Source organism: Elgaria multicarinata, chromosome 22 (genome assembly GCF_023053635.1).
Source record: "Elgaria multicarinata webbii isolate HBS135686 ecotype San Diego chromosome 22, rElgMul1.1.pri, whole genome shotgun sequence".
NCBI lineage: Eukaryota > Metazoa > Chordata > Lepidosauria > Squamata > Anguidae > Elgaria > Elgaria multicarinata.
The window spans coordinates 15,120,816-15,181,988 of NC_086192.1; the positions used below are offsets into that span (position 1 = coordinate 15,120,816).

Sequence of the window (61,173 nt, forward strand, 5' to 3'; positions counted from 1 at the left end):
GAACATTGTGAGCTGTGCCCTTTCATATGTCTCCAGAGCAGAGGGATGTGTGTGGGCACCTTAGAAGGGGTGCATGTTTGTAAAACTGTCATGTCTATGGCTTTACATGACTTAACGGCACCATTAATTCTGCCTCCGGCAGCAGCAAAATGTCTTGGGCTGGTGCCGGAGCATCCGGTACCCCAGGCACAGTAAAAAATGTCCATCTGCAGAACTCACAGACTGGAGGGAGGGAAAGAAGGAGGCAGGGAAGAGAAGCGAGGGAGAAAAAGCAAAGAGGAAAGGAGGGAAGGTTACAGCAGGAAAGATTCTCTGTCCAGTTTACCAGTGCCGGCTCCAGGTTTTGCAGTGCCTTTGGGCACGGCACACCTAGAGCTCCATCAGATGAGCATTTTATTGCACGCTCATTACTGGGCACTCACGGATTTTCGCGGGTCCCATCTGCCTCCCGCCCCTTCTAGCCTTCTTCACGCCACAAACAACAACAACACCCCAGTAAGTCTGACTTAGAATAAAGACGGAAGTTGCCGCGATCTCCTGCTGCGTGCAGGAGAAGCAGCGGGATCAAAACGGCCCACGGAATGGGCCACGTGCAGGCTGTTGACTTCCTCTTTCGAAAGAGGAAGTAACGAGGGAGAGACGCGCGGGAGGAGAAGCGACGGGAAGCAAACGCGATTTCCCCTGCGTGATGATGCTCTTAATGGCTCCCGTCCCTTGGTGAGCTTTATCTCCAACCCGGAATTGTCACCAGCTGCTGTTGCTCCTCACCCGCTTCCTCATCAAGGCTTAGTCCTAAAGGCACCATGGGAGGAGGATTGCGGTGTCAGAGCTGCCTGTGCGTCACGTCGATTTTCACCTGGTTCCATTTCCCTTTGGCCCACATTCCCACACATCTCCAGCCTGCTTGCTTCTGGGGTTACTTATTTAAAGCAGGGTGGGAGGAAAGTATAAAATTCAGGGCTGGTATCAAGGGTAGGCAGGATTGGGCACCCGCCTACCAAACACACACACACACCGGCAAGGGCCCCCTCGGACTTGCTTCTCCATCCTTGCTCCGGCTGAGACATGGAATAATGGGCTCAAGTTACAGGAAGCCAGATTCCAGCTGGACATCAGGAAAAACTGTGAGAGCAGTATGACAATGGGACCAGTGACCTAGGGAGGTGGTGGTCTCTCCCACACTGGAGGCCTTCAAGAGGCAGCTGGACAAGCATCTGTCAGGGATGCTTTAGGGTGGATTCCTGCATTCAGCAGGGGGTTGGACTCGATGGCCTTGTAGGCCCCTCCAACTCTGCTATGATTCTATGAGACAAAAGCGGTGGGGGGAAATGCCACGGCCTTCTGGCTCCCCTGGCTCTCTGCTTGCTAAGAAAGCAAGTGGCAGCCATGATGACGAAGAGGAGTAGGAAGAGAAACTGGTGACCATGGCTGTGAGAAGATAAAACTCACCAAGGGAGCAGGTGCATTGAGTGCGTCTTCCCCAATGGACCTGCAAAAAATGCAGTGGCACTGGTAAAATGGACAGAGAGTCATTCCTGCTGTAATCTCTCTCTCTCTCTCTCTGTCTCTCTGTCTCTCTCTCTCCCTCTCCCTTCTTTGCTTTTTCTCCCTCGCTTCTCTTCCTCGCCTCCCCCTCCCCCACCCTGATATCTGCAGACAGATCCAGCCAGAAAGAAGCCAGTAAGCAGAAAGCACCCGGGCCCATAAAGAACAATTAACTGACACATTAGTTTTCATCCGGAGCAGGGCGGGCACGGTGCATCCCAGTCCGCCGAATGCTGCAGTCTGGAGGGGGGGGGCTCTGCAGAGTGACTCAGCAAAGAGGCACGAACCCCTGAGTCGGCATTGGGAGGAGGGTCAGGAACATGGAGGCCGGTGGCTCCGAGGTCAGTAGGGCGGCGGATCTGCTCCGGGTTCCAGTCTGAACCAGTCAGACCTCTAAAGGAGCTCTCCAAGGTGCCCCACAGACAACTGGCCTCCACTGGCCAAGAGGGCTACTCTTCCACCCAGTAGCCCCATGAAATGACTTGGGCCACCTTCCCAGATCTCCATGCTGTTCCGCTGATAGAATAGAGCAACCTTCCTCAGCCCTAGTGCCCTCCAGACATTGCTGAAGAACAACGCCCACCAGATGTTTTGAATTACAACTCCCATCAGCCCCAGCCAGCATGGCCAAGGGTCAGGGATGTGGTGCCATCCTGGCATTTTGGATTGCAGCCCCCATCATTATCAGCCAGCATGGTCAGTTGCCAGGGATGATGGAAGAACTGGGCATCTTTAGCCTGGAGAAGAGGAGGCTGAGGGGAGACATGATAGCACTCTTCAAATACTTAAAAGGTTGTCACCCAAAGGAGTGCCAGGATCTCTTCTCGATCATCCCAGAATGCAGGACACAGAATCATGGGCTCAACTTACAGGAAGCCAGATTCTGGCTGGACATCAGGAAAAACTTCCTGACTGTTAGAGCAGTACGACAATGGAACCAATGACTAGTAGAGGGCTCTCCCACCCTAGAGGCCTTCAAGCGGCAGCTGGACAACCATCTATCAGGGATGCTTTAGGGTGGACTCCTGCATTGAGCAGGGGGTTGGACTTGATGGCCTTAGAGGACCCTTCCAACTCCATGATTCTATGATTTAAAGTTTGTCGTCCATAACTACACCAGGTGGGAAAAGAGCTGAATTGCACTCCGCTGGCTGTCAATTTCAATCCCTCTGCTTCCAAAATTCATGGCTCAGGATGGATCCTGGAGGAGTCAAAACAGCACCACCCATGCCCAAGAGGGTGGCATCAGCAGATGCAGGGGAACTGTGAAACTTGCCGACGGATCTTTAAGGCAAAACCAGCCCAAGGACTGCACACATGCTCCTTGGAAACTTTAGAGCAATTACGGGGACAGGAAGCATTAGATCCGGCACGAAAATGCCTGCATGCCTGAAACCTGAGTTTTACACAGGGAAGACCAAATGGTTTGAAGAAACTCCAGATGGCTCTGAGAATCTTTAACTGGGTGGGAATGAGGATTGGAGGTAGAGAGAATAAATGGCTGCTGTGTTTAATACCCTTCCCTCCTGAAAGCTCAGTAGCAGTTAGTTGCAAAGGAAGCTACACTGCAGAAATCCTCTTTTCTGCAGCATTAATAAAAGCACAGGAGCCCTGACTTCTTTTGCGTCTGCCCTACCCTAGGCCCAGCCAAAGCTGCGGTGCCATCTGCCCATTTCCACGGCTGAAATTGAACGGAATTCGACGTCGAAGTGGCCTCAGCTGCCGCGTGCCAAAAAAGCTTTTCGCTTCTGAGAAACGGAGACCATCTCAGCAGCAGGGCAACGGAGCCAGTCCGGCTTCTGAAACCCGATGAGCTGATTGCATGAGTGACTTTGCAGTTCCTTAAAATAGCAGGGCCAAATTGCTACGCCTCTGCAGCAGCAGGTATCTGAGGGGACGAAGATCCATGGGCTCCCTGACCAGACAAATCCCGTCTCAAGGGTCAGCACACAAGCATCTCCCTGGACATGGATTCTTGTCTCTCCCGGTCTTGCCCACACTTGGGAATTACTGGCGGGCTTTCCTGACGTGCTGTCCCCCACACCTCTTGCCTGCATTTGAAGTGAAGGAGGCCAACTTTTTTACTGGTCCCTGCTCCTGTGCCTTTAACAGCAACTTCAGCTATAAGTTTATCATCACGCAGTGAACAGCTCGCCTGCTTTTCTCTGCGCGCACTGTTTGTGATGCTGTTAAAGTTGGGGTGTTGAACTTCTGGGGTTCCCAGGGGCCGTATTCTAATGGTGAGTGGGGTGGAAGGCAAAAGGGGGTGGAGCCAAAGGATAGGGGAGGAGCCAAAGGAAAAGGGGGAGGGACCTAAAGACCAAAAGTACCAGCATATTGTTGCTTGAAGCCCTTCCTACCAGTCACTAAGTCTTAGGAGAGGCATTTTGATCTTTTAGAATGGGGGAAAAAAGGGACTTCAGAGTTGGCCAGTCCCAGAGTCTGCCGCAGGTTCAAAAGGGAGGAGCTAAAAGAAGGGGAGAGGCAATCAGCTCAGCTAGCTTCTCGCCAAAGGCTTCTTCAGAGATATCCTCCCTGAAGTTAAAGGTACTCAGGGAAATGACCTTCCCTTTTGTTGAAAGGACAATGGTCTCACTTAGTTAGCCAAGTTCTAACCCAGAGGAAAGTTCCTCGTTTTTACGTTCTCTTCACATGCGAAGAGGTGTTTATTTGCTGGATAAAGCTTTGTGGATTACTTGGCAGACCTCTTTATTGGCTCACACGGCAGCAGAAGGGCTTGGTCACATGACAGACTGGACTACACCTCCCATAACCCCCCAGCCAGCACAGTCCAACACATCTGAAGCGCCCCAGGTTGAGGAAGGTTCAACTAAGCTGTTAATACTCATATGGCTATGTACATTTTCTTATGTCTTTCAATTGTTAGTGAATCATCAGCGCCATCCTTTTCATTCCCTCCAGTTCTGTGAGTGCCATCCATGCACATGTACAAGACATCACTAGGCTTGGGAGATCCCCAAGGTGTGTCCAGGAGCCAAAAGAAATATTGGAGGGGAGGCGAGTCTTAGCAGGGCAATGACGACTGAGAACATAATGCGGAATGAACATTGGGAAATAAAACAGAAATCGTGCCGGCTGGAATGGATATCCCAGAAAAGGGCTGTCTGGAACCCTAAACAGGAGCATTCCATGCTGCAACATTTTGTTGCAGGTCTCCCTTGTCACGGCTTATCCCTCCCCCTCAATTTTTTTTTATCTATATCTATATCTATATCTATATTACTGTTTTCTGTGCTCCATATTCTCTTTTTCAGCAGATACCAGATTGGTATTCTTAAGGCTCAGTTTTTGATGATGATGAAGATGATGATGTATCAGACTCTTATGATCAATTTCTGTGTTCCTTCAGAAACCAGTGGAGGAGCTATTTGCTGGGGAAATGTATGCACTACATAAGAGGAGACGAGGAAGAATCTTCCGGTGCATCTTTGGCGTGGGGTGGGGTGCAGACCGGGGCGCTGCCGGAGTACTACAGCTACATTCACTTGCTGCGGGTCTGGCTCTAGGTGTGGAAAAGCATCCATTCAGGGGGGGCCCTTGGCCCTAAAGATAAGGCCGATCCCCTAAAAGAGACGTGTAGAGAGCCTGGAACATTCTGCTCCCATCCACTCACTGTCCCCGCTCCCTCCCTGCTTTCCCTTGCTGGGTTGCCAGTTCTCACCGGAGGAATAATCCTTCCCGTCTCCTTTAATGGTCCACAGCCCCCTCCTGCCCGCTCGTTCCTTCCTTTGGACAGCCCGTAAATCCAACCCGAAAATAGCCCCTGGCTCCACTTCAGACCTTGTGAAATATTTATTTCTTTCCCCGCCACCCCTCCGGCTCCTGCAGCACCGTTTCCTGCTAAGAGATGATGAAGCAGGAATGAATCGATGTTATTGATCCAAGCAGATCTGAGCTGCCTACATTTAAGTGGGCCGAGCAAGGGGTAAAAAAGGAGTAGTACTTTGCTCCCGTTGGAGCGGGGGTCAGGATCCTATGGCTTCCCCCAGCAAATAATTGTAAAGTGTTGCATGCTGGGGCAGAAGAACAACTCCCAAACTTCAAACAATGATGGGCTCTGAGTTAGCGGTGACTGACCCAGAAAGGGATCTCGGGGTTGTGGTTGACAGATCCATGTAAATGTCAACCCATTGTGCGGCTGCTGTGAAAAGGGCCAATTCCATGTTAGGCATCCTTAGGAAACTAACTGAGAATAAATCTGCCAGGGTTATATCGCCCTTAAACAAATCGATGGCGCTACCACAGTTTGGAATACTACGTACGGTTGTGGTTGCCGCACCTCGAAAAAGACATTGCAGAGTTGGGAAAAATGCAGACCGGAGACGCATTTTTGGAGGAGTGATTCCCCTATGAGGAAAGGTCGCAAACGTTTGGGACTGTTTAGCTTAGAGAAGTGGTAAAGAGGACCTGGTAGAGGTGTGTGAAATTATGCATGGGGTGGGGAAAATAAATAAATAAATAAATAGGAGGAAGTTCTCTCTCCATCTGCCGTATTACTAGAACCCTACGAATAAAAATAATACCCATGGCACACCAGCACAAAAGCTCAGCGTTTTAAGAATCAGGCACTGGGGGCTGTTATTTTGATAGCTCATCAATGGACACAACACTTGCGCATGCAGCATCCCAAAAGCACGAGAAGCAAAAACAGCAACAAGTCATGTGCTCCTTTAAAATGTACCACGGCAGAAGGTTTTGCGGATTAACGCCCGCATCAGACCTAGGAAATTTAATTCGGGGTGATTGTTTGCCCATGAACACGGCCAAGGCGACCCCTCTGGAAACAGTTAGCGGCTATTTACACCTCCCTTCCGAGCTGTTAACACCTCATTAGCATCTCGTCAGGCGGTTCCAAGACTCCTGACAACACGGAAGACGGATGCACATGCTTTGTGCATGTGGCAAAAGAGTCACACATCGGTGCTTGGCATGCAACAATGTTCTCTATTCATCCAGCATTTATGTACGACAGGAGTTGGCAACGTCATTGGGCTGCTGGGACATTTGGCCATTTTAGGAAGTGTCCTGTGCAGCGCCACAAAATGGCGGCCGTGGGGGGCATGGCAAAGGACAAGACACCTGCCCCAAAAAAGTCAGAGGTGGGGTTTGAGCCCCCGGGACATCCAAACAACTCCTTTGAACCCAGAGTTTTCAGCACCAACAGAACCCTATTTCACAGCAATCTCAATTGCCGGTAACAATTCACACTATGCTTTATAGCGGCATTGAAGTGCACTGATAACTCTTGGGGCACAATCCTCATCCGTATATCGCTTTTATCGTGTTATATCCTGCTTTTTATTCTGCATTCGTAATGATTCAACACCAGGTGGCGTTCTGGCCAAAACATGTTAACAAAAATGGGAGAAATAATTATTATTATTATTATTATTATTATTATTATTATTATTATTATTATTTGTATCCCGCCTTTTGCCCAATACTGGGCACCAAGAAACATGCCCAGGGGTGAAATGGTACCAACAGACATCGCATTGCCTGTTCCTGATATATGTCTTTGCATTCATCCTTGTGCTCACTCATTCACTCGCAGATTTATTTCACAGCAAGTTGTTAAAGGCCTTTTATTTATTCAAAACAAAAAATGTATAAGAAAACAACAACTCCAGCAAGGTGGATTAAAGCACGCGATAATATCAACTGATGAATTATGCACACATTTTCTTGCGCTTTCCCCAAATTACATATATTTACATGGGTGGCAGCCCTGGTTTTTTTTGTCCAGTTAACCTGCTCTGAGCCCCTCCGTGTGTCGTGTTTCTCAAAACTTCCCGCCTTCTTGGGAGACAGTAATGAGGCCTGCTAAGTAATCCCCAAAACTTTATTCCAGCAATAAACACCTCTTCCCACCTGAAGAGAGTCTAATCTCTAGGATCTTTCCCCTAGGCAAAACTATACAAACTAGGCGAGACAATTGTCCTTTCAAGAAGAAGGGAAAGCCCTTTCCCAAGACGCGTTAACTTCAAAGAGACTAGTTGTGATGCAGCTTCTGACGGGATGCCAGCCGGGCTGACTTTCTCTCGCCTTCCTTTAGCTTCACCCATTTTAGTCTGCAGCGTACTCTAGGATCAGCTGACCTGTCCATGCTCTCTCCTTCAGAAGACTGTTGGCTTCCCACTGACTGTGTATTATTTGCCCTTGATGAGATAAGCTCTGGAGAGGGTTCACTCCTAGCTGGTGAAGAGCGTGCGAGAGCTTTCTCCCCCACTGGTACAGGCTGGCCTGTGTCTGGTGCCAACTCCTCTACTTCAGAGTCTGATTCTGATTGATCACCTGAAACACCTTCTCCCAACCCAGGGGGAGCAGAGCTAGACATGACACCGTGTGCTACTACAAAAAAAACCAACTACGGCCCGCTCTTTTTTGCTTCCGTTTCCATCACCTCTGACTCAAATAACCTACCACTGTCAGGCTGCCTTCCTTACAGCTGCTTCGATTCCGTCCTGCTGCCGACTTTGCTTACATTGGAGTGCTGAAAAGCAATTAGGTTCTACACACGGGGAGGAATGCGATTTATATGCAGGGAGAAAATCCAGCACCAAAAATATTAAGGAAAGGATGACTAAGGCTCCGTTCCTACACCCATTTACCTGGGAGTGAGTCTGAATGGCCTCCAAGGGGGTTACTTATGAGTAAACGGAGTTACGAGCTTGCTGCAATAGCAGCTTCTCAACTCGAGTCCTTGCATATGTCCGCAGAAGGATACGTGCGGGCTCAGCTTTGGATACACTAAAGCAGAGGCGTTCAACCTTTTTCAATTTCAAAAAAGCTATCGAGGGGGGCGGGTTCTGGGCGGGACTTATGGCAGAAGGGGTGGAGCCCAAAATAACAGCCTTTTGTAGCTCCAGGCTCTTGCTGCCTTTGGAGAGGAATTTCAACCTTTTAGAATAGTGGGGTAAAACACGACCGGCTATTAGGGCTCGGGGAAGAGGGTGGGGCCATGTGGAGAACCCCAGAACGCTAGATCAGGACTCTAGGAGGGGCGAATTTGGGGCCCTGGGCTGCAAGTTCTACACCCCTGTTTTAAAGAAATATAAAAATAGGAGGGACAACGTACAGATACGCTCCGTCCTCTTATCTCCATATGTTCAGAGCACCCAAACTTGTTCTGGTATATGAACCACACAAATCAGAAAATCTCTGTCATCGTACTGTATTCGCTGCCTTATTACGAGTGCGAGCCGAATCTCTGTGCAATTACGCACACACACACACACACACACACACACACACACACACACACACACCAGCGCTTTTGGCCGTCGTGGTCTTTGAACGGCAGGGGAAAGAGGACAGCAAGAACCCCTTTCCCCATGGAAAGCACTAGGGAAACATCACCCAGTGTCCATGTCAAAAGATCCAGTGTTTATATCACATTCTCAGTCCTCCTTAACAACAACCCTCAAAGGTAGGCTGGTGTTATCTGAATATCAAAGTGTGTGTGATGCTGTCAGGAACCCAAGACTGCTTACATAGTCCTCCTCCTCTCTGTTTTATCCTCACAACAACCCTGTGAGGTAGGTAAGGCTGAGAAGCGGTGACTGGCCCAGAGTCACCCAGCGAGCTTCATGGCCCAGTGGGGGACTCAAACCTGGATCTCCCAAATCCCAGTCCAACACTCTAACCACTACGTCACGCTGGCTCTCTTTGTTCTTCCTCTGGAACGGTGCTTGGGAACTTGTTTTAGGTGGGGCAGCGAATTGCCCCATACTGGGCCCTCTGTGGGACGGATGACGTAAGTGGGTGTGCTTTATTGCCCCGCCTGCATCCATTTTGCCTTTCTCCATGCCTCTCTGAACTGAGAAAGGAACTCAACTGGTGCTGAAGAGCATCTCTGCCCAATATTAGCCGGGTCGCCAACTTTGCACAAGACGCACCATGCTCAACAAATGCGTTGCAGGGCCTGGTACTTGGAGGGGAAAATATGGACCTGTATATGTGGTCCATTCACCAACTATACACACAGATTTGCAGGAGGCACCGCAGGCGTGGACACCCTTGACCCAACCATGTCCACGCTGCAAGGACACCATTCCAGCAAGGACGCCATGCTAGTTAGTAGCCAAGGAGAGACATTCTAAGCTTTTAGAATGGGGGGGGGGCATTTGGAGAAACTGCTGAACGATTGGTGGTTGGGAGAAAGTGGGTGGGGCCATGGGAAGGGGCGTGGCTATCTGGGAAACTCCGGAGGACCGGATTGCAGCTGCCAGCTATGGTCCCCATGTCCTCGGTTCAACACCCTGGCTTAGGCAGCGTCCTCGCACCGCAAGCAAGTGGTGCAGACTGAGGATCTGGTTCCGAGGCGAAGGCTTTGTAGGGTCTGTCGGGTTTCCCACGAGCTCGTGACGCAGTGGCGGGGCGTACATACCGGCCGGACCCTGCCTCTCTCAGCACGTCATAGCAGGTCGCAGAGGGCACCGGCGTCTTCCGAGTGGTCACAGTTGTGCACGTTCCAGCGGATGTGGGAGCAGCGCAGGAGGGAGGGCTCGTCGCCTTTGCACTTGAGGTTGTCGAGGAAAATGTAGCCGGAGCCCTGGCCGTAGCGGGCCTCCCCCGTGGCGTCGATGGCACCCCCACAGCCCAGTTGCCGGCACACCACCTTGACGTCCTTCAAATCCCAGGCGTCGTCGCACACCGTCCCCCACTGGGAGAGGTAGAACATCTCCACCCGGCCTTCGCAGCGGTGGCTGCCGTTGACCAGGCGCAGGAAACCTGCAAAAGTCGGGCAACTGTGTCTCCTCGATCCATGTCCTGCACTCCCCCTAAAAGATCAGGTGCGCGGTCTGGGAGATAGGGTCTGCAACCCTATCTGGAGAGGATGGATCTCGCCTCAGTTATCCTTGCACGAGGCTGGACTATTGCAATGCGCTGCATGTGGGGCTGCCTTTGAAGACGGTTCGGAAACTTCAGCTGGTGCAGAACGCGGCTGCCTGAGTACCGGTGGGGGCAAGGCGATTCGATCACAGAATGCCTATACTGTGGCTGCTGCATTGGCTACTGGCATGTTTCTGGGCTCAATTCAAAGTGCTGGTTTTGAAGCCTTAAATGCTTTGCAACCAAGGCCGTAGCTAGACCTAAGGTTTATCCCAGGATCATCCCGGGTTCGTCCCTGCCTGAGTGCTGGATGCCCTGTGTGGCACTCAGATGAACAGGTTTGAACCCAGGACAATCCTTGGATAAACCTTAGGTCTAGCTACGCCCCAAGTTACTTCACCCATATCAGCCTGCCCACACTTTAAAACCAGAAAGAGAGACCTTTCTCATTCCACCCCCCATGTGAGCATGGGGCAATTAGGTGGGTGAACTGGATTTCCTAGCAATGGACATCCCTACAATAGACTGGTATTAGGGAATGGGGTTGGTTCTTTACTACTCTGGAGGTTCCACATGGACCTCTGGCCCGACTGGAATCCACCTGGAGAAGAGCCTTCAGAGTGGTGGCCCCTTTTCTTTGGAACTCCCTGCCCCTGGAGGTCAGGCAGTCGCCAACACTCGGTTCCTTCCGCCGCCTCCTGAAAACAGTCCTTAACTAACCCACCACAGTTTTTGTTGGTATTTTATCGGTACTCTGCTTTTAAAAAGAACTATTTTAATACAGCGTTTTAAACTTTTTATTCTTTTTCCCTTATGTTCACTGCTCCGGAATCTGCCTTAGATGTGGAGCGGTATAGAAATATAAATAAATAAATACTTGGGAGGTTCATTCTCCTACACTTCTCTGTGTTCGGCTCATCCAGCCAGGCCCAGTCTGATGGATTTCTCTCCTAAGGTGGCTAAAGTCGACTCTAGAAATAAACCTTTTCAGGCGTAGGAAGCATTGATCCCATTTTAATTCTGGGGTGGAGGGGACCTGTCGTTAAGGGGCTGAAATCAGAAAGCCAGCAGTACAGAGTGGCCTAAATCGTCTAAATCGCGCAACTCTTAGCGCAAAGGCTGATGGGATACGGGGCGGAGCATTCGGAGAACTCAGGCGCTCATCTGACTGCTTTGTGGTTAGCATGTGGTTAAGGAAACCGGGAACTGGACGAGGTTAATAATGTCGTGTGCGAGCGCCTGGCTTGTGGCTATTGCTAACCACAGAGAACCACCCAGAGAGCTTTGGCTATTGGGCAGTATAAAAATGTAAGAAAGAAAGACAGAAAGAAAGAAGCATGGTTCAACTGACCACAGAGCCCTCAGTGTCGTCTGAACGGGCCCAAAGGCAGGTCTCCGAGAGTACGAGGGATTCTACACGTCGTACTGAGGGCGCTTCCATGCGCCCCCAGTGTGCCCCCAAAGCGATCGTGTAGCTTGCCTGTTCGAAGAGACGAGGAAGAGGCGTCCTTGCCGCTGCCGCCGTCCACCTACCTCCTCGCCGGCCGGGTCGGAGAGCTCGGCGGAAGAAGGCACCACTTCCATGCGCCCTCAGTACGACGTGTAGAATCCCCCTACCTGTTGCAGTAGGGCTATCCCCTGCAACGTTCTGTCTTAGGCAGTTGCCTACACCTGCCTCTTGCCCGGCTCCAAATAAAGAACAGGCATTTCAGCTGCTTTGAGGTCATCTGGGGAGAGACACTGGCCCTGGGCGGCACATACCATCCTTGGGACGAGTGGTGGTCGAGGTCGTAGTGGCAAAGGTGTCTTCCGAGAAAAGCTCATCGGATTCGCCTGCACCTGAGACCAGGAAGAAAACGTAGGTGACTTGAATAGCAAAGCAACCCATCCAGTTTCAGGCAATCTTTAAAAGGTTAAAGAGAGCGAGCAAGGAAGAGAGAGACCAGACCTACGTCTTTCAGTCTGGAGTACTTTTTAGAGCGGGTTACATTTTACTCTGTAAGGCAGGCATCGGGAACCCGGATGTTGAACTCCAACTCCCAGCAGCATGGCCCATGGGCAGGGGATTGGGGAGGTTGGGAGAGGGGGCACCTTTTGAGTTTGTGGCAGAGATGAGGTTCGAACTAGGGATTTCCTGATTCGTGGCTCGGCCTGATAGCCACGACACTGCTCCACGTCTCCCTCCCATTCCAGCCTTCCCCACCGGCTGCCCTCCAGGTGTGTCAGGCTATCATTCCCAGCATCCCCAGGCCAGCACTGGGAGCTGCAGTCCAACACAACTGAAGGACACCAGGTTGAGGAAGGCTCATTCCAAAAAACAGGCAGGGTAGAAATGATAGGAAGCGACTCAGCCCCGGGCCTGACCCTCACCTCTGCATATGACTCCGGCATCTTCATGGTGGCCACAATTGTGCTGTCCCCAGCCCAGGTGAAAGCAGTCAGCCAGGTCGGCTTCTGTGCCGGAGCAATCCACGTTGTCCAGAAGGACGGGCCCGACGCCGTAGCCAAAGTAGCCCAGCACGGTGGCCACGATCGCCGAGCCGCAGCCCACCTCCCGGCAGACCACCTGGGCGTTGGGGAAGTCCCAGTCGTCGTCGCAAACGGTGCCCCAGGTGTCTCCGTACAGGACTTCCACCCGGCCCTGGCAGCTGCTGTTCCCATTCGCCAGTCGAATGCCGCCACCTGCTGGCAAAACAGGAGGAGGAGGAGGACGGCACGCAATAGAACATCCAGATGTTCCGGACTACAACGCCCACCACGTGCTGGCCAGGGGCGATGGGAGATGTAGTCCAAAATGTCCGGAGAGACCCATAGGAGGAACGTTACGATGCTCACAAATACCCTGCTTTTTGCACACAGTCTACTGCGGCAAGAGCTAGGGTGGCCAGGCGTCCTCCTTTACAGAGGGACACTCCTCTCTTTGAAGGTGCCCTCTCTTTGAAGGGAGCAAGCAGGTGGGCCTCAAAGTTGTCCGTCCGCATTTACCACCTGGACAGCCAGGTCAACAGCTCACTGGTTCACGGTCTGCCCCGCTAGGGTGAGATGCATTGGATTTATATTTAAATAAGAGTCATTCTTTCCAATATTTGCAGCTCTAGGTCTAAGTTAGCCTCTGCCTCTTTTTTGGGGTGTGTGTGATGCAGTAATGGACCATCCTTACCGAGAGCTAATACTTTGGGTGGGGGGAAACCAGGCAATTGCGCTGCAGCGGATGTCCAGAGCCTCACCCAGCAGGCTGGCTTGCCACATGTTGAGGTCAGACCCATTATTATTATTATCATCATCATCATCATCATTTATATACCACCCCACAGCTGAAGCTCTCTGGGTGGTTTACATAAGTTAAAAACCATGAACATTAAAAAGAAATATACAAAATTTTAAACCATAAAAAGCATAAAATACAAACAAAAACAGACAATATCCATTTAAAACAACTATTCTGGGGTCAGTTAAGAAACTCAGCATATGCTGTTAAATGCCTGGGGGAAGAGAAAAGTCTTGACCTGGCGCCGAAAAATAACAATGTTGGCGCCAGGTGAGCCTCGTCGGGGAGATCATACCAAAATTGAGGGGCCACCACTGAAAAGGCCCTCTCTCTTGTTGCCATTCTCCGAGCTTCCCTCAGAGTAGGCACCCGGAGGAGGACCTTAGATGTTGAGCGTAGCATACGGGTAGGTTCATGTCGGGAGACGCGTTCCATCAGGTATTGTGGTCTCAAGCCGTGTAAGGCTTTATAGGTTAAAACCAGCACCTTGAATTGGCACCCTTACCATCTGAAGAAGACCCTCTCCTGGACAGAAGCCCACGAGATCCAGAGAGTCTAAAATGACCTAACTTCTCTGCTGCCTAAATGCAACAATGGCAGCTAGTTGGCTCAGTTGACCTCAGTGGTATAGCGAGAACTGGACCTGCAGGCCAAGATCCATGGCCCAGAGTCTGGGGCGCGGATGGATGACCCAAAAGACTACCCAAAGAGCCACGTTCTGCTCCTCTCCATATCTCCAACCCTCCTCTTTGAGGATTTCACAGCTGTGATGCAATGGGGGTTGGGTGCTCCACTGTCATTGGGCAGTGCATCCGCTCCGGGTTTCAGTCCAAACCAGTCCGAACTCTAAAGGAGCTCTCCATGGTGCAGAAGCTCCTTTAGAGTTTTGAGCAGTTTGGACTGAAATCCGGAGCGGATTCACCTCCCCACTGTCATCGGACCCACTAGCATCCAGTGCTACAATGCAAATCAGAACATGACACTCCAGGCCTCATTCCCAGCCCCAAAGAGCCCCAGAACTTACTTTTTTTTCCCAGCAGGTGAAGGGCTGAGGTCATCGTCATCTCCGTCTCAGGAGACGCCTGATCTCCACCGTCCGTAACTGCAAAGAAATGGACTGTCAGAGCCCCGTTCGGTCTCCAAGGGTAGTCCAAGTCAGACAGCTTTGGAAACTCTCAAGTAGGATGGGTTGAAGAGAACCATTCCCTGTGATTCGACTCTCAGCACGCAGAATCAGAGGGTTGGAAGAAACCTTAAAGGTCATCTGCTCCAGCTTCCTGCTAATGCAGGAAGTCTATCATGACATCAACCCTGGTAGGTGGCCATCCAGACTTGGCCGCCTACACCTAACAGAGGAGACTCCGCCATTTTCCGAGGAAGCCTGTTCCACAGTCAAGCAGCTCAGATAGTCAAGATGTTCCTCCAAAGCTTTGATTCAGCCTTTCCCAACCTGGTGCTCTTCAGAAGTTTCGAACCAGCTTCCATCATCCCCAGCCACCATTGGGCAATGTTCAGGGATTCTGGGAGCTGTAGTCCAAAACATCTGGAGGGCACCAGGTCGAGGGGTGTGCCAGATGGGTAAAGTCTGCTTTAATTCCTCACATCCTTTGCGCCAGCCTTTGGCGGATCTCGGGGTGCTAGTAAAAAAACAAAGTAGATCTCACAGGCCTGGCATCTGTCCAGCCCTGACATAAACTGTCCATGATGGGATTTCCTGGGGCTAGGATAGAGCCCGGCGTGTTTCCTTACCTGTGGCCATGGCCGTGAACGACTCCTCGTAGATGTGGGCCCCTGAGGTGGTGACGGCAGCCCTGACTGTTGTCATCCCGAGCCCTGGGAGGACACAGCAGCAGAAAAAAGACGTCACACGGTGTCATCACACCAGCAGCAGACTCTGAGCCAGGGGTTGCGTGATGCGGAGCTAATTCCAACTTCCCTTAATGCCAAACCAACTTGGACATAATGACATTTTATGTTGCTGAAGTAACAAAGTGACTTTCAATCTGTAAAAAGTGCTAATATTACATTATTTCAATTTTTCCGAAAATTTTCATTTTTTCCGGAACAAAATGGGGGGAAAGCGTTTCCCCCCCCCCCCCCCATGGCTTCAAAATTTCTGGAAATTTTACATCTCTAGTCGTAGCAACTAAGAACTACCAAAAATACATTACAAAAGATAACAACAGATTCATGTAGAAAATGTCATGAGTTCCAAGAAACAATAGCCCATGTAACACAGCCTTCCTCAACCTGGGGCGCTCCAGATGTGTTGGACTGCATCTCCCAGAATGCCCCAGCCAGCTGGCTGGGGCATTCTGGGAGTTGCAGTCCAACACATCTGGAGCGCCCCAGGCTGAGGAAGGCTGATGTAACAGAAGGATGTAAAATTCTGGCAGGAGTGGACTAGACAGACAGACACAAATACAGCTTCAAAAATAATTCACCAACAACTGGCCATCAAATTCAAGCTCCCCAAACAACCTTCACCATACTATACATATTCACCCAAAACAGACGTGGCGAATGCAGATCATAAAATGTACAGGGAGAGAAAAGACAATACCTTGCAACCGACCAGACACAACAGTTATAGACAAAAAAAAAAAGAAAAACACACGTAGCTCGCTGACAATAGCAATACCTAATGACAAAAATGTTGCAGACAAGGGAAAGGAAGAGCGCGAAATATACTCCACCAGCCATGTAAGTTAAAGATCTATGGCAACAGGAAGCATCACATCAAAAAAACTCTACAGAAAACTATCAGAAGCTGGACCTACCAAAATACATCCACACCAACATCCAGAAAGCAGTCATACTTAAAACATGCTCAATTGTCAGGAAATTCCTGAATAAGTAAATGACAGCATGACTTGGCAAAGCCGGTCATGTCTGTCTAGAAGAGATATGATGACGATGATGATGATAACATAAAATTTGGCGTTTTTAAACACACACACCCATCCCATCTCACCCATGGTCTCCCATAGCTGCTCCTAGCTGTGAGAGGGAATCTCTCCATCTCCTCCAGAAATGGGGTAAATCATTCTCCACCACCCCCAAAAAACAAATCTGTGAGCTTAACCAAGTGTCCGTGGGATTTTGGCTTCCAGGTTGGAGGCCTGTACGCTTAGGGGGTCTCACCGGAGCAGATGACCCCGGCATCCTCATGATGGCCGCAGTTATGGATGCCCCAGCCGAGGCTGTAGCAGGACGAGAGGTGTGGCTCGCTTCCGTCACAGTTCACGTTGTCTAGGAGGATGTGCCCCGTGCCGTAGCCGAAGTAGGCGTTGGTCCGGTAGTCCACGGCGTGGCCACAGCCGATCTGCTTGCACACCACGCCAGCATCCTTGAGCCCCCAGTCATCGTCACACACCGTGCCCCAGTTCCCTTTGTAGAAGATCTCCACTCGGCCTTGGCAGGAGTTGGCACCATTCACCAGCTGAATGCTCCCATCACCTGGAGGAGACCAGAGAAACATGGGGCCATTCTAAATGATCCCCCTCTGGGGATGTCAGAGAATATCCAGTTTGAGCTCAAGATCAGTGGGTTTCCACCAGCTTGGCCCTGACAGATGCCAGCTGGGGGGGGGGTCCCCACTTACCAGTGAGCCTCCATTCTTGTGTAAACGCCACCATTTATGGCCACCATTTTGCGCAAAATGAGAATGAACAAAAAAAAGCTTGGCCACCATTTCCCACAAAATGGGGGTCGCAGAGAGGAAGGAACAGCGCTCACATAGTGCTGGGCATCTGCGGACTATCCGGCAGCTCTCCCCACATTTATTTATTTATTTATTACATTTTTATACCGCCCAATAGCCGAAGCTCTCTGGGCGGTTCACAAAAATTAAAACTTCTCTTCAAGCATTTTAAAACACAAATACAAAATACAATATAAAAAGCACAACCGGAATAAAACCACACAGCAAAAAATTAATATAGGTTAAAATATGAGATTAAAACAGCTAAGTTTAAATTTAAGTTAAATTAAGTGTTAAGATACTGAGAAAATAAAAAGGTCCACACATTGGACCTTTGCACATTGGAGTCGAGAAAGTGGCGGGGGACCAGTAAACAGTGTGCAGGGTGGGTGCGGGAGGATTCGCCCATCCTTACGGACCCCGTCATGATGATTTGTAATTTTGAGTGGTTCTGCTAAAACTGGAATGCAGAACTCCTGGCCTGTGAGCCTTGAGCTTCGGCTATTGGGCGGTATAAAAATGTAAATAAATAAATAAATAAATAAAATAATCCAGCCTCTGGAATGATGGGATGATTTAGTAGCGATGCCTCCTTTTAGAAAGACAATTAGCAGAGAAAAACAAAAAGGCAAAACAGAATGAGCATTTACCAGCCCCACATGCGCACAAGGCTATTTTAGAAGGAAAGGGGACCGCACCCTTCTTTGGTGAAGAAAGGGGGAAATGGTTTTACTCACAAATAATCTTGCATATAGAATGCAGGTGCAGCGTAGAGTTTCAAAAAGGAGTTTGTCCAGTCTGTTTTGTGTTCCATTACACAGGCAGGAGCAAGAGGGGAAGCAGAAGTGCTCCCAGCAAATGGTGAGGTCAGAGAGGGGGAAAAGCAAGGGGAGGAGCAAAAGGAAGAAATCACAGGAAACCACCCTGTAGGGTATAGAGATCCTAGGGCTAGCTGTGGCCAAAATTTCCATGAATGAACTAACACCGCCCCCTGCCGGTCATTTGCAGTTGATGTTGCAAGACTTCCGACACAGGGCTCCGCAATCCAGCCCGTGGAGCCTTTCCCTGGGGAGAGCCCAATGACATCAGTGGGTGTGGTCAAACCCACTGACATCATACAGCCTGCAGAAAACCTCGGGGGCCCATTCTGGTTCTGCACCCCAATAACATTCTGCATCCCTGTTCTGAAAAGAGGAGAGATTTAAGTCCACTACAAATAATAATTTTAAACACTACTACTACTACTACTACTACTACCAGCTAAAGATGATCATTGAGATAACTCCCCGATGCACTCACGTTTCCCGTTTTGCAATGAGGCCGTGACCGATTTGCCGGTGGGGGCCCTCGCTGCTTGGGTGGGCATCAGTTCTGCAAAGAGAACCAAAGAAGAAACACAAATTTTGGCATGGCTGCAGAATCCCCTACAACGCAACAGGATTTCATATTTTTACTGCCGTTTTATGCCTACTTGGGAGGGATTTCACCTTGGAAGATGACCAAGAAATACTTAAAATAAATACAATATAAATAAACTTTCAGTGATCGGTGAAGAGAGGGACTGAGGAACACCTCGGACACTGAGCGCAAGTGTATCCCACATCCTTGTCTGTGTAAGGATGGAAGGTGTGTTTTAATACAAACTGTGGTGTAGTGCAGTCTGGGCTCATAGGAGTGCAGCACCTGCATTTTTTAATTTTCTGGGACGGTGACGTCCTCTGCCAACTCTCACCCTTCCGCAGACTTCTCTGTTCGCTCCGAGCTGAGCTGCAATCCTCACCACAGTGTCGTGTACTGTAGCGGCTCTAGCTTTCTCTGGGAGACGAATGAGGTAAAGGGCTAGGCAATTTATAAAGCTTTACTGCAATTAATAAACGTTTCTGTAACGCAATCTAGGCATTTTCTGAGAAACTCCCCCTTATCCAAAAACTATGTAAACTAAGCAAGACAATTGTTCATTTAAAGAAAAGAAAAGGTTTTAAAAATATCTATAACTTCAAGGTGGTTGATACGTGGGCGATTTCTCATGTAATCTGTCCGCCTGTCTCTTTGCCACTAACCTTGCTGAACGTTTTAGTTTCTGGCAATTCTTAGCATCTAGTAAGGTTTCTAAATGCTCACCCCCAGAAGTTGACTCCCTGTCCCCGGAAAGCATAGAATTTGGTTTTGAAGAGATAGACTCTGGAGGGGGCAGATTTCCAGCTGAAGCCTCTCCCGTGTGAACCTCCTCCCCCATTGGCTCGGCATCTTCTGAGTCTGTTTCTGATTGATTGATTGCATCACCTGCTCTCAATATAGGAGCAGTAGGGTTGTATATGACAAATAGCTGTAGGGGAAATGAATCTTCCCAGCAACAATATATAGTTCTTTATTGTAATGCATTCTAGGATGGTGTCATGATTTCAAGTGCTCTTGCTGAGATACAAGACAATAAAGAGGTCCGCTGTGCAATCCATAAAACCTTTATTCAGTAAATAGACACCTCTTCGCACCTGAAGGGAGTGTAAATGCTAGGAACTATCCTCTAAGGTGATTTAGCCTAACAAAGCAAGGCTGTTGTCCATCAACTAAAAGGGCAGTTTCTCGCTGTGCTTGACAGGCTTTTTCCAGACCCCTCCTTCAAGGAGGGTCTCCAAGGTGTAACTCTGCCATGTGGCTATTCTAGCAGACTGCCTCCTACCTCCTCTCAACTCTGCCTGCTTGACCCTGCAGCGGACTTTGTGGTCCGTCAGTTCTGATGCTCCCTCTCCCTCCAACAGAGTTCCCAGGGAGGAGGAGGAAGACGATCTCTGAGCCGGGGGCCCCTGTTCGATAAGTTCCTGGGAAGATTCCTCCTTGACTCCTGGAGAGCCTTGGAGAATTTCCACCCCTGCTTCCTGTCCCAGCTAGTCTTCTTCTTCAGGCTCCGAGTCCAATTCAGGATCACCACCAGGGGATACAAGCCCTAACTTCTTCCCCCACCACATCTGCATTGCAACCCAACAGGCCCCAACTTTTGTACCGTTACATGTGACGGCCACGTCCTCGTAGTGGTAGCAGTTGTGGATGCCCCATCCATGGCTGCTGCACTCACTGAGGGCCGCCTCCCGCCCTTTGCAGTCCACGTTGTCGAGGAAAATGGGCCCTCGCCCCTGGCCGAAGGAGAGGGTGGCCGGCATGGCGATGGCGTGGCCGCAACCGAGCTGGCGGCACACCACGTTGGCATCCACGATGTCCCAGTCGTCGTCGCACACCGTGCCCCAGGTGCGGTTATAGAAGATCTCCACGCGCCCCTGGCAACGGCTGCGCCCGTTGACAAGCCGTAGGTCTGGAAGAAGGAGGTTGCCAGTCAGGGCCAGCTCCAACATCCCTCCAGATGTTTTGGACTGAAACCTGAAGCTTCACACCTTGAGTTCAGGCTGAAACCCGAAGCGGAAGCACCTCGGATAGCTCCTTTAGAGTTCTGACTGACTGATTCGGACTGAACCCCGAAGCTTCACACCTTGAGTTCAGGCTGAAACCCGAAGTGGAAGCACCTCGGATAGCTCCTTTAGAGTTCTGACTGGTTCAGATTGAAACTCGGAATGGATTCACCACCCCAGTGACACCACCATCAGCCTCCACTGACTAGCGGCCAGCCCACATCGGTTCCGTGGGATCCTCGGAACCTCCATTTTCACCGCAAAACAGTTGGGAGAGGTGTAAGCTGCAAACGTTCTGCAACTCCTTTGTTGGGCCACAACTGCTCTCAGGGTAGTGCCCCAAATTAGAAACCATGGTGGGCCGTCTCCAGAGACCCGGCCTCGCTACTGTAGAATGCCCTTGCTTCGGGCTCTTGGCTAGTTCGAAGCCTCCTCTTGGGACTGTGCCAAGCACCGTTTAGGAATCCCAGGCACTATTAAGGACTTGCTTTCCCAACTCTTACATGAATCATGATCCATGAATCACAACTTCCAGATTCACTAATATTCACTGTGTGTGTGTGTGTTGCAGTAAACTCTCACCTGGAATGGGCGTCTGGGCCACCTCGGAGCCACCAGCTGAAATGGAAAAGATAATGGTTAATTACCTGGATTACGTCCCAGTTCCGTACTTAATGGACAAGTGGTGTAATAGAGGCAGGGCTCACAGGGACAGCCCTGGCACTTTTTTAATTAGCAGGGACATTGGTGTCATCTGTCACCCCACTCAGATGTCTCTGTTCTTGTTGAGCTTAGCTGCCATCCTCAAAGTAGCTAGAGGGGAAATGAATCTTCCGAGCATCAATATATTGTACCTTGTTGTAACACAAAGGATATTGGGTTGGTCTGGTCTGGAATGGACCCCTGGCGAGATGAAAACTCCTAGAACTCCAGTGAGTTGATCTGGATCAATGCAGCGGCCTGCATTTTGAGACTCCCCTTGAGGGTGTGGCTTCAGAGGCCATTTCGATGCGTGCCTGTGGTTCAAACCTTACCTCTCCACCACAGCTGGTTATATTTTGTGTTTAACTCACATAGGCATGATGCAAGTTGCAGTCCAACCTATCTAGAGGGCACCAAGTAAGAGAAGGCTGATGTACTCCCAGCAGCCGAAGGTCTCCAACACCTTGGACAAAAAGAGGTCTTTCCTGGCCTTGATACCTCACATCCTTTACCTGGATGAAATCTCACCTGGAATAGGCATCTGGAGCACCTTGGAGCCACTGGCTGAAACAGAAGAGGTAGTTCTTAGTTATATGAATTACATCCCAGTTCCATTCTTAGTGGGTGTTGTTGTTGTCATGGAATCAGAGTTCACAGGGATGTATCGCTGGCCCTCTTTTATTGGCCGGGATGCTGATGTTATCTGCCACCCACTTCAGACGTCTGCGTTCCCTCTGAGCTTAGCATCAATCCCCGTAGCCAGAACTGGTTGGGTTCATATGGATCGACATAACGGCCTGCGATTCTGGATTCTGTATGTGGACGTGGCCAGGTGGATTGTCATGCTGAGCTCCTGCACTGACGAATTTATCACTACACTGTCGGGATAGCCATCACAGGGAAATTCAGCCTTTTTTGGCTCAGCAGATTTCCCCCAAGGCTCGGCTTATATCATAGAATAGTAGAGTCAGAAGGGGCCTACAAGGCCATCGAGTCCAACCCCCTGCTCAATGCAGGAATCCACCCTAAAGCATCCCTGACAGATGGCTGTCCAGCTGCCTAGTGTGGAAAAGCCCACCACCTCCCTAGGTAACTAGTTCCATTGTCATACTGCTCTAACTGTCAGGAAGTTTTTCCTGATGTCCAGCTGGAATCTGGCTTCCTTTAACTTGAGCCCGTTATTTCATGTCCTGCACTCTGGGAGGATCGAGAAGAGATCCTGGCCCTCCTCTGTGTGACAACCTTTCAAGAATTTGAAGAGTGCTATCATGTCTCCCCTCAATCTTCTCTTCCCCAGGCTAAACCTGCCCAGTTCTTTCAGTCTCTCTTCATCGGGCTTTGTTTCCAGACCCCTGATCATCCTCATTTCCCTCCTCTGAACACGCTCCAGCTGAGCTGTGGTATTTTCCCCAGAATCTGATTTTTCGTGTTTGGCCACCCCGTAAAATTGCCATTTACGCAAATTGCAGCCGCAGTGAGTGGGTGCTCAGGGGACTACACGGAAGGCCCGTGATGGCCATGGATTGCCCACGTGTGGCCTAGCAATAGCTGAGTTCTTGGACAGGGCCCCTCAATCATTTGGGATATTGACAGTGTCAGGGGCACTCTCACAAAATGGCTGCCATGGCGGGGTCACCCATTCACAAAAGAGCTACCATGCTAGGCTTGGCCAGTCACAAAACACTTCATTCCCAGAAGGATAACAAGGGGGAAAAATACTTTCTGCAACCATTTCAGAGAAAGGAAACTGACGAAAGTGAGAGACTAGAAACCTGGCCAGGAAGGCCACATGGGTCCCAGCGGCATTCTGGGAATTGACGGTGTCTCTGAAGGCTGGTGGTTCACTTTGCAATATGTCAGGCAACCAATTTAATAATAATAATTTTTTAAAATGTAAAATATTAAATGAAAGGAAAATCAAGAAGGACAGAGAGACTGGTGTGTGCCAAAAGAGGTATTTGTGGGCACAGCGGTGCCCACGAGCACCGTGTTGGAGACCCGAGGCTTAACACAGTAATGGCACACTCACCGACGTAGAGCAATACTCAGTAACTAAGCCTCAGACGTGATTTGGGCTACCTGTTCCCCGGGGGAACAGAACTGGCTACATGTCCCTGTGCCTGAATTCATCCTCAAAATCACTCAGTGCAGATTAGATACTTGACACTAGCATTTTGACGTGCCGTGGAACAAACCTTGGGCCAGTTTGAAAGCTGGAAAAAGCATTTGGGGGATTGAGAAAAAGTGGATTTCACAAGCGGAGCGAGCATAAGACAAACATTCCAAGGGATCCCAATGAGGCAGTAGATCTAATTTCCGATTAGATCCCCAGGAAAAAAAAAAGAAGCCCTTTATGGCACTAGTTGCCTTCTGACATCTCTCTCTGTCTCTCTCTCTCTCTCTCTCTCTTTTTCTCTCTGGGCCAAATTAGATCTGATGCAATTAGCAACTGTATGAATGGGTGTCTGTGGTTTTCTTGGAGCACCGAAACAGCAGGCGCTGGGGAGGAGTGTTGGGTCTGATGCTATGCCTCCCTATGCCCCGCCAAGGTCCTGATCCAGCCTGAACCCACCCCTACACAGGTTTTTATGCCTAGTATAGCCCTCTACTTCCGTCTGAATATCTGAACATTGGAATTTCCCCTTCCCGCACACTGGGATGCCGGTACTTCCTCTGAGTTGTCTTGGGCATCCCACTTAAAAACTAGAGTCTCACGGATCCTTACTCCAAGGTAGGAAACCTTTTTGAAGTCAAGGACCAGGTAGGAAGCAGTCAGGGGCTATGTATCAGCACTGGATGGGACCAGAGGGAACGGGTTTTACAAAATCCACACACTCCTGGTTTTAAATGGAAGAAAAGCCCCAAGGGGGTTAGCAATGCAGGATCCGAAAAAGCATTTAAACGTAACACTAGTAGATCATATGATATGATATGATATGATATGATATGATATGATATGATATGATAGGGTGACCCTATGGAAAGGAGGACAGGGCTCCTGTATCTTTAACAGTTACATAGAAAAGGGAATTTCAGCCGGCGTCATTTGTATGCATGCAGAACCTGGTGAAATTCCCTCTTCATCCCAACAGTTAAAGTGGCAGGAGCCCTGCATAGTGTGACCAGATACAAAAGAGGGAAGGGCTCTTGCAGCTTTAACTGTTGGGATGGAGAGGGAATTTCACTGGGTGCTGCAGACATACAAATGACACCTGCTGAAATTCCCTTTTCTATACAACTGTTAAAGATACAGGAGCCCAGTCCTCCTTTCCATAGCGTCACCCTATGATATGAGTTATGATATGAACCATAGGCTGAAGCTCAGAAGGACAGCCCCTGTTTTGCACAGGTTCAATCCCCGGCAACTCCAGATAGGGCTGGCAAAGGATCATTCCTGAAACCCTGGAGAGATGCTGCTGCCAGTCCGTGTTGACAATACTGGGCTAGATGGACCCAGGGTCTGACTCTGTAGAAGGCAGCATCCTAGATTCCTGTTCCTAAGGATTGGTTGAGCACCAAAGCAAAGGGCTGTGCATGAGGTGTTCACCTGTCGGAAAAAGGTAAAGGAGAGGTCCGAGCGTTGGCAGGATCAGCAAGGCAGGTGTCACCCGGAGTCCAGGCTTCCGATCTCTCTCCCTGTGTCCCGGACAGGAACCAATGTTCATTTCTGCTTCTCGCAGGACTCCGCGGAAGATCTTCCGATGGTCTCCCAAGGAAATGACGGCAAAGCCGCGCCTGAGAAGTAAGGGAGACCTGGAGTATGAGCATCCCTCTCTCGTGACACATAATATACGTACTACTAAAATTAGCACTGCGTGTTCTTATGACGAACATGGCGTACTAGAACCCAACGGGGTCATCCCACGAAGCTGGATGGTGGGATATTGAGGACCGATAAAAGGAAGTCGTCTCAGGTCCAGGTTATCTGAAAGACCAGATCCTCCGTTACGAGTCTGGCCGTCCTCTGAGATCTTCAGGGGAAGCCCTTCTCTCGGTCCCACCACCATCGCAGGCATGCCTGGTGGGAACGCGGGAGAGGGCCTTCTCGGTGGCTACCCCAGGGCTTTGGAACTCCTGTCCCTGGGAAGCTAGACCGGCTGCCTCCCTGGTGTGTTTCCGGAAGTAGGCTAAAGCTTTCTTGTTTCTGTCCACGTTCTCCACACCAGGCATCATTTTGTTCCCTTCTATCACTTTCACTGAATGGTGACCCTAAGTTCCCCCTATCTACTTTCCTCTCACCCTGTGTCATTTTATATACCTCTATCATATCTCTCTTTACTCATTTTTTCCCCTAAGCTAAAAAGTCTCCAATGTTGTAACGTTTCCTTGAGGTGCAGCTTTTCCACTTCGACAATGTCCTTTCTGAGGTGCAGTGACCAGAATGGTAGTCAGTATTCCAAGTGTGGATGCAACATAGCTTTATATTTATTTACTAGCTGTACCCAGCGTAACATACGCCGTTGTAGCATATCTTAAAGTTAATTAATTAAATATCATTGCGGGGGCTGCTTGGAGGCCGCCGATACAGCGCTGTCTGGCAGACCTGGGCAGCAGGGAGGTCGGGGGGACGGGGAGCAGGTGTCCCCTTCTCCCTGGGGTTCCTGTCAGTCTTGGGCTGCCCACTCAGCTCGCATGAGATTAGGCCGGGGCCGGAGCTCGCAGCAGGTGAGCGGCCTTCCACCCAGCCACCGAGGGCCCCGGCCGTGCCTCGCTCATGCTCCGGACCGTGGTGCTGCCCCCTTCGTGGGGGGGGGGAGCGAAGAGGCAGAAAGGGGGGCAGGATTACCTTCGAAAGCCTGGAGGAGTTGGGCGAGGGGCTCAGCTACCTGTATCAGCTGACATTACACATTGTTACTGTTGCTTAGCAACCTGTATCAGCTGAAGCCTGTACGGAAACATACCTAAGCGTTTTATATATAGAGATGATTATTATTATTATTTCGAGTCTTTTTGATCAAGTCCTGGAGTGCGTCTGACTGACGTTTTTTAAAATTGATTTAGATATATGTTGTTGTGTGTGCAACCTGTTCCATGTCCTTAGGTGAATGGTATAATATGCAGGTGGATTCCTGCATTGAGAAGGGGGTTGGACTCGATGGCCTTGTAGGCCCCTTCCAACTCTGCTGTTCTATGATTCTATGATATATATCTTTATATAACGTATTTTAAATGGGTTTGAATAGCTTCAGCTATGGGTGGTATAGAAATATAATGAATGATTGATTGAATGTAAGCATTCTTGGCTGAGGAGCAACATAAAAAATACTTTTAATAAATAAATATGCTCCTACCCAGCCTCTGCTAACCTGGTGCCCTCCGGATGTTTCGGATTCCCAGTCTTTTTAGCCTCCACCAGCATGCCCAATGGTTAGGGATGGCACTTTATTTTATTTAATGTATTATTGTATTATATTGTATTTAATGTTGTTCCCCACCTCGATCCAGAGGGAGAGGCGGGTAAGAAATAAATAAATGTATTATTATTATTATTATTATTATTATTATTATTATTATTATTATTTTTACCGCGGGAGCCACACAGAACCCAACTCTTTTGGCCAACACACCGGCGTTACGCCCCAAAAGTCTCCCCCACTCTCGCTGCTAGGGTTCCGCACGCCGGCAGACAAACGGCATCTGGGGATGAAAAATAATCTAGTCCATAAGTTGGTGTGCTTGAATGCACCATTCATCCGCGGCGGTGCGCAGCTCCTCTGTGAATAATGTCGCCTTTTGTCCCGAGGGGCCCCGTCTGCCTTCCTCTCGATGGCAGATGAGACGGTGCGAGCCAACGTCATGTACCTGTCCAGGCTACAGGAAGGTCTTCAGCTTGGCTCAGCTGCGTCCACTGAACTCCCTTCTCTTCAGCGATCTTAACTATTTGAAGAGCCAAAAACTCCACTTTCCCCCCCATTTTTCTCGCTGCAAGCAGATGGAAAGTTGAAGCACCACCTAGCAAAGACAATTGGAATTCTTCCTGTTTGGAAATCTAATGTCCTGACCCATATATATAAACACACGTATACATATATGTTCAGGGACATCAAAGGATGCCACAGGAAGGATGGTCAAGAACTATTTTCCATGGCCCCAGAAATTAGGACCTCAAATAATGGGTATAAGTTAGAGCTACCTAGATTCCGATTAAATATAAGGAAAAGCTTCCTGGCGATAAGAACTGTGCAGCAGTGGAAGAGTCTACCTACCCATGGAGGCTGTGGCTTCTCCATCTCTGGAGGGTTTTAAGAAGAGGCTGGATAGTCACCTCTCCTCGATGCTTTCATTGGTTTTCCAGCACATTGCAGAGGGTTGGACTAGATCATCCTTGTGGTCCCTTCCAAATCAGCAGTTCTATGATTCTATATCCTTTGCTAACCATGCTTTCTGAGATATTTTTAACTGGCGAGGCCTGGGACTGAAGCAGCATGCAGGGCATGTGCTGTCCCATTAGGTACGTACCTTCCCTGTACACAGCCTCAGTCGGTCCGTCTGTATAATGGGAAGATTACAAACCTCCTCCCAGAGAACCGTTGGGGGAATGCGAACCCCAGAATATGCACAGTGTGTAGGTAGCTAGCTAGCGATAATTGCGCCATATTTTCACTGAAAAAGAGGGCATTTGAGTTCTACAGTCATCTTAACTCCTGGAGAATTGAAAGATAATTTGTCCAGCTTTATAAAATTACCCAAGAGCAAAACACAGGAAATCATAGAATTGGAGATAGGGATATTGGAGAAATCTTCAATAGATTCAAAGGAATTCAGATTTCTATGAAACCAGCTTGTAGATTACGCAGCTGACCAGATTTCCCTCCTGTGACATGGATTCCTTGGACAATGGAATATCTGACAATCCACAAGGATTTAATCAAATCTGTACATCTCTAGCTGGAAAAGACCTCAATGGAAATCCCTGATGGTTAGAGAACTTTTGATGAAGGAGAGTCCAGCACCTGCCGAGGCCACCCTTTTCACTGCCACCCTTTTCACTGCCAAACCTCTCGTATCATCAGAATGCTCTTCCTAAAGCTAACTCAAAAACTCTGTTTTTCTTGCAATATGGATCCATTGTTTCCAAACCTACAGCTGCAGCAACCACAAACAAATTTGTTCCACCATCTATGTGACAGCCCTTCAAATATTTGAAGATGGCTATCCCATCTCTTCTGAATCATCTCTTCTCCAGTCTGAAAATATCTGACTCCATCAACCTTTCCTCCATGGCATCTCTGTCGCCCTCCTCCGGACGCATTCATTTTGCTGAGCCTTGAAGGGTGTACCTCTCTGAAATCCAGAGCATGCTCCTTAAAATACCTGGAAACCCAATCTGGTTGCTGATTCCAAATATTTGAAAGGGCCCCTTGCCAAAAGTTGTACTTAAGTATCGGGTACCAGTGATGAAACGGGGATCAACTCACTCTGATATTTTGGAAATGTGGGACAAACATTCCTTTAACGCACATTGGGTAGCGTCCGTCTCTTGCAAATCATTTTACCAGTGAACCACAAACAAAGCTTTTGTCGTACAACGCTCCATCGACAGACTTTCAAATCCTTCACTTTATAATTCATTCACAATGATTACTTTTTAAAATACATGGTTTTAGAAGGCGGAAAGGTTATTCCATAGCACTAGAAACCAAAAAACAACCATCTGTGTTTTAACATCACATGTGAGTTTAATTTTTTTTCTAATTTCCCCCTCTAAAATGCTCAAGTAGTACTAGTGGAAGTTGTTATTATCAATTTCCCTTGCTATCTTCTCAAAGTTGTTGTTTCTACTGCTGCTGGAAAAACCAAAGGAAAAGAGAGTTGTAAAGTTCACATACCTGATTGCTATTCTGTTTTCCACTTTCTAAAGAATGCTGGGATTACATTTCAAAATTTAATCTTTGGAGATGAAGGGAGAGGTAAAAAGTGATTCATGGAAAAAAAAGATTTAAAAAAATAATACTAATTGTGTGTGGGGGGACTTTCTTGATGCCAAAATCTTTTTTTTTTCCTTTTCTTGCAAATTACGAAGAGGTGCGGAGAGAGAAAATAGCTCATCCATCAGTCGTGTGCTTCCGGTCTGTCATTGCGGTAACCTTGCGGAAAAGTATGCATGCAGTCAATGGAACAGGCTTAAAATTTTATTGTATGGCAACCGTCGTTTTTACGGTTGCACGTCTTCATTTGAATCCAAAAATGATCCACGTTAGCAGAAAGGTAGAGAGGAAAAAATACATATTCCAACAGGGACGCCTTTAAAGATACATTGTGCCCTAGAGAATGGGTCAGGTTTCTGGAGAGAGTCAAAGAAATGCAAGAGGTGTTTGCTCCAAGCTGCTGATAGAAAACTGGAGCCTAGTTTAGTAACACTCATGAGAAGAGGTGTCTTTTTTCTTTTTTTGGGTGTTTTTTTGGCAGAGGCATTTTATTCCGCTTTAAGAAGAAGGAAAAAAATGTCTAAACTGGGAGGAAGTCAGTAATTATTATTTGACCAGAACTATCCTGGCTGAAGGCCTTTAAGCATTCAGTGGTTCCAACACGCTAACATGCAAGTAGTGACGAAGGGGTGCCTGCTGGTATTTATTTATTTATTTATTATATTTATATACCGCCCCATAGCCGAAGCTCTCTGGGTGGTTTACAACAGTTAAAAATGGTAAACATTAAAAGTATACAAAATTTAAAAACATAAAAACAACAGTATAAAAACAACAGTAGCCATTTATAAACAACAATTCTGGGGTCCATTAAAAACAAACTTAACGTTGTTAAATGTTGTTAAAATGCTGTTAAAATGCCTGGGAGAAGAGAAAAGTCTTGACCTGGCAACGAAAAGATAACAATGTTGGTACCAGGCGAGCCTCATCGGGGAGATCATTCCACAGTCGGGGGGCCACCACCGAGAAGGCCCTCTCCCTTGTTGCCATCCTCCGAGCTTCCCTCGGAGTAGGCTCTCGGAGGAGGACCCTAGATGTTGAGCGCATGTCGGGAGAGGCGTTCCGTCAGGTATTGTGGTCCCAAGCTGTGTAGGGCTTTACAGGTTAAAACCAGCACCTTGAATTGGGCTCGGAAACGTATAGGCAGCCAATGCAAGCGGGCCAGAATCGGTGTTATATGCTCAAACCTCCCTGTTCCAGTTATCAATCTGGCCGCTGCGTTTTGCACAAGCTGCAACTTCCGAACCGTCTTCAAAGGCTGCCCCATGTAGAGGGCATTGCAGTAGTCTAATTCGGAGGTTACCAGACCATAGATGACTGAAGCCAGGTTATCCCTGTCCAGACAGGGGCGTAGCTGGGCCACCAACCGGAGTTGATAGGCGAGCCCCCAAGCTACGAACCTGCTCCTGGTTTTTCTGTGTCCTGCCACAGATCAGAGAAGGGAAACTGACAAGATTTGGACATTGCCGGGCTCCCCAGTCCTGGAAACTACCTTTCCCATGACGCACCGCGCCGGCGTCCTTTCGGGGGCCAATGGGAAAACCCAACCAGGCTGAGGGGCGGGGCAGGGAGACGGCCTGAGAGACTACAAGCCCCAGGGAGCTCCGCGGCAGCGGCCCACGAGGAGGGGAGGGTGAGGGAAGCGGGGAAGGAGCCGGCGCATGCGCATCCGGCGCCCCGAGGCTTCCGTCGTTTGGCTGAGGCGGTGCTGGCCGTAGCCAGGAGCAGCCGCTTGAGGTGAGTGAGGGGGCGCGGGGGAGGGGAGGGGGCCTTGGGCGCGAGGGGGGCTGAGGAGGGGGCTTGGGGGAAGGGAGGGGGCCGAAGAAGGGCGACACTGGGCAGGGGGGCTTGAGGTGAGATGGGCTGAGGAGGGGACCTCGGGGAAGCTGGGGAGGGGGTCTCTGAAGTTGAGGGGCAGCTGAGGAGGGGGCTTGAGGGAAGTGGGGGGGGCTGAGGGAAGGGCTTGAGGGAAGGGAGGGCTGAGAGGAGGAAGCTTGGGGCTGAGCAGGCAGCTTGGGGGAGGTGAAGGGGCAGAGGAGGGGGCTTGAGGGAAGTGGGGGGGCTGAGGGAAGGGCTTGAGGGAAGGGAGGGCTGAGGAGGGGTAAGTTGAGGAGGAAGCTTGGGAGAGGTGAAGGGGCAGAGGAGGGGGCTTGTGGGAAGTGGGGGGGCTGAGGGAAGGGCTTGAGGGAAGGGAGGGCTGAGGAGGGGTAAGTTGAGGAGGCAGCTTGGGAGAGGTGAAGGGGCAGAGGAGGCAGCTTGGGGGAGGTGAAGGGGCAGAGGAGGGGGCTTGTGGGAAGGGCTTGAGGGAAGGGAGGGCTGAGGAGGGGTAAATTGAGGAGGCAGCTTGGGGCTGAGCAGGTAGCTTGGGGGAAGTGAAGGGGCAGAGGAAGGGGCTTGAGGGAAGTGGGGGGATGAACAGGGCTGGAAGGAGGAAGGAGAGGGTCTGGGGGATGTCGCTAGGCTGGTTCCCACCCCCCCTCCTGACATAAAACAATATTTCTTCTCCAAAGAATTCTTGCTAGTGGTATCTAGTTGCCCGCCGTCCTTTTTATTCTCACAACCACCCTGTGAGGTTGGTTAGGCTTAAAGAGAGAGCGCATGCGTTCACACAGAGACACATCTAGGTATCCTATGATTTTCTCTGCTGTTTTGAGATTTGAACACGGCTCTTTCCAGCCCCAGCCCAGCACGACTTCTGGGCAAAATCTACCGGTGTTGCCTGTCTCACCACCGCACCCAGCTTGGGGAACACCCCAGAGGCATCTGGTTGGCCCTTGTCAGAAGCAGGGATGCTGGATATGATGGATCTTTAGTCTGGCCCAGCAAGGCAGCTCTTGTGACCTTACGGGCAGGGTCCATTATGGTAAAGTGAGTCGCGCTTTTGTGGTCTCCCATGGATTGGTCAGTCCTGGAGCTAATGGCCCAGCTTTGCAGAGGCGGCTTGGCTGCCTCTCCTTGGTATTTAACGTTACGATCCTTGGTGGCTATTTTTTAGGCTGGGAAGTTAATGATGGGAAATCCCCTTTCCCCTTTTCATTCACTCCCATGTCAGTAGATCTATTTGTGGAAGGACAAATAGTGACTCTATGTGGGTATGAGAGGGAGGAGACGGATAGATACCAGCCGTGGAAACATAGGAAGCTGCCTTACTTTGAGTCAGACCCTTATTTATTTATTTATTGCATTTTTATACCGCCCAATAGCCGAACCCTTAAACCATCTAGCCCAGTATTGTCAGCACTGACTGGCAGCAGCTGTCTGTCATGTTTCTCAGAAAACTCCTGCTTTCGATGGGAGGCAAATGCCGAGGCTTGCTAGGTAATCCACAAAGCTTTTATTAAACAACAAACGTCTCTTCTACCTGAAGAGGGTCTAACCTCTTGGAAACGTCCCCCTGGGCAAAACTATGCAAACTAAGCAAGACAATTGTCCACTCAAGAAGAACAGGAAGCCCCTTCCCAAACAACCTGGTGCGGAGGCAAGTTCTGGCGTAATCGAACAGACTTTCTCACACCTTCCTTCCGTGCCATGCGTTTGACCCTAGCATCAGCTAGTTTGTCGGGACGCTCACCTCCAGAAGAAACCTCACTTCCCCCTGAGTGTATGGGATTTGGCCTTGAGGAGATAAGCTCTGGAGAGGGCTGACTGCCAGCTGGGGAATCGCCTGTGAGAGCTTCCTCCCTCACTGGTACAGGCTGGCTGGTGTCAGGCGCTGCGTTTTCGAGTTCTGAATCTGATTCTGATTGATTACCTGAAACACCTTCTCCTAAAAAAGGGGCAGTATGGTTAGACATGACACTGTCCATGGTTTCAAGCAGGAATATTTCAGCCTGAGGACTGAACCAGGGACCTGTGCTTTCCCATGGAGCTGCACCCCCATCCAGCCTCTTTCCAGCACCTATGCCATTCTCTGATCTCATTATGCTTACGTTAATTAATCCATGTTGCTGTTTCAAGACCCGGGAATGGCTCCTCTGTATCTAATTTTCCAAAGAATCTAGCTGTGTTTTAACTTGAAAACACCCCCCCCAGCTCTTTACAGCGCACAGCAAAACTTCTGTCAGCGCTTCCGCCCACCCTCTCCTTGGTGTGTTGCCATGGTTTTATTCACATTGACAAGTTCAGCCCATCCAGCTGGTGGGGGGGGGGGGAAGCGTGTGCCTGTATGTTGTCAGCTTTGACCCCCAGGGCCAAAGTTCAGGGTTTGGTGCATTTCAGGCGGCAGTTTGAACGGACGTGGCCCCGTGGGCCTTTCTCTAAATCTGAACTGTACCGGTGCTTTTGACGGGCAGCTTTTCCTGCAGTGCTATGAAACAGGCTCTGGAGCTCCTCTGTCTCCTTGGGAGACGGTGAAAACATAAAGCACCCGATCACACAAGACAAAACCAAAACTTTCTGATCCTGTAAATTGCTCCGTGCGAGGGACTTTGCACCGATGGCTGGTTCTCTTTCTCTGTGTCTGCCAAGCAGGCACAACCAGCTTGGGGCCTCACCCTTCTGAAAGCCCGGGAAAAGGAAGTAAACAGTTCTTGTGTGGCGCCTCTGAGCCTCATGGGGTTTCCCCCAAAATTCTTTTCTGTGTAGGACAAAAACTTGTCTGTCTCTCCTGAGGCCCCGATCCTTGCTGCAGTGTCCTGGTTCTGGCCCGTTACTGCTGTGAGACCCTTCCAGAGAGAAGTTGAGCAGGCAGCGCTGAGAGAAAGAGTCGGAAAGAGTAATTCCACAGCAGCTTTTGAAACCGCTTAACTGCACCAGCACCTAGAGGCTTCCCCCCTCCATGTTTGTCTGTTCATCTTTTTTATTTATTTATTTATTTATTACATTTTGATACCGCCCAATAGCCGAAGCTCTCTGGGCTGTTCACAAAAATTAAAGCCATAATAAAACAACCAACAGGTTAAAAGCACAAATACAAAAAAAATACAGTATAAAAAGCACAACCAGGATAAAACCATGCACCAGAATTGATATAAGATTAAAATGCAAAGTTAGAACAGTAAAACTTGAATTTTAGTTAAAATTAAGTGTTAAAATACTGAGAGAATTAAAAGGTCTTCAGCTGGTGACGAAAGGAGTACAGTGTAGGCACCAGGCGGACCTCTCTGGGGAGCTCATTCCACAGCCGGGGTGCCACAGCGGAGAATGCCCTCCTCCTGGTAGCCACCTGCCTCACTTCCTTTGGCACGGGCTCACGGAGAAGGACCCCTGTGGATGATCTTAAGGTCTGGGCAGGTACATATGGGAGGAGGCGTTCCTTCAAATAACCTGGCCCCAAACCGTTTAGGGCTTTAAACGTCAATACCAGCACTTTGAATCGGGCCCGGACCTGGACTGGCAGCCAATGAAGTTGTAAAAGGACAGGCGTAATGTGATCTCGCTGGCCAGTCCCTGTTAGTAACCGGGCTGCCCTGTTTTGTACCAGCTGAAGCTTCCGGACCCTTTTCAAAGGCAGCCCCACGTATAACGCATTACAGTAATCCAAACGAGAGTTTTTGTTCGTATGCCAACTTTTAGGACCTAGTCTTCGCAAGGCGTCTCGCACGTTTAATATAGAATATAAAATGCAACATAAAAGGACCAAATCCCACAAACAAATTAACAACAGAGCAACACTTAACAATACAACACAGGGAGCCTTGTTCACATGAACTAGAGTTTGGCCTATGAGAGACCAGAAACACCCTAGTTTCATTTCTCCATTCCTCTTGGATCCTTGCTGCCCTTTATCAGCCCCTTCCTCCTTGCTGCAGGGCCTGTATAAGGTGATGCTATGTCCAATTTTTGTACAGTAGCTCCGGCACTAAATTTAGAAGAGCAGTGTAAATTTGCTGGCACAGTGGCATCCCGTGGCTAACTCTCCCCCTCCTTTTCCACCGCAGGACTGATGAGGTACTGTTGCCGAAGATGAACGGTTGACTTCTGAGTCGACGCCATCTCAAAAGAATCCTGTCCCTTTTCGGAAGGGGTTTGGAAAACAAAATGGCCACTTTGCCAGGTACCTCTACGGGGCCTCCCCCGCCTCTGCCTGGTCCAGGAGTGGCTGTGTGGGAGTGGCAGGACGAGATGGGCCGGTGGAGGCCGTACCAGAGCGGCGTGTGCAGCTACATCGAGCAGTCCTTCCAGGCCCTCCTAGTGAAGGGCCGGCGCTCCTTGGGGACCTGGCCCGTCAATGGCAGCATCCCCCTGGGGCAAGCGGATTCTGCACTAGCCCCCTACGTCATCGACATACAAAGTCTGACGCAGTTCCGGCAAGATACAGGTAAGAAGTAGTTGCAGCAGGGTGGAGTCTGCATCCCTCACCTGCAGGGCACGCTCTCTTCCAGGCACATAAGTTCTCCCATTTAATTTTTCTCTTCCTCTCTTTGCTGTTTGTGTGCATTCTTAGAGTTGGGCACAAATGGTCTCTTGAAATTCTCTGTCCTATTTATGGGCGGAGAAACGAGGGTAGTGGAGCCCTTTCTCTAGGAGGAGTAGAAACTGTCCAACTGCGCCCTTATCTGGACAGAGATAGCCTAGCTACAGTGATCCATGCTCTGATAACCTCTCGTTTGGCTTACTGCAATGCGTTATACGTGGGGCTAAAGTTTAGAGCTTTGCACACTAGTACTAACGCCCTGAATCAGGCCTAGTATTGAATTACCTGCCATGAAGTATCCTCAAGGTACAAAACACCCAGTATCAACATTAGCTAGTCATAAAACACACGCAACCAAAACCATTTGGAAATGCAACCATTCTGTTTCTGCAGGCACGTTTCCCTCCCCAGCACAAGGCGGTCCGATTTCTCTCAGATTGTTTATATCAGCGTTCCCCAACTTGGTGCCCTCCAGGTGTGTTGGCCTCCCAGTCCCCAGCCAGCATGGCAATTAGCAGTCCAACACATCTGGAGCATTGGGGGAGGCTGCAGATTTTTGCAGTGTACCAAGAGTTATTTAAAAAAGGAACCCAGCAGAAAGCATACTTGTGCAAAATCTTCCAACCACAATGTAGACGAAATGGGACTCTACGCTTTGTTTGCGCCCAGACAGACAATCTGGGCTCTTCATAGGAAGTCAGGGAGAATAGCAGGAAACCTCCCTTCCTGAGATTCTCTGAACATCCTAGCAGAAGGGAGCAAACAGCTATTTTTATTTATTTATTTATTTATTTATTTATTTAAGCATTTTTATGCCGCCATTCAGCCAAAAAAGGCTTTCACAGCGGCTTACAAAAGTATTCCTTGACAGTCCCTGCCCACAGGCTTACAATCTAAAAGACATGACACAAAAGGAAACAGGATTGGGAGGGAGGAGGAGGAGGGGGGGAAAGCAAAGCGAATTCAGGCCCTCCAATAAGATCTCTTGACCTGGGTAGGAATGTATAGGAAGAAGCGATCCTATATCGCCCCAGACTGTGCAGGACGTGCTTTTGTGGCTCCCCATTGCCTGTGGTTTGCTCAGTTAGATCAGGGATGAGGTAACGAATGTCTCCCGCCTTGGTAGGGGAGGCAGACTTCTTCCATTTAAGTCCCTCAGGCCCCACGGCCTTCGAAAATTTTATCTGCACCTCATCCAACAGGAAGTGCTTGTCCAAGGAGATCTCTCTCTCTCACACACACACACACACACAGAGAGAGAGAAGAATTTAATTGATGGAAGTATTTAACACTTCTGAAATGCCTACAACTATGTAGAGGTATTGAAAGACGAAACAGTCCCTGCCCGCAGGCTCACAGTTTTAAGAGACCCGTTACAAAAGGAATGAGGAGGGAGAAGGAATTGGAGCAACAGTTCAATCTCTGGCCAGTCCAGGAGAGGTAGTTCTGTTGGGCGCTGTTCGCACATCACGCTAACCCACACTCAGTGGCTGCGTTCGGACAGTGTGCTGTCTGTCGGGCTCAGTGGAGTTTTTTGACCCATTGAGTCGACAGTCTCGGCTGGCTACAGAGCTCCCTGGCAAGAGCGGCCAAAACTGTGCCGGCCGCTCTGCTACAGCTGGCACAACTCGCAGAGGCTGCTGGGATAGCACCGGGAGGACTGAGGGGGGGGGGGCCTGTGTCAGTCAAATGCCAGATTGACTATTGGTCCACTCAACGCCCGCTCCAACCACTCCACAGTTGTGTGGTGGTACCCGCAAAATAACCAACTTTGAATTGCCCACCCCTGGGTGAGGTGGACAAATGGCTACGAACTTACTTATATAAAGCCGTTTCCTGCAACAATGGTTTGGTTTCCAAATGCCATTATGTTAATGTGCTGAGATGACAATCTCTTAATTGGAACTGCTGGAGCCACTATGAAGTTTTATTTATTTTTTTATGCGTTATTTCTTCTTCTTAATTTGCATGGACAATCACACAGGGCTTTTGGTTAGGGCCCTCAAGTCTTGTGAGTCCATATGTAATCCTTGCTTGGCTACTTCTAGTTTCCACGTGACGTTGATTTCCTGGACGTGACGTTGCCCCTTTCTTTTCCGCTCAGGGACCATGCGTGCTGTGCGTCGGCACGTCTTCCAGCTGGATTCTGCCGCCGGGCAGGGCGTGGTCTGGGAGTGGCAGAACGACGAAGGCGGTTGGTTCCCTTACGAGATGAACGTTTGCGTCTACTTGGAGCAAGCCTTCACTTTCAATAACCCCCAGGTGGATCTGGGGTCCTTTGGTTACAACTATGGCATTGATTTTGTGTCACAGACCCAAACCAATAAGACCACCGGCTTCCAGCGAAGGATCAGGAGGCGCGTGGACTCACCTTACCCGGTTGCCTCAGCCCCAGGGCCTCCTCACACGGGCCCCACGTGTTCATGCCAGCAGTGTTTGCTGAACAGCGGGACGGGCCCCATCACTTCACGGTATCGTCACTCCATGGTGAATCTTCCCGGACCCTCAGCTGGAACAGTCCCCAGGCCCCACGCTGGAATACAGGGGCCCGGCAGGTCAACTGGACTCGGGACCTCACTCGTGGGCTTCGTGCCTTATAACAAGCCAGCCCTGTCCGGAGCAAGGTCAATGCCGAGGTTGAACATGCAGGGTGTAGGGGCCGCACCGCAATCCGCAGCCGTTGCTGGGCCAGTCAGGTAGGCTGTCTGAAACGCTTTCAACGTGCGTAAGATGTAAACATCCCGTCTAAGAGAGCGGCAATATTTACTTTACGGTATTTTTATCAGTTGTCCAGCAGTTGTCTCCGAACTCAGCTCATATCATTAAAAAAAAAAAGAGAGACAGGCCCTTCCAAACTAAGGAGGCGAGACACGTCAGGGATGGGGCGTGGAGAGGAGGTCTGGTCTCCTTCTTCCTACTGTGGTCTTATTATTATTAATAATAATAATAATAAGGTGTCTTTCTGTCTATACATGCATAGGATTGTGCCTTTAGTATACAAATGGTTTACTTTGTACGCATGAACTAGACTTGAGGTTATGATGGTGTGAGCCACAATGTATGAACAACAGGTGCTCACCTTAACCAGAAGTTAAACAATAAGTGGCTACGAAGTTAAGGAAATAATGAGACAATAAACTTATAGCAAAAACAATCTTTTGTATTTATATATAAAAAAAAGAATAAAATGTGGAACACTTTTCAGAGGCGTACACACCAAAGATAATAAGCACACAGACAACAGTAATACAATAATAAACCTGCTCCACAATGTCTGTGAGTGAAGGCCAAACGCGTTTCGACTCGCGATCTCCTTCAGTGGCCCGATAGCTAAAATATTTATTTTATTTACTTTATATTTGCTTTATTTATTTTAGCCATCGGGCCACTGAAGGAGATCACGAGTCGAAACGCGTTTGGCCTTCACTCACAGACATTGTGGAGCAGCTTTATTATTGTATTACTGTTGTCTGTGTGCTTATTATCTTTGTGTGTATGTGTGGCGTTACACCCCACAAATCAATTCCAAATATATGTCTGCAGTTTGTAAGTCTGTAGTTTTTGGAATGTTGTCCTGAGTGGGCAGAGTTAGAATGTCTGGGGAGGGGGGAGGAGTGATATATAAGGGAATGATTGAGGGAGATCTTTTCAGGGAGACTTGTTAGGTACTCTTAGAGTCTGTAGTGCTCTCTGTGTTTATGGTACTTAAGTTCTGGGAAATTTGAGGGTCAGTGTAGTGAGTGGTGTCTTTAGACTGTGGTGTGCACGTAGTGGATGTATATCAATCAATACTGATAATAAAGAAAGTTCAAGAGTGATTGTGTGAGAAAAAGGAAAGCGCGTATGTGAATGAGTGACCGGATTGTATGAAAGGTTTCAAAAAGGTTTTTAAATGTTGTTATTTGAAACAAAGCTTATGAACTTTTAAAAATAAATTTTGATTGTTTTGTTTTTAAACTACCACAAAAAGCCCACGTGTCTGTTTGCCATTTATCATCTTAAGTTTACACATATAACACCCACTCTGACAATCATTCACCTAAGCAGATATAACTCACAGCGCATTATTATATATATTAAAATCCTTCTCCATTTTAACCCCTTTCTCCACATAGTTTGGAGGAAGGTGGTTTTTATCCCTTGCCTCAGGCGTATCAAGTGGTGGTGCTTGGCTTGAGCAGGGAGTAGCCGCGGCCGGGTCTGGTGTTCAGAGCCTGTGTCGTAGCAGTATGCCTCTAAAAAGTGTTCCACATTTTATTCATATATATATATATATATATATATATATATATATAAGATTGTTTTTGCTATAAGTGAACCACAATGTGTCACATGTTGGATAACATGGTCCTTAATTTCAGGGTCCTTAAAGTTGCTGTTCACTTGCAGATTGTAAAAGACGACCACTCTTTGGAGGTGATGCTAGCATTTGGGAACAAGGTAGAAGCTTAAGCTGTTGAAAGGCCTGTTTCAACGACAGGAGACAGCCCTGGGCAGCTTTTCCTCTTTCCCTCCCCATAATAGCCTCCCGTGGGAAGGGGGTAATTACTTCTGTCTGGGCTTTTACATACTTGAGCCTTGCAAAATCTAATATGCATGATTAGAGGAAATCTGAGCCTCTCCCCACTGCTGTCCGATTCTTGGGCTCTGTTGTTCATTCAACTACTTTCTCTTCTGCTCCACGCCCCAAAGCAGAAAAATTCTCATTGTGCTTCCTGACTGGCCAAAATAGCTTCCTCTCTTGTTAGCAGTACATATTTACTAGATTTGGAAACTCTTGATTCTTGTTGCAAGGGAGTTGTCTACAAAGCAAATACCGTTGTAGGCCTTTATTTTCTGACTGTAAAAGCCATAGAAGTTTCTTAAAACAGAACCAGCAAATGCTATCGATGGCTTCTAGTAATAACGGCTCTATAGAATCATAGAACAGCAGAGTTGGAAGGGGCCTACAAGGCCATCGAGTCCAACCCCCTGCTCAATGCAGGAATCCACCCTAAAGCATCCCTGACAGATGGTTGTCCAGCTGCCTCTTGAAGGCCTCTAGTGTGGGAGAGCCCACAACCTCCCTAGGTAACTGATTCCATTGTTGCAGTGCTCTAGTAAAAATTGCAATTATGTGCAATTGCATAATTTATTCACGTTGCAGGATTAAACTTTTTGGGGAGCAAAACTTGCATTGCCTGGACACAGATCTTTCTCTCCTTTCTTTTTTTAAAGCAGAGAATGTGCACAGTCCTCAGTATAACTGATCCTTTGCTTACCGTATTTTTCCCTGTGGTTGCTCTAACAGTCTGTTTTCAAAAGACGCACAATAACATTTTTCTTTTGCCTCCACAGCATACCAAAGCTACCGGTGAGAATGGCGAGATCCACCAAAGTGAGCCAAGCTCTGGCAGGTAAAGCAGCCCCTGCAATTCCATGTCTTTTTGCTCCTCAGTGGTGAATGTCGGCAGCTGGCATTCCCTGTGCCCAAATCAGGCCTGCAAGCTATTTAAAAATGGGTTGGAAGGAGAAGCACCAAAAGTACCCCCAGGAGGATACAAGCGGGCCAACGGTTAAATAGCTTGCAGAAGGAGGGAGACACTGCCTCTGGTGCTGGTGAGAAGATTCTTTATTTTTTATTTTTCTCATTAAAAAGTTTTTTTTTAAAAAAAAAAAACTTCACAAATAGCCCAACGTTTCTGATGGTGACAATTCTTCAGGGGCTGTTTAGAAAAGATGGCTTTACTGTGGATGCTTATCAGCCAACTTTTCTAAACTGCCCCTGAAGAAGGATTGTCACCATCCGAAACGTTGGGCCATTTGTGATTTTTTTTTTAAAAAAAACCCTTTTTAACAAGAAAAATAAAAATAAAGAATCTTCTCACCAGCACCAGAGCCATCGTCTCCCTCCTTCTGCAAGCTATTTAACCGTTGGCCCGCTTGTATCCTCCTGGGGGTAAAAGCTGCTGACTGCACCAGTTGCTGGGGAACATGGGTGGGAGGGTGCTGTTGCACCATGTCCTGCTTGTTCATCTCTGGCCGATGGCTGGTTGGCCACTGAACGAACAGAGTGCTGGACTAGATGGACCCTTGGTCTGATCCAGCATCAGGGCACTTCTGATGTTCTTATGCCTTGTTTTAAAAGGTCTATCAACTTCCATTTTGCTTCCATCAAATGAAGCTCTCTTCCTGAGGGTTCTCATATTTCCCCAGCTGTCCTACCAAGGTATCCCCCCCTTTTGAACCTATGAAGCTGCCTCATGCTGGAGTTCAGAGCAGAGTGCCAGCTTTGACTGGCAGTTGCATCCTAAGGTTTCAGGTAGAGAGGAGTTGTGTCACATCCTTTGCTACCTGGACTTTTTTTACCAGGAGATGCCAGGGATTGAACCTATGAGTTTCCGTAGGCAAAGCACTGAATTATGGTCTCTAGTGAACGATTCCCCTCCTTATGAAGCTGCTTAGACTCATTCAGTCCATTCAATGCAGTATGGGGAACGTGGTGCCCTCTGGAGGCTGATGAACTACAGCTCCCAACAACCCTGACCCTTGGCCATGCTGGCTGGAGCTTATGGGAACATAAGAAGAGCCATCCAGTCCAGCACTCTGTTCACGCAATGGCCAACCAGCTGTCGACCAGGGACCAACAAGCAGGACATGGGTGCAACAGCACCCTCCCGCTGATGTTCCCCTAGCAACTGGTGTACACAGGCTCTTATACTGGAGGTAGCACAGCCACCAGGGCTAGTAGCCCTTGATAACCTTCTCCTCCAGGAATTTATCCAACCCCCTTTTAAAGCCATCCAAATTGGTGGCCGTCACCACATCTTGTGGTAGCGAATTCCATAGTTTAACTCTGCGTGATGTGAAGAAGTCCTTCCTTTAATCTGTCCTGACTCTCCCACCTATCAGCTTCATGGGATAATGACCCCGTTGGGTTCTAGAATTAGGGGAGAGGGAGAAAAATGCCCAACATCATCTTCCACTATGCTGCTCCGTACATTCTATCTTTGCGTCCAGATGAAATGGCCAAACCGCTCCTCTGAGACGCTGTGTCCCTCAAATCTCCTTAAAACCTCTCACAGTCACTGTGGATTTCGAATAGGTTACGTTTCTCCCTATGGCTGGCTGAGGACATGGAGAGAGTCTGCTTTAATTGGGGACAATCTCACTGTGATGGCGTAGTGTAGGGGGAGCCAGTTAAGGAGGAACGGGGTGGCGCTTCTGGGATGCTTTTCCTGTTGATCATTCTCCATCGCTCTATTGCTGGGTGAGGTCCTCTCCTCTTACTTTGGTGGTAGCTTGCTAATGCACAGCTTCTAGCACTTGGCCAGGTTTGGTCCATCCCCTCTTCCTCCAGTGCTGATACGGCTGTTCTTGATCGGTGGTCTAATCTTCTATAAGCATCTTCTTTATTGCTGTTCGATAGGTCACAAAGCCATGTTGCAAGGAATGAGTTCTGTGCTGAGGTTTACCGTAATATTTTGAACCTCTGGGATGGAACTGGATAGGTCTAAGACCCCTCCCTTCAATATTACCGCTTGGGAATGCAGCCGTGAAAAGGACCCACGAAAGAAAGCCTTCTGTGCGGTCATCTCTTTCCCCCACCCTACAGAAAAGAAGCACAATGAAAACAGAGGCATCCGAACGTTAATTCCCTGCTAATTCTGGTGCCCTTCAGATGTTTAGGATCCCAGCTCCCATCAGCCCTAGTCAGTATGGCCAGTGGTCAGGAATGCTGGGTGTTCTAATCCACAACACTTGGGGAATACCTAACTAAACTGTTGGACGCAGAGATGAGTCAGCATCCAAGGTAGACCAAGAAAAAGCGAAACTTCTTTTCATGCTGGAACGAAGATCTCATTTCTGAAAAGCCCAACGCGTTTCAGCCGAAATACGTTGGGGCTTTTCATAAATAAAATCTGTGTCCCAGCATCGACAGAAGTTTCTCTTTTTGGATTCAGATTCAGATAGAGGAAGTCGTTTTTACCCTGTTTCCCCAAAAATAAGACATCCCCCGAAAATAAGACCTACTTCCAGTTTTGCCCCTCGCTGTAATATAAGGCATCCCCCGAAAATAAGACCTACTTCCAGTTTTGCCCCTCGCTGTAATATAAGGTATTCTTCTTCATGGAAAAATAAGACATCCCCTGAAAATAAGACCTAGCGCATCTTTGGGAACAAAAATTAATATAAGACACTGTCTTATTTTCGGGGAAACAGGGTAGCCGTGGATGGCGTAACATGCCAGATAGAAACGCATGTACATAGCACCAGGGCTTCTGTACGAGCTCTGACTGTGGTAAGAAGTGCGGCAGTCAGCAGCCCAGGAATCTTGGCTTTTTCGGTGTTTTTTTTTTAAAAAAGAACAAGTTTATAGTCCTCATGGTTGTAGAAAGATAACTGTGGGCAAAACTCAACAGGAGAAACCAAAAGTGTGCCTGCAGGATTTCCAGTTGTTGGCAAGGAGGTCTGTTGTAGTTCCTTTCCTCACAACAAGGCAAAATAGTAAATATGGGCGGGGCAAATCGTGCAAATGTGTTCAATTTACATAATATATGCATGTTGCCAAGTCCGCAGCATCTGCATTGTCTGGGTGCAGAAGGTACAGACCTCTGTTTCTAATGAAGCCTGAGTTTGATTGGAGTGAAGACCTCCCAGCTTATCAATGGGCTGATTTATATATACAAATAAATATATCTTTGCACACAGCAAAGAACAGCCTTCCCCTTACCTGATGCCCTCCAGGCGTGTTGGACTGCAGCTCCTGTTGTTCCCAACTAGCAGTCCCAACATCCCTGGAGGGCACCAGGTCAGGAAAACGTAATGGACAAGGAAGCCAGATTCCGGCTGGCCATCAGGAAAAACTTCCTGACTGCTAGAGCAGTACGACAATGGAACCAGTGACCTAGGGAGGTGGTGGGCTCTCTCACACTAGAAGCAGCTGGACAGCCATCTGCCAGGGATGTTTTAAGGTGGATTCCTGCATTGAGTGGGGGGTTGGACTCGATGGCCTTATAGGCCCCTTCCAACTCTACTCTTCTATGATTCTACATAGTACTTCCCCCAGGCCATGGAGCTCATCTCCCAGCCTGCATTGACTTGCAAAGCAGGAGAAACTAGGCGTCAGGCGTGCATGTGGTACTGCGTATAGGAGGTGGCTGCCTGTATACTCCGTGTAGGTCCTGCCCCTCCACCACCTCGTCTGTAGCCTCCCAGCTCCCAAATGCTTCTCCACGTACCTCTGCTACGCTGTTGCATCTGCGGCTTGCGTGTGGATAAAGGGCTGCGCGCTGCTGAGCCATTGGTACGCAATATGTAACGTGGCAAAAATCCCGGACAACCCATTTTCCTGAGCAGCAGTTTTCAAATTCCGTCCCTGGGGGTGTTGTTGTTGCAAGTTCATCAGGCGTCCTTCAACGAGAAGATCAATAGATCAATAGAAACAAAGCTTTCCCCGTTTCGACTGGTCTTCCTCTACAACCCAGAGCCACAGGGCAAGTGTTGGGCGTGTTTCGAGCGCACCCTCAATCGACACGGGGTGACACTGAGGCCTAGCAGGCCTTCTTGGTGCCCTGCATAGGTATACACAGATTTTGGCTGGCTCGCCCCGACTCATGAGCAGGCAGCTGGTCTCATCTTCACGAGCAGGCAGAAGGCTCACTGTGTCCAAAGCGCTTCCGGATCGGTGTGCCTGAACCTGTCTCTTACTTAGGAACTGCAGCAGGCTCCATGAGCACTCACCGGGGTTAGGGCATGTGCACTGCTAGAAAATTAGAGAGAGAACCTTCACCTTTTAACAGCCTGCCCGGTCATGAGGTCCTCAGGTGTGCTCCAGCTGGTTCTGCATGGGTTCCGCTCAGAGTAGAGTCTGTAGATGTCACGTGGGCACTGATGTTTCACTTTCGGTGCCTGCTGAACACGTTTTTACTTAACCAATCTTTCCCTGCCTGACCAACCACAGTTTTAAATAACATAATCTGATTTAAATTATTTTAGGGCGCAATCCTGTGCATGTTCAGACAGAAAAAAAGCCCTACAACGGCTGGCACTGCCCAGCCAGCCGACCCTTAATTCTATATTTTTGTTCTTTCTTTATATTGTCCACCATTCTGGAATCTTGTCAGACACAGAGCAGTATGCAAATCCTATATATAGAAACGTAATAAATGAATAATAATGGATGCATTCTTGTTCTGCCGACCCTGCAAGGACTCTGAGCACTTCAGGACAGTCCCAGAATACTCAGTGAGGGCAGGAACCTGAAAACCATTGCTATACATGTTTGTTTTTGTCACATTACATATTGGCTTGGTTTGCATAGTCAGGCATGAAACTGCTGCGAAGTAATGGTTGGTTCTGGTGAACTGTGGTTAGAGCAAACCACGTCTCCAAGCTTGGGCGTAACATGGAACTGTGGTTTGTCCTAAAGTGAAAGCGGAAGCTTTTGCTCTTCGCAAGCGTGAAGGAGAAGGAAGGATACGTTTGTGTGTGTGTGCATGTGCATATTTCTGATCACCAGAACCATTGCCTGGATTGGGCCAGCTGTGTACGTGCCTGCTGTTCGACCCACCTCCCTGCATCCCCCTAAAACTGTGACCCTTTGGGAGAAAGACATGGAAAGTGTTTTCTGACCCCCCAAATGATCCGCTCTGCCTTATACTGAAACGCTTCCTTTCCCTTTGTGTTTGCTTTATGGTTTGCTCTTTTTTTAAAAAAAAAAAACGTTTGTTCAGTCATGTTCTTGAATCGGAGGTGTTGGTGGGTTTTTATTTTTCTCACAAATTATTTCTTTCCACCCCGCCCCGCCCTCTCCCCTCACCCCTTGCATGATGACCTCGTGTCCCTTGTAGGCATGATGGCCTTTCTGATGTCAGTCCCTGGATTTCCTGTGCACCTCACCCAGGCGCCTCCGCCTGCCCGAGCCCGTAGAGTTTCTAAAAAGCCCTGCTCCGTTAAGGAGGGGAGGAGAGCGCCCCCCAAAGGTAGCTGGTTTCCTTCGACTCCTTCAGCTGCTGCTGCTCCTGCCTCCTCCTCCTCCTCCTCTTCTGCATTCACTTCCTTTCTTTCCTTGTTTCTGGCTTCTCTGGCAAATGGTTCTGCTGGATGGCTTTTGGATGCTCGTCCCGCGAAGGAATGGCTTTGCCTTTTGCTGCGGAGGGCCTCGAAACCCTCTCTGCCCACCTGGGGCTGCTTCATAGACTTTGCGAATCTGCATGCCCTCTCCTGGCCCTTCCGGAGACCGCCCGTGCGCTTGAATAGAGGAGCCGAGCCTTGCAAGGCTTTTTCACGCGAAACCGGAGGGCATTCGCACACAGCTCATCAAATCAGCACTGTGGGGACGGGGACGGTGGGCCGAAAGCTAGTGACAAACAGAGGAGGTCACCACGAGTACAACAGTAGGATTGGCAGGAAATCAATGGGGTCAGGCGGGCATAGTTAAGGTCTACGGGCTTTGCACCGCTGTGTCCGAAACCCTTGTCCCTTGAGGGATAAAACAGCAGTTTTTAGAAGCGTACATGGTGTGGAGACCGTAGGCAAGAGTGTACGATTTCTCATTCTTCCGTAATGCTAGAACTAGGGGTCAGCCAAAGAAATGGACTAGGCTGGAGATTCAGCGCAGGCAAACGGACGTGTCTCTTTATCTGATGCACAATGAACGTAATGGCATTCGCTGTGGCTGGATGTGGCCAGAGCTTTAAGCGGGAGCCAGGCAGATTCGAGGGAGGAAGGAAGAGAAGTTGAGCACCCGGGCTGGGCCCTCTATTAATGGACTCGGATGTTCCCAGGTTGGAAGCCAAACGAGGCCGCCATCAAACACACACACACACCCAAAGAAGGGTGCGTCTGCGTATTCAGGCGACTCGCCAGGTATGTTCGTTTGTAAATTTAAAGAGAAGCATAGGGGGGAAACTCAAATCAAAATGAGCTGGCAAGATTCTATGCTCAAAGTTCTGTGCCAAGATGGAGCCTCCGTTATAAGGCTCAAAACCAGTCTTCCCCATCCTGAGGGTGGGGATGATGGGAGTTGCAGTCCAACACACCTGCAGGGCGTCAGGTTGGGGAAGACGGCACTAATGGGTTGAAGGGGCATCTCAGGGCTCCTCTGTTCTCCCATCTTTTGGACCTTCGACTTCTTTGAAGGTCCTGTGAGGTTTTAGGAAGGCCCTCTTTCTCTTTCACACACACACACACACACACCCCCCTGAACTCCAAGCCCTGAACACAACCACATGGCTCCCGTCCCAGGCTGGATGGAGCACACCTGTTCGGTCAGGGATGAGGCGACTGGCGTCCCGCTTGATGGCTTGCCCTTCAACTCCCACCAAACCTCACCAGCATAGCCAAAGGCGAGGGATTATGGGAGTTGTAGGCTAAAACATCTGGAAGTTGCCAAACCCCGTTAGTGGGTGGGGATATTATATTCTGTCGTGGGGCCTTATTTGCCAGTGGCTGTTAGCCGTGATGGCGAAATGTGACGTCTAGCTTCAGAGGTTCTTTGCCGCTCAAGACCACTTTCTGGGCAGGGGCTGCCGCTTTCACGAGCTACTTACGGGCTTCCAGAAATTACCCGGCAGTGGGGAAACTGGATGTTGGACTTGATGAACGTTAGGGCTGATTCAGGAGCTCTCTTACACTTTTGTGTAAATCCCCAGAAGTAAAAGCCAGGTGTGCCTTGTCGATGGTTCCACACGCACACCCTTTGCTACAACAGATGTTCTCTTATAAGGGGAAGACATTCAGGGGTGTCACTGCAGAAGAATTGAACCTGCACTATGTCTTTGCATTAGTAAACGCATCTCCCTCTTCCGGCCCACTTAACGTCTCACTACCTCTCTGCCGTCTTCCTTTCTCGACTGAAAAAAAGAAAGAATCAAGGCAGCTAAGGAATAGAAATATAAAATACAAGGGGGAGGGTGTCTAAGCAGACCCGTAAGAGGGGGTCCTCCGACGTACTCCCCCTTCATAGCAATGGGCGATGGTATTTGGTCCAGAGAGGTCACCGGGGTCCCCCCCTTCTGTAAAGCCGTTGGCTATTGATGGGGCATGAAAAGGGGAACGCAGAGCCAGGCAAATGCAAACCGATTTCCGTTTCGTCCCTGAACTCCGCATCTGCGTTGTTTTGTGTCCATGAAACGGGATTGGCGGCACGCGTCTTTCCTTGGAAATACATCCCACGCGCTCCAGTGGGTCTTATTCCCAAACAAGAGTGCCTAGGGTTGCATTCTGGGCCATGCAGAAACATGGTGGGGTGGAAGTTTGGGGAGGGGTGGGTGGGGAGAAGAGAGATTAAAAGCAACACTTAAGACGGGTGGGGAACGCCAGCCTGCCCGCCAGCCCGCCATATTTGGCCCACGAGGCTGAGCCTTGAGTGAGTAGGTTTTCTCCAGAAAATAATCCAAGGCCCTAATTCATCCTTCCCCAACCTGATGCCCTCCAGGTGTTTTGGACTACGACTCCCAGGATTCCTGACCATTGGCCATGCTGGGTGGGGCTGATGGGTGCTGTAGTCTAACAACAGTTTGGAGAAGGTTATCCTAAGTCCTTTGGCATTTGATGTAGTGCCTTTGAGTAAAATCTAACCTTAGTCTTACTTAGAGCAGACTCATCGAAATGAATGTGACAAGTTCGTCATGGCTAATTTAAGCCCCGTTTATTTCATTGGGCTTACTCTGAGTAGTGCTTATCTTGGGTTTTCTCCTTTGACTTACAATTAGTAAACAAAGAAGTGTGCCGGGTTAATTTTACGCAGTATATGAATATCTTAAACCTTTTCCCAGAAGAGGGAATTTGGAGAGCCCCAGATTGAGAAAGACTACCTTAAAATGGTTTTTGAAAAGGCTTTTCACTTGGTCACCCTGGCCCTGAAGGTTGTGCAGAATGCTCTCATTCTTAAGACAGGGGATGCCTTGCCAATTGCATCATGACCTTCCCCCCCCCCCCCCCACACACACACATACACACACAATGACAAGTTTGAATGCTGCGATGCTTCCTGGAATTACGTATTTTAAAATCTGTGTGCTGCTTTCCCCCAAATGATGCACACCAACGTATTTTCGTGCCACAAGCCCATGTTTCGCATCTGTTCTTGGAGGCGGCGGTCTGGATTCGTGGCCCATGGGGAGCATTTAGACCACCTCTCCCTTTTCCCTTACTCTGCTTCCTCCTCAGTAGTCTAAAGGCAGCATCACAGGGCATGGTCTCCATAGGGTCACCTGAACCCACCCTCTGTGATCAAGATTGGGCTCTTTGCATATGTACAGAGGTGCTCTTCTCAGTAGGCAGCCGCACGACTTATACGCGCATTTTGAGCACGTCGCTCTTCTAATGTGGGCAAAGGTCACCTCAAGCAGAGCGCTATTAAAAGCCTTCTTAGGCAGGTGCCCAGATATTTGCCCAGATGCGCTTGGCAAGAGCAAAACGCCATTTGGGGGGGTCTGGCTTGGTTCAAATTGTGCTCCGGTCTGGTCGTTGGTTGCAGCCACCGTCAAATCTTGAGGAGGCAGGAGAGGTGTTGTAGCCCTTTGGGCTACAGCCGGAAGGAAATGAAAAACCTGGCGCATGGGCTTGGGGTGAGTTCTATCCCAGTCAACGCCCTGCTCCTCTCATGCTCAGCTTGCGAGGTGCTTTTCACAGCGAGGGGCAGGGGGGGTGGCACACCAAAGCCTGATTCCCCCCCTCCCTAACCTTCAGTCTGAAATGGTACGGTTCATTTTAGCATCTCATTCTGCCAGAGGCCCATTTCTGATCCTCAGGAGGTAGCTCCCTTCTCTTGTATTCAACTGAGGCTGTGGGTCAGCCTTCCCCAACCGGGGCCTCTCCAGACGTGTTGGACTACAAGTCCCATAATCCCCCAGCCAGCAGGATTGGGGGATTTGTAGGCGCTGAAGACAACCCAACTGGGGGCCCTCTGGACGTGTTGGACTACAAGTCCCATAATCCTCCAGCCAGCAGGATTGGGGGATTTGGAGGAGCTGAAGACAACCCAACGGATGTGCTGGCCTACAACTCCAGGCTGGGGGGATTATGGGAGTTGTAGGAAGGCAACCTTAGGTGGTTCTGCCTTCTTGAGTAGCCCATCCATGGACTTCCCTTCCACCTCTTTTGTCCTCTCCCATCTCCTTCCCTGCCCAGGAGAGCGGAAAGAGCGGCCTCCTCCCTTACGCACGTAGTCGGTGTCTGCAAGCCACCCTTGCCGGATTAACTTTCTTGCAGCATCTAACCTCCTCCCCTCAGCCTGTCGCCTTGACTTTGCCTGCTGCCACTAAGGTCTCCTCTCTCTTTCTCTCTCTCTCTCGGACTGAGCCTCGTTCTATAGACTGACATCTCGCCCCCCGGTGTGTTGCGTGCGTCTCTCTCTGTCTTTCTCTCCCTTCAGCTGGCGCCAGCAACCCTGAAGAGGTGGTGAAGAAGTATTTGGAGGAGCTGAGGACAACCCCTGCTGATGAGGTAAGTTGAGTCGTGAGGTGAGTTAGGTCATGGGTTCCGTTGTCGTACTGCTCTTACAGTCAGGACTTTTTTCCTGATGTCCAGCCGGAATCTGGCTTCCCGTACCTGGATCCCCTTATTCCGTGTCCTGCACTCTGGGATATGGTTGTGAGGATAAGCACGCGACTAAAGATCTTCAGGGGAGACACAGGGGGATTGCAAAGCAAGAGAATCTGTGGTGGACAAAGGATAAAGCCCGTCCCCACCTTTCTGCTCAGAACTGCCCCTCTCCTCATATAAAAACAAGATGGCCCTCTGGGCTGCCTTCACACTTTTATTTTTATTTTTTGCGCTAAAGCCCTTATCTGGAGAGTGCTGGTTGCGTTTTGACTCTTGAACGGTTGCCACACAGAGGATCTCTTCTCGATCCTCCCAGAGTGCAGGACATGGAATGATGGGCTCAAGTGACAGGGAGCCAGATTCCGGCTGAACATCTGGAAAAACCTCCTGACTGTTAGAGCAGCACAACAATGGAACCCATGACCTAGGGAGGTTGTGGCCTCTCCCACACTAGAGGCCTTCAAGAGGCAGCTGGACAGCCATCTGTCAGGGCTGCTTTAGGGTGGATTCCTGCACTGAGCAGGGGGTTGGACTCGATGGCCTTCTAGGCCCCTTCCGACTCCACTATTCTATGATTCTTCAAAACCAGCTGAAGTGAAAGCGTTGAAGAGCTCTTTTCTCCCTCTTTCCCAGGACTGCATCATCTGCATGGAAAAGCTGGGTGCGCCTTCGGGCTACGGCGACGTGTGCGAGAGCGAGACGATCCAGCCACAGGACGTGGGGAGGCTGGCTAAGTGCAACCACGCCTTCCACCTGCTCTGCGTGCTAGCCATGTACACCAGCGGCAACAAGGTACTGGAGACAGCAGCCCCTCCCATTCTAAACACAGTGTGGGATGGCTGTAGCAAGTGACCCCACTTGTTGGCAGTCGCTACTGTCCGCCCTGCACAGCTTTTCTATAGATTGCCGTGCTCTGTTTTCTTGCTGGAGGCCAGAGACCACAAACGTGGTCACCAGGGGCGACCAGAAATTTAATTCTGGTGACCACCAAGGAAACCCGTCAGCCTGCCCTGCAAGAACCCTTTTCAGTCTGGCTTAGCAAGGCAGTTCTTAAGGCCTATAAATGAGCTTTGACTTCTCAGATGGGTAAACTCCATCCCTGTTACCAAAGTCCATGCATGCACAGGGCTATCTCCGAAGCTTGGGATATATAGTTAACCCCAGGATATGGTCAGGGGAAGTCGGGGGCAGGCAGTGTGCCGCTGCAGGACCCCGAAGCCAGTGTCATGTTTCCCCGGAACCTCCCGCCTTCTTGGGAGACAGTAACGAGGCCTGCTAAGTAATCCCCAAAGCTTTATTCAGGCAATAAACACCTCTTCCCACCTGAAGAGAGTCTAACCTCTAGGATCTTTCCCCTAGGCAAAACTGTGCAAACTAAGCGAGACAATTGTCCTTTCAAGAAAAAGGGGAAGCCTTTTCCCAGAACGTTTAACTTCAAGGAGGCTGGTTCCGAAGAAGGCTTTGGCGAGAAGCTAGCCGGACCGACCTTCTCTCGCCTTCCTTTAGCTCCACCCGTCTGAGTCTGCGGCAGACTCTAGGATCAGCCAGCCCTGAAGTGATTTCCCACAGACGTTGTGTTGTTAACGTTTTCAGTGATAAGCTCTGGCGAAGGTTCATCCCCAGCTGGCGAAGAGCCTGTGAGAGTTACCTCCTCCACTCCCTGTGTAGGCTGGTACGTTTCTGGCGCCGTCTCTTCTGCTTCAGAATCTGATTCCGATTGATCGCCAGAAACTCCTTCCCCCAGCCTAAGGGGAACAGGCCTTGTCACGACAGCCAGAGCCTTCATCAGGCAGCGTGTTTCTTCCAGGCGGATCCAAAGGACAGGAGAACTTGGAAACCTCAGACGCTCCGGAATCCCTTCCACCCCCTTACATGATCTTACAAGCGTTTTCCCTCTCCACCAGGACGGCAGCCTACAGTGTCCGTCATGCAAGGCCATCTACGGGGAGAAAACAGGCACACAGCCCAAAGGGAAGATGGATGTTTCCCTGCTTCCAGAGCCCCTCCCAGGGCACGAGGATTGCGGCTCCATTCAGATCGCGTACCACATTAGCAAAGGCGTTCAGGTGAGAAAGCCATGCTCCGCGGGAGTAGCACCTGCTTTCGCGCTCAGGGTGTTCTCCGTTCGATCCCCGTTCGACCAGGCGGCAAGCGTAGAAGGACTCCTCCGTCTCCGAGACCTGGAAAGGTGCTGCCGGTCAGAGCAGGCTGCCCTGAGCGAATGAACAAGTAGCCTGGCTGTGTGGGAGGCAGTTCCCCGCGTTCCTTAGAATCATAGAATTATAGAATAGCAGAGTTGGAAGGGGCCTACAAGGCCATCGAGTCCAACTCCCTGCTCGATGCAGGAATCCACCCTAAAGCATCCCTGACAGATGTCTGTCCAGCTGCACATTGAAGGCCTCTAGGGTGGGAAAGCCCGCAACCTCCCTAGGTCATGGGTTCCATTGTCATACTGCTCTAACAGTAAGGAAGTTTTTCCTGATGTCCAGACAGAATCGGGCTTCCTGTCATAGAATCATAGAATAGCAGAGTTGGAAGGGGCCCACAAGGCCATCGAGTCCAACCCCCTGCTCAATGCAGGAATCCACCCTAAAGCATCCCTTCTTTGTTGGGGACACAGTCCTTGAGTGGACTGAGCTGGCCGTACTTCTCCGTTACTCAACCATGTCACTTTAAAATACTCAAATACGTGAGTAGCGTTGGTATTAATCTTCAAAGCAGCCTTCTCCAACCTGTCGGAGAAGGAGCGTGGCCGCTAGGGAGGGGGATCTTTCTGGTGGTGGCGCCCTGCGATAGAATGCCTTCTCCGACAGACTCACCAAGTGAAGACCTTGTTATTGCTCCAGGCCTCTTAGTTTTTAATTCTAGTGTTTTAAGTTGTTTGCACTGTTCCTAGTTTTCTTCCGAAGCAGTTTTTAACATGTATGTCTTCTTAAACTTTTATTTGCCATCCGTCCAGAAACCCTTTTGTAAACGGGGTTTGGTATAGAAATGTCGCAAGTAAGCAAATAATGTGTTGACATAGATAGATTTATCGTTTCTAGAGAGCCTACTTTAACTAGGCACCGTACAGAGAATGAAGAAGGACCCAGGATCTGCCTCCAAGCCTGCAGTCTAAAAAACCAAACACGTGGTGTGTTTTTATTGTTTTAAAGAATGAAGCAACTGGACCTTTATCTCAAAGAGGATTTCAGGGCGGTGAACATAAAAAAAAAAACCCAGCTAGTACAATTGAGGAAGAAGCCTACGAGCTATTTCAACCAAAATACAAACTGAAATTTTAAAAATGCCTAAAACTTATCCTGGTTTATGCAGATGGGTTTGTAAAACTTTGACGGCATTTTAATGTTTTCAGTGGCTCTGAAAAAGGTTTAAGTGCTCCTGAAGAGTTCTACCCAGTGGGTGTAAATGGAAGGTCTTACAGACGTTCTCTGCCTTTATCTGTTCCAGGGTCCAGAACACCCCAACCCAGGGATACCATACACTGCCAGGGGATTTCCGCGCTACTGTTACCTGCCGGATAATGAGAAGGGCAGAAAGGTACTGTGGTCCAATTTTTTCCGTGGCCAGGCTGAATCAAGCCAGTTAAAGGTGGAATCCTATGCATGTTTAGACAGAAGAAAGTCCTGCAATCCTATGCATGTTTAGACAGAAAATAGTCCTGCAATCCTATGCATGTTTAAACAGAAAATAGTCCTGCAATCCTATGCATGTTTAGACAGAAAAGGTCCTGCAATCCTATGCATGTTTAAACAGAAAAAGCCCTGCAATCCTATGCATGTTTAGACAGAAAACACCCTGCAATCCTATGCATGTTTAGACAGAAGAAGCCCTGCAATCCTATGCATGTTTAAACAGAAAAAGTCCTGCAGTCCTATGCATGTTTAAAAATAGTCCTGCAATCCTATGCATGTTTAGACAGAAAAAAGTCCTATGGTGAATGTTAGGAGTTGTAGGACTTTTTTCTGTCTAAACATGGATAACATTGCACCTTAAAGTGTTCAAAACCTTGCATAGGACTGTGGCTCAAAGTGTTCAACTTTCCCCAAATCAAGGAGTTAAGAGACTTTTCCTTGGAGCTCTTTGATGACAAAAAGCAAGAGGTTGGGAAAGCAGAGAAAAATAATCTGGAGATTGCGGTTTGTTTACATGCTTGTTTTTCTTCCAACGCCCCCCCCCAACCCCCCGAAAAACAGCATATCCCACTTTTCCACCGTAAAAAGTCTCCAGGACATACGTACGACATGCGTTTTAAAATCAGAACTTCAGCAATAGAAATCCTTAGCACAGCAATCAGTACTAATAGATGAAGCGGTAAATACACTAAAATGCTGAACTTAATGGCTAATTAACCGATCAGGGAACAGGGCAGATTTAGCCTGGTGCTGAAAAGATCAGGGCAGGGGGCGGGAGAGTTTGAAAGAAAAACTTCTGAGGTCCTCAAAGAACCGTGTCATGAGTGCCCTGCGACCCAGGGGCTTTTCTGTTACGAAAAGCAGCCACAAGAGGCTGAGAGTGGAATATAGATCTCAGGAGGGCAGCGGGGAAAACACCTGCCGCAGAACCCCTCCGGCTGCGTCGGACATGGGAAGTATCACCAGGAGGGATGCCGCGGGCGCCCCACCGGGTCAAGGAGCCTGAGGACCTCCCTTGCGCCTGCAGCACGTTCGTGGACCTGTTGAGTCAAGTGTCCGGCAGCCGCCCGCCCCCACCCACAGCCTCTGTTGTACTCGACAAAGGAGGCTCTGGAAATTACATCACACACACACACACACCCGCTGCGTACATGGGGCCTTTACAGCCGCCATTGACACAGCGGGGGAAATGACGTAATGGAGCCTCTGGGCAGGGGCAGACAACTGCCGGGCGCTTCCCGCAGCCACGGGGGGGGGGGGGGGGGTCGTGCGTCCAATGAGTTTGCCCACTTCCATCACCTTGGGCCGGCTTCTCTCTTGCCAGGTGCTGGAGCTCTTAAAGCTGGCCTGGAGAAGGCGCTTGATCTTCACCGTGGGGACGTCCAGCACGACGGGCGAAAGCAACACGGTGGTGTGGAACGAGATCCACCACAAGACGGAAATGAACTCCAACATCTCGGGCCACGGCTACCCGGACCCCAACTACCTGGACAACGTGTTGGCTGAGCTGGCGGCCCAGGGAGTCACAGAGGAGGGTTTGAGGCCCTGAGCGCGCGGCCTCCGCTTTGGACGGGAGCAGCAGCAGCAGCAGCGCGCAGTGCCGCCCACCCTCTCTCGGACTGGGGGGCGCCTCCCTTGGGGGTGGCGGGAGCAGCGCTGACCTCCTCCCGTTGCCTTAAGTCTGCTTGCCTTTGTTTTCTGAGCAATAACATTGTCTCTGGGATCGTCCACTTCAGTTGTGGGAAGAAGGTGTATATATATATACATATACATATGTATATATATACATATACACACACACACAACGTTTTGTATCTTTTTAAGGGCTCTGGGTCCCGATCCACCCTGAATGTACGCAGTGAAACTTTCTCCCTCCTGTAGGAGAAATGCATAAAAGGTTGGTGGCTTCACTTTCATCTCGTCTCCTTCCAGTATGTGGTTGCAGCTATGTGTGGGTTAGAGGTCTTCTAAGGGCATGTCTACACCATGCTTTATCCCGGGGATCGCCCCGGAAGAGTAAACATGAGGAGGTGGGAACGCGGCCTGGAGCTCTTCAGGCGCTCTGTGTCCATCGAAGGTGTGTGTGTGTGGGGGGGGAACGTGGTCTGAGAACTTGTTTTAAAACACGAATTAAAAATTGAAACTCTCAACTTATTGCCTCGGGTAGATTTTGCGCCGTGAAATGGACGTGAAGCGGATACACGGCCCTAGCTAGAGGCTCAATTCCTTCTCCTTTCTCACGGAGTACTTAATTTCACAAAGTGCTTAATTTCCAAAAGTGCTGGAGCACAAGCAAGCCAAGAAACAGCGCGGAGAAACTTCTGACTCCTGAGCCAGGCTTTCGGCAGCGTGCAGGAGAACATGTTCTCGTTGAGGGGAAGAGTCTTGGGATATAGGCTCCGCACACTTCGAATTTCAAAGCAGAGTTTGGAGGCTGATAGTTTGCTGACAGAGAGAATTTCCATCCAGTCCTCCTCTACGTGTAGCAAATACTTCCCCCCCCTCCCATCCTGCAAGGGTTAACAATTTCTCCTCAACCCCCTAAATCTACGCTTTGAAAGTGCAAATATAAATATTTGAATCTGGAGAAGGTAATGCAAGGAGAAGATGATGAAATCTGTATTTATTTATTTATTTATTTGTATTTCTAGACCACTAGATCTTTAAAAAGACACACACACACACCTACACACACCTGAAAATAGCAACAAAACCATGTAAACAATAAAACGAATTTCAAACGCAGCAATTGTACCAATAAAACTGGCAGATTTCCACGTCTGTTCGAGACGTTTTCATTTCAACAAGCCTTCCCTGATTGAAGACATTCCATCAGGGAAGGCTTGTTGAAATCAAAACATCTCGAACAGACGCTGAAATCTGCAACGTCGGCGCATGCCAAGAGTCAATCGGCAAGGAATTCCTGCAGAGAGGGAACGAATGCGCTTAAAAGTTCTATTTGGAGTTGATCTCGAAGTCCGGCTAATGCGGAACCACCAGGAATACCTCACCTGATGACATCCGGTGACCTGGCAGGACCTGCTAAGGGAGAACGTGGACACTCACCTATCCTAGCCACAAGTTCTGTCAGGCCGGAATTTCCAACGTGGTACCCACCAGACTCACTACCTCTTCTGTTTTTTCTTTTATGTTTTAATTATTTTAACTTGGAAGCTGGCAGGCTGCGAAGTGAACAAAAAGTTAAGGATATATATACAGTAGAACAATAGTATTTGATGTACAAGAATAAAGTTAAGATTTAACGATAGTGTTGCATTAAAAGTGCAATAGCATATTGCACAAGAACAAATGTCTAGCAGAAACAACGTAGAATAAAAAGGCCAAATGCGTTTCAACTGCCCAGAGAGCCCCAGCTATTGGACGGTATAGAAATGTAATAAATAAATAATAAATAAATAACAAGAAGTCTTCGTCAGTGGCCAATGCAGGCTGCTGTATGCTCCCTGGAGATTTAATTGGGCTGACTTTACAATTCCCACAGTTATGTGGTAGAGGGTGTCACTCCCATTTGAAAATAATGCAGGGCCTCTGCCTTTTTGAACCGCTTAGGTCGTGGTCTTTAGACTTTTCCTTCTCAGAAATGAGCATTTTGTGAGAGTGCCTGTGACACTCCTGCAAAACTCCAAATAGGCTGCATTCTTCCCCATTGACTAAAGCTTGGAAATGCAGTTTAAAATGCAGTTTAAAGCGCACAGTTCGAAAATGAGATATATATATATATATATATATATATAGATATATATATATATATATTCTTACATTAATGTAAATTCTGGAAGGTGCAAACTGTTTCACGGGAAATGCACTTGCATTTGGGGTTTTGAATCGGGCAGGTTCTAATGATTTGGGAACAGAAACAAAATTCTTGGACACCTCTCTCTCTGACCCCAAAAGGTTGGGGATCCCTGGTTTATGGCTTTATATGCCAACAGCAAAACTTTAAACCTGGTCTGGTAGCCAGTGCAGAATCTCAGCAACTGAAACCGGGCAACCTCTGATAACTGCCAAGCTGCAGCGTTCTGCACCAACTTCTGGACCAACCTTGAGGTCAGTTCGACATAGAGCGCACGGCAGTAATTCAGTATTGATGAACACAAATCCTATGCATGTTTAGACGGAAACGGGTCCTATAATCCTATGCATGTTTAGGCAGAAAAGGGTCCTACAATCCTATGCATGTTTAGGCAGGGAAAAAAAGCCCTACAACTCCCAGCATTCTTCAGATGGCCATGTGCAAACACTGCGGCAAAGAAACATCTTGGAAAACTTTTCAGCTGGAGTGAGCTCTCTGCCCATTGGTGTTTTACCATAACTGAAGCAAAGGAATAAAGCAACTACTGGCCACTAGAGGGAGGCAAAGAGTAAATGGAAAATCCACTAAGCCGAATTCTATATTCATGGCTAATTTATCTTGACCGTGGAGCTGAGTAGAACTGCACAGAAAGTAGTGCAGGGAACTCATTTCGCATTTCCAGTTTTTGGCAGGCCTTCCGTCTTCTCTCCCACACTCTAGTTTCTGAGGATTCAACAGACTTCATTCAGACACCTCCCAGATTTTTCTCCAGCCTCCCATGGACTAGGAACTTGATCTTGAAAAATCAAAACTGAAATCCTCAGGAAAATAGGCCTGCTTTTTAGCAAACTTCTTTTCCCTGTTCATCTTTCTTTTCTGCATTCATATGAATGCTTAAAGCTGTTGTTTTTAATTATTATTCCTGGCTGCACTTGTTTTATGGTTCTGTTGGCATAGACATAAATTTCGAACAGGCTAGGAAAAACCCTAACCTCTACCCAGAACGTAATTGTCACGGTCTGAACTTTTTTTCCATTTCATTTCCCCCTGAGCTCACTGGTTGCATTCCACACACACCCCAACTCCTGGCCTGCCATCACACCCTTGTATATACTTGCCAAAATAAGGCAATAATACGTCATGCATCTGATAAACCGGACTCTAGTCCAGAGGGGTGCGGAAAGGTAGAACTGGATCTACTGGTAAATCTATAGATGATCTCCAATAGATAAGCAAAGTTTTCTATTTCTGACACCCAATTGCCTTGAGTGCCTTTTTGTTGTTGGAAAGAGAGATTTTTAGCGATAGTTTTTTTTTTTTAGCAACAAAATATTTTTTTTAGCACCTTAAATAATCCTGCTGCAATTGGAAGTTAGGGACCACAAGTCGTGGATTTTGGTGCGGGAGGACGCCTCAAACCAAATACCTGGGCTGAGACTTCTTCCGACCTGTCTGCCTTTTATGCCTCTCTTTGCACGGTGGATCTCAGGGTCTAGTAGAAAATGCAGTGGATTCTGAAAAGCCAGGATTTGCCCGTCCCCAAAGCTTCCGCTGTAATAAACGGGTTGGTTTAGTCCCAAAGGTGCTGCAAGACTCTTCATTGCGTTTGCAAAATGTCGTAAAGAAACGAAAACTGGAAACGCCACGGAGATGAGTGGAACGCACAGAGCGCTGGTGCTAATGACCCATGTCTTTCCTTCCGTGTATTTTCTGCACTGGCTGTTCAGAAAAATGGGTCACACCCTCCATAACTTCATGGTGTGGTTCAAATGCCATGGATCTTGGTCTCCATCCTCCATATTCTCCCCTTAGCTAGCTCATATTATCATGGTTCCAGTGCCCCAAACTTTCTGCACACACCCACAAGTGTTTGGGGGGGGGGGAGGGATTGAGGATTTCACATCTTCGTTCCTTAATCTGTCAGTGTCGCCCCTCGCCTGGCACTGGTGGCTGGATCTAGGATTGTAATGCCAGATTCACCAAACAAAATTCGGTGAGGGCCAAAGACATAATTTTTGTGAACCGCCCAGGGAGCTTCAGCTATTGGGCGGTATAAAAATGCAATAAATAAATAAATAAATAAAGCTGCCTTAGATCAGGAAAGGGCTTCCTCAGGCACAGGGCAAAGTGAAGTAGACGTCATGGTAGCAGCCCTGTTTATCTGCGGACAAGGTTTTCCCTATTTTTATTTTACAGTGTCTAGGGTGCTGTTGTGTATGTGAACGAGACAGTCACTTGAACACACAAAAGACGGCTGTTCTCATCACACCCTTCTTGGCCTTCATGCTTTACATATTTAAGGTACACGCCTAAGGTTGTTTAACTGAAAACCTAAGCACGCATATACACACTATCATATATGAAAAGTCTCCCTGGGTCAATAAAAGCTCTGAATAAAAAGGATTGCCCTCTGCCTCCTTAAAAAGATGTCCTAC

The 61,173-nt window shown here is 48.9% G+C and overlaps 2 protein-coding genes across 3 annotated transcripts; one reads left to right on the forward strand and one right to left on the reverse strand.

The window, feature by feature from the left end:
• Nucleotides 1–9,981: 9,981 nt before the first annotated feature.
• Nucleotides 9,982–25,140, reverse strand: SSC4D (scavenger receptor cysteine rich family member with 4 domains). Its single transcript, XM_063146563.1, has 10 exons — nt 25,023–25,140; nt 22,004–22,039; nt 20,374–20,679; nt 18,672–18,743; nt 16,814–17,128; nt 15,419–15,502; nt 14,694–14,771; nt 12,772–13,086; nt 12,163–12,240; nt 9,982–10,299 (listed from the first exon to the last, which is right to left on the reverse strand). Exons 1-10 carry the CDS (start codon nt 25,138–25,140, stop codon nt 9,983–9,985), a joined length of 1,719 nt encoding a protein of 572 aa, XP_063002633.1. The 3' UTR covers nt 9,982.
• Nucleotides 25,141–31,086: 5,946 nt separating this feature from the next.
• DTX2 (deltex E3 ubiquitin ligase 2) lies at nt 31,087–56,840 on the forward strand. 2 transcript variants are annotated; one of them, XM_063146429.1, is made up of 10 exons: nt 31,087–31,140; nt 35,283–35,662; nt 37,863–38,454; nt 41,096–41,154; nt 46,591–46,722; nt 51,120–51,190; nt 51,923–52,081; nt 53,194–53,355; nt 54,740–54,829; nt 56,249–56,840. In XM_063146429.1, the coding sequence occupies exons 2-10, from the start codon at nt 35,383–35,385 to the stop codon at nt 56,471–56,473; spliced, it is 1,770 nt and encodes a 589-aa protein (XP_063002499.1). In that variant the 5' UTR covers nt 31,087–31,140; nt 35,283–35,382; the 3' UTR covers nt 56,474–56,840. The 2 variants fall into 2 exon arrangements, with proteins under 2 accessions (XP_063002499.1, XP_063002500.1); XM_063146430.1 differs by lacking the exon at nt 46,591–46,722.
• The last annotated feature ends 4,333 nt before the right edge of the window (nt 56,841–61,173 follow it).

Bases quoted from the DNA above. Each gene is read 5' to 3' on its own strand.
- SSC4D (XM_063146563.1), bottom strand. From the start codon at position 25,140: ATGAACATTGGTTCCTGTCCGGGACACAGGGAGAGAGATCGGAAGCCT. The intron at 17,129-18,671 runs GTGAGTGCATCG...GGTCTCCTCCAG, and splicing joins CTCATTGCAAAACGGGAAAC to GTGATGGGAGCATTCAGCTG. The intron at 10,300-12,162 runs GTATGTGCCGCC...CGACTTTTGCAG, and splicing joins CACCACTCGTCCCAAGGATG to GTTTCCTGCGCCTGGTCAAC.
- DTX2 (XM_063146429.1), top strand. From the start codon at position 35,383: ATGGCCACTTTGCCAGGTACCTCTACGGGGCCTCCCCCGCCTCTGCCT. The intron at 35,663-37,862 runs GTAAGAAGTAGT...TTTTCCGCTCAG, and splicing joins GCAGTTCCGGCAAGATACAG to GGACCATGCGTGCTGTGCGT. The intron at 54,830-56,248 runs GTACTGTGGTCC...CTCTCTTGCCAG, and splicing joins ATAATGAGAAGGGCAGAAAG to GTGCTGGAGCTCTTAAAGCT.